At 38.4% G+C, this 56,892-nt stretch overlaps 2 protein-coding genes across 4 annotated transcripts; one reads left to right on the forward strand and one right to left on the reverse strand.

Moving 5' to 3' along the window:
* Window positions 1–330: 330 nt before the first annotated feature.
* RIDA (reactive intermediate imine deaminase A) lies at window positions 331–16,027 on the reverse strand. Its single transcript, XM_026690517.2, has 6 exons — window positions 15,889–16,027; window positions 6,261–6,366; window positions 4,507–4,561; window positions 3,095–3,163; window positions 2,503–2,558; window positions 331–926 (listed from the first exon to the last, which is right to left on the reverse strand). The coding sequence occupies exons 1-6, from the start codon at window positions 15,951–15,953 to the stop codon at window positions 855–857; spliced, it is 423 nt and encodes a 140-aa protein (XP_026546302.1). The 5' UTR covers window positions 15,954–16,027; the 3' UTR covers window positions 331–854.
* A 159-nt stretch (window positions 16,028–16,186) lies between these two features.
* On the forward strand, window positions 16,187–37,302 carry POP1 (POP1 ribonuclease P/MRP subunit). 3 transcript variants are annotated; one of them, XM_026690500.2, is made up of 16 exons: window positions 16,187–16,347; window positions 17,312–17,458; window positions 18,468–18,539; window positions 19,068–19,243; window positions 20,197–20,445; window positions 21,565–21,652; window positions 22,277–22,464; window positions 23,592–23,842; window positions 23,943–24,036; window positions 24,679–24,790; window positions 25,282–25,398; window positions 29,877–29,989; window positions 31,798–31,989; window positions 32,812–32,966; window positions 33,797–34,129; window positions 35,929–37,302. In XM_026690500.2, the coding sequence occupies exons 2-16, from the start codon at window positions 17,314–17,316 to the stop codon at window positions 36,557–36,559; spliced, it is 2,916 nt and encodes a 971-aa protein (XP_026546285.2). In that variant the 5' UTR covers window positions 16,187–16,347; window positions 17,312–17,313; the 3' UTR covers window positions 36,560–37,302. The 3 variants fall into 3 exon arrangements, with proteins under 3 accessions (XP_026546285.2, XP_026546291.2, XP_087818165.1); XM_026690506.2 differs by having other exon boundaries at window positions 16,208–16,343; XM_087962039.1 differs by having other exon boundaries at window positions 16,219–16,347; window positions 23,925–24,036.
* Window positions 37,303–56,892: the final 19,590 nt, after the last annotated feature.

The raw sequence follows: 56,892 nt of genomic DNA on the forward strand, positions 1-56,892 counted from the left end.
TTGGACAGCCAGGCTGTTTTCCACTCTACTGAATTAGGATCCAAACTGAATCTTCCCTAAACCTGAGTAGATTAGAAGATCTACTCAGAAAGCCCTAACACACTTTTACAAATAAATAAATGTGATGTTATTATTAAGCATTTTCCTTCAAAAGCCAATTACTTGTAGAAAAAGATTATATAAAATTACACAAAATGTATTGTCATGTTTCTTATTACAAAATTTGTAGCAGATTTGAATATTATCTTGTGAATCAGGCAAAGTGTGAACTGGTAAGTTTAACGGCTATTTTCTGGGGAGGGAAGTCAAAACTGATGTTATCCACACAGATCAGTGTTATAGCAATTTGATTTATTCTTCATAGATTTTTCTTCTCATGTTTTAAAGTATACAATTCTGCTTAATGTTAAACACAGCTAGAGATTAATCGTGACTCCCAAATTTTAGAAAATCTATTCTCTCTTATCTATGACAAGTTTATCTGAAGAGATCTATTGCTTTCCCAACCTCATAATATGTTTTTAAGCAGCTTGCAGTATTTAGTCTTGTAGTGTCCTTTACTCATAGTATACTCCAATGTTTCTCAACTTCAGTGACTTTAAGATGTATGAATCAACTCTCAAAATTCTCCAGGTGGCACACATCTTAAAGTAACTGAGACTAATGACATTGCTATACCGTGAATAAACAAATAGCCTTAATGGTGCAGTGATGCCTGTGAGTCAATCTGCCCACCCAAATACACCTAAATGAGTCAGATTCACAATTCAGGAATAATATTATTTGAGAGAATCAGTGACAGAATTGAATCCTATAGACAGTGAAAATGACCATGGCAAAAGAAATCAGAGCTGCTAGATTTTAGCTTGTGAGGCATCTTGAAGGGGTCCCGAAATGGCAATAGCTTCAATCTCCACACAGGCACCCTGGAAGGAAGAAATATAACATATAAAGTCAGGGCAGAGTTGGTTTGTTTAATGTAAAGCTCCTCAGTCTCTTCAGCTCATGATGTTTTAGATCAGTGTTTCTCAACCCTAGTGATTTGAAGAGGTGTGGACTTCAGCTCCCAGAATTCCCCAACCAGCCTTGCTGACTGAGGAATTCTGGGAGATAAAATCCACACCTCTTCACATTGCCAAGGTTCAATTTTTAAATTATTCATCGACAACCCATATTTAAAATATGAAAATAATAAATGGTACTTTACTATGAATAATAAGAACATTGTCAAGCACCGGAGAAATCAGGATTTTCCTCTCATAGAATCACAGTAATACTCAAACCAAATCAGTAAAACATAACTGGTGACAATTACACTTCAGAAGCCATCCAGAAAAGCTTGATTGTATCAGTTTCTGGAAGGCTGTTATCAAAGAACTAACCTCCCTTCCGGGAGAGGCTGCGCCATCACCAAAATGTAACATTTTCTGGCCTCAGGACCCCTTAGTTCATGAAAATGGAACATCACTACTAATTTCTCCTAGAAGACATCTCAGACTGATACCACATGGAACAAGAGTTCTGAATATATCTTGGTACCAAGCCATATTGGACTTCATAATTAAAACTAGCTTTTCAAACTACTTCAAATTCTACTGGCAATTATTGAGGGCCTGCAAAATATGTGTAATAATTTCAAAATAACAAGGAGTACTTGTAATAATAATAAGTTGAACCAAATAATAAGTTGAACCAAATGCAGCTTCAGTATGGACTTCAAAGGTAGGCCGTAAGTTTATTACAGAAGTTCAATCATATAATGGTAAGTAAGGGCACGAGTCACTGTAGCCAGGTTCTTCCATTTCAGTCACCCAGCTGGCATACCAGCTATACATCCAGCAGAACTGTGAACCTGGGATGAAGGTCTGCTTGCTAAGAAGCAGTACCACCACCTTAGAAAACCCTGGAGCTAACAAAGGAACAACAGCAACTTCATCTTTCTTGGGTTCAACTTTAACTTGCTTTGACCCATCTAATCTCCCGGTCCTGGGACATAAATTTAGCATTTCCAGCAGATCTGGGGTAGCCAGATCAAGCTAAATATCATCAGTATATTGATGGCTCTGTACTTCATATCACAACACAGCTCATCTAAAGAGCAGAGGGCATAGTGATCAATCTGAGTGCACCAATTTGGTTTCCTCCCCATTTCTCTCTCTCTCTCTCTTGCCCCTCCAGCCAGGTTTATATGGATTTAATCCTCTCCTTGCAGGTGAAAATCCAGGAGTTATCCCATGGTGATGTTGCAATCACAGAAAATATTATGTCTTGTGCAAATTAGAGGAACTCCCTCAATTCAAATGAGAGGATGCACAAAGAAACAGCGCACAATCTATGAGTAAACATAGATAAGACTGCACTGTTAAAAGAATTAGCTATTTTCTCAATATCTAAGTTATATTTAAGAACATAACAAAATGCAAATCTAAAAATATTAAATTTTCTAATCTAAAGACATTAAATTCATTCCCAGTATTTATAGAAATAAGAACGGATATTTACCTTCGGAAGAGCCACAACCTGATAAGCAGCTCGGGCTGGAAAGTTGCACTTGAAAACTATATGGAGTAGATAAATAGCTCCAATTAATAATTGATGCAGAAATAGAGAATTTATTTAGTTGGATTATATTAAATAGCAAGTTATAAAGTTAGGTAAGGAAAAGGCCTCCTGGTTCTATAAAGATTCATACAGAATGCAAGTGGATAAATCAGCAAACTAAGAATTTAAATCCCTCCCCTTTTTTTTTCCAAAAGAAAGCATGTTCCAAAACAAATGTGCTTGCAAGTTATGAACAATACCAAGTAGCCACAAGGATGTATAGAAACCACAATAGAGTTTTAGTCCCATATAAAGCACTTTCCATCTAAAATATAGCCAAATGAAAGAATTTGCATGCTTTTTAACAGATTATAGAATTCAAATGTTCCTTTACAGTTTCTACCAGTTCTAGTACTGCTTTGAACTTTATATATAATTCACAAACTTATATACCGTAGTTATAGCAGAAGCTTAAGTACATATTTGGATATATCTCCATCCAAACACAAAATAAGGTAAAGAAATTAAATATGCAGCCACTAGCCATACTTACATTGCTTGTAGACTTCGTTAATATCATTAAAATCCTTCATGTCAGTCATCAGTACAGTAGTCTTTACCACTAAAAATGAAGAAACCCTGTCTTTAATTATGTTTCACATCACCTAGCTATACACATTTAAGCAGTCAATATAATTAAGTCTGAACTTTTGTACATCATACACACACACACAGACACACACAGACTTCAGAGTAGCCTGGCATTTCTTCTGAGCAAACGTGCATAGAAATATATTGCAAGGATTTTATCTGGCAAGTGATTTGGAACCGTGATTCTTTTTTTAATGAGTAGGCCACCCCATTCCAAATGGGGTTGCAGAGTTAGACTTCACCCACCTTTGGTGGTTTCTGAAGGTGCTGGACTTCAATTCCTATAATCCTTCTAGGATCAAGATGTCTAGGTATTATTGAACTTTATACACCTTATCTTTTGGGGGCAACAACTTGTGAAGAGTTACTCTACAATAGACGTGTTCAATCTATGGACCAAAGACTGCACACATTCTCCCCAAACCTTGGATTTGGCCCCCAGAGACTTCCAGATGTTATTAAATAATAACTTAAAGTTCAGTGCAGTGGCTAAGGTTACTGGCCTAGAAACCAGGAGACTGTTCTAGGATTCCCTTAGACATAAAAGCTGGTTGGGTGACTTTGGGTTAGTCCCTATCTCTCAACCCAACCCACTGTTCTTGTTGTAGGGAAAATAGGAGGAAGAAGGTAAGATTGCTGCTTTGAGTTACATAAAAAGTGGGATAAAAATATCATCATCATCATCATGCAAGGAACAATGAAACTGGACTGAAAAATGTCCACAGAAACAAATTTTAATTACCTTTCAATGTTAATGGAGTAAAATTTTATGTTATCTTGGCCCCAACCATTTCTTTTGGGTGTGCAACCCTAACCCTACTACACAAACGCCAAATGTGATTCTTGACCCAGAAAAAAATGGTATTATGAACATTAATTTTGATTGTCATTTAATTTGACAATCTGAAAAACAGAGAAAACCCTTAAGAAAGAAAAAAAAGTGTACGAATAACCTCCAAAACCATACACTTACTATCTTGGAGAGGAGGGATTATCAAAATACCTGTAGTTTTACCAGTCAGAAAAGTTGCAGCACTAATCTACTGTTCCAAGTAAATAATACAAAATATGTATTATTTAAATCACTTATATAGAACTTAAGCAAAAATCTTAAATCTTAAGCAAAACCAGCATAATAAAAAATTTTAACACAATAAATTCAAAAATTTATATGGAAGGAACAGCCTGGGTACCATTGCAACAGTTATCTTGAACTATCAGTTAATAGCTGTTCTTTCTCATTAGGCAGAAAACATCTTTTTCTCTCTATACATTTATAGATAAGTTCACCAATTTATTTGAATGTAAACATACCATTAGAGGAGTCACAGCCAGCAGCTTTCAGAATTTCCCCAATGTTTTGGAGGGCCTAATGAGGACAATGTTTAATTTATTTGAACATGACCACATCATCCCTTGAACTCAGACCAGGGTACAGTGGTAATCATATGCAAACACAAAAGTAAAACATCATGAAATATATGTAAGAGCAGCCTATGATAATGAAAACATTATCAACTACTATCTAAGAAAACATGAAATGATGGAAGTTCCAGTGCAGAGAGATTGTTACTAATAATTGAGAATATTTGTAGCTCAGAGATGAACTGAGGGGTCCTTGGTGCTTTCTGAGCTTGGCTGTTCTCTTGCAGATGTTTCATTATCCAAACTAGATAACATAATCAGACTAGCATCTGATTCATTACCTAGTTCAGGTAATGAAACATCTGCAAGAGAACAATCAAACTCAGAGAGCACCAAGGACCCCAAGAGATTCAATTAGTTCATTGAAATGAACCTTTTCAAGATAGAAAAGTAGGTGTGCAAAAAATGGCAATTACATACAGTAGCAGCTGTATTCTTTTCCATATGCTAGACGGCAATCCTGAAGGAAACACAATTTGATATACAGAAACAGTATGGAAATGGGCAGGTATTCTACCCTGTGCTAGAGTTTGCAGTGGTTCCTAAAAGATATAGAATTAACTGGATCTTTATTTTATATACCCAGTTCAATGGTTTGTTTGCTTAGCATGCTCCTGTATGCATTTTATATGTATACCTTTTCAGTTAACAGTCTATTATGGCAACTAACATATACACAGATACCATATAGTGTTTATTGTTTAATGTATTACCGTCTCAAAAGTTTTAGGAAAGTTATATTATATGCTCTCTTGCCCTGAAAGGCTTGTTTTAAAAAAAAACAGGATACGATGCTTCTTTTTTGCCTTTTAAGTTGAACTCAGCCAGCATAATTGCCCTTTCACAACCACAATATCAGGAAGGTCACTCGGTTTTAATTGCTGGCAGATAAAAGTTGATGATTTTGTCAATGAAAGTCAGAAGGCAGAAGCAATTAAATATTTGGCACTGGGGAATGGCGGGACTTAGTTCAGCCACTTTGTTTTGCTGACAGGATGCCTCTTCTCTGAAATTACAAGCAGGGATTTGTTTTATTTCAGCTCTATTGAGCTCCAATAATGATGTCTATTTCCACAATGAAATTACGATACCAGACCCTCTATTTTGAACGTTGTGGATGTGTTCTTTTCATATAACAAATGTTACATTAATCATCATCATCAAGCAACATCATCTGCTTATCCCACATCCTAAATCCAGTCTAAACGCCTTGCTGACTACATGACCAGCCATAACAGTAATAGTAGACTTGTTAGTAGAATAAGGGAGGTTGTCAGCTTTGGAAGCCATATTAGCACCGGAAGCTTCCACATTCTTGAGCCTGGGAAGATGGGAGGGGGGAATATCATTCTTCTTTAGAGTCAAGGTCATGTTGTTCCTGCACCTGGCTGAGGAGGAGTAGAGGGAAGTTGGGTCTCAAGTTGGGACGGATGGTGATTGGGGCATGTGATGGAATAATGGGAGCAGGAGGTGGATTTGTAATATTTTACTTATTGGAGGGAAACCCGGGACTTTCAGATTTGGGATTTCCCAGATGTGCCAGTTTACTACTCTAATAAAAGGGAACTTTGAGAACATGTCTGGTTCAGAGTTATCTGTTGGAATTGGGTTTTTCTAGAATGCTGACAGAGGTCACATTTCACCTGGTGAGCTTGTTCCTTTGCACCTCCTGGAACAAGTTGCCCACTGGAGGGATCCATACCAAGCTGCCCTGCGATATACATGGTCCGATCTACCAACACTGCTTGGCTAAGATAGTAAAAAGAAGGAAAAATAGGAATCAGTAAAGAGAACAAGAGAAATTGATTGATTTGCTATTTGAATGTATATTTATATATTCATATAAATAATTATATTCATATATTATATGACATTCATATATTATCACTAGTAACAAAAAGTCTTGCTAGGCCACCTTTAGAAGCCTGGTTTATTTACATCACTTTCTTTCATTCTGTGGACACAGGTATTGCATGGAAGAAACCCAAAGAAAGCAATTTGGATTTTACTTTGAACATGTACATTTGTCCAATGCTGAAGAATAAATTTTTTGGCTTATAAAGATTTCTTTGTTTGTTCAATGTCAATTTCTATGCAGCAAGAATTTAGTTCAAAAGAAATATGAATCAAAGAATATTAAATCTTGCATCAAAGTTATTACTTAATAGATGTTAATAACCTCCTCCCAAACTGGAACAATTATAGGCTATTCTATAAGTATGTTTTAGTCATATTGCATGGCTAACATGGCAAGTTACTTACAGGCCCCCTCCTGAAGGCTGTGCCTTGAGAAAAGATTAGCTCTTTTTCACACATATTTTACACCAAGTAGTCTTTTGAAGTCTGGGCAGCATCTGTACAAATGACTGAAAAATGCAACAACAGCAGGCCAGTCCTCTTACTTAGTAAACCAATTACTAGCATAATTTATCATTGTGGAAAGGGAACTTCATGAGGACAGTGGTGACACCCAAGCAGGAAAAGCCCAAAGGGAACATCAGGCCAGCCATAAAACAAACTTGCATAGGAAAAGAGATTTAATAAAAGGTATTGAAAGAAGCCCCCTAGACAAAAGCCAAGTAATTAAGAAAACTAAGGAAACAAGAAAAGAAAACCCTTACAAACACAAGACATGCCAAATCAGCTAAACAAACAGACAAAAGACACGAAATAAATTCCATAGCAGACAGGAGATTGCCACAAAACAAAAATAAGAAAACATTAGGAAACTGATAATCCAATCAAACTACCCTGCAAAGTTTGCCTTCTGCACCCCACGGAGTTTACCCTCCGGCGGAAATGAAGACAACCCCTGACAGGATTTAAAACATTAAGAAATACAATCACAAGCACTCACACACAAAAGGAGAAAAAAGGTATAAAAATCAGGGTTTTTATTATACAAAGAGCTAGCTCCAGGAACACAGACTTCTTGCTATCTCTCGCCTTCCTGAAAAATAAAAAGAACCGGCTTCCAAGTAGTTGTCTGAATCCTTGCACTGGAGTACTCCCAGCAGGAAAACCGAACCCTCAGAAGAAAGGCATTTTCCAGCCTTTCAACAATTGGCGACCACGAAGGTTTTCCAGCCAACCCTGCCACCGGACCGGGCCCGCGGATCCAAACCCAGCCGGCATGGACCTTCTTTGTCCAGGGACAACATCCACGGACCCAGCCCAGAAGGCATAAGGGTAGTAAAGGGAGTCCTTGGGCTTTTCTGCTCAACAGCTGCTTGAAAGCAGGTGAGTACCGCTTCAAATTTATAATCTTACTAGGGAGGGGAATGGAAGTGTGAGTGTACCAGGTGTGTGATTGTGGGTTTTCTCTGCGGAAACAGTGGGATCTCACCTCCTCTGTGATTACCAGCCGCACCCAGCCAGCTGCTAGCTCCAACAAGCCGTGACCGGCTGGATTTGGGAACGCAAGGGGTGATCACAGAGTGTGAGTCCTTCTGAAGGACGTAAGAAAAACCGAGTGGGCTGAGAAAGGAACTGGTGTTAGGAAATAAATAGAAAGCAGAATAAATAGTCCTGGTGCATCTCGCAAGCAAAGCCCTGTGCATTTAGAAGGGGCCCGTACCGGCTGCTGGCAAACAAAATTGGAAATAGTTTGCCTTACAAAGCAGAGCAGGTCCTTCCAGATCCCCACCTTTAAGGGAGATCTGAAAACTGACGGCGGAGTGTTAGGAGGGGCCCGTACCGGGCTGCTAGGGGGCAGACGGTCCTCCAAGATCCCCGTTTTTTAGGGGGGGTCTTAAAACTGATGGCGGAGTTTCCCTACGAGAAAGGGGCCCGTACTCCGTGTGTAGGGAAACCGGAGTCCTTTCCAGACCTTTTTTGTCTGAAAACTGACGGCGGTAGCCCAGCTAAACCAAAGTAATCCCCACATCAGGTAGGGAATATGGGAAGTTGTAGCTCGAGGGCAGTGGAAGAGACCCCCTTGGATTACTTGAGGCTTGGGACGAAAGGTTAGTGCCTGTCCTGCCTGGAATGAATAAAAAAGATGCAAAAAGAATTTGCAAAAAAAAATGGGCTTTATTGCGAGATGACACGGGTAGACAAATTTGGCCTGATAGCGGTACTTTAGATTATAAAATCCTGAAAGCACTTAGAACATGCATTAAGCCCAGCCAAATACCCTATTGGTACTGCTGGGCTGAAATTGTTAGGACCAAAGACCTGACCAAGGAAAAAATAATAATAAGGAAAAGCCTGAAACCCATTTCAGGGAAGGGAATACTGAGGCACGGATTATGGCTCCCCTTTTAAACAAGCCAGTGCCAGGCAGAAATAGGGGACAACTAGAATATGTTTTTACCCACACCCCCTTCTCTGCCCCTGACCTAGTTATCTGAAAAAAAGGATACCCCAGCTTTCAGGGCTGATCCTCAAACAGTTATTAAAACCCTGAAATCTATCATAGACAGCCATAATCCATCCTGGGGTAACATGACTCAGCTGTTACAAGTCTTTCTAATGAAAGATGAACTATTAAAACTGTTTGGGGGGAAAAAACAAAAACAGACCAAATAGCCAAACCACCAACTATCCCTGGTCAGGCAGCCCCAGCCCACATCGCATGGCCAGTACATCACCCTGACCGGGACTATAATGATACCAATCAATGGGATGAACACTAGAGCAAAAGATAATTTACTAGAAGCTCTAGAGGAAATAAGAAAAAAGAAAAAAAAACCCTTTAAACTAGTCTGAATTTAAAAAAAAAAAAACAACACAAAGGGAAAAGGAAAACCCTGATGCCTTTTGGGTCCGCCTGACAGAAGCAGCTATTACATATGCCCACCTAGACCTTAGCTGCCTGAAGGACCAAAGGATTTTAGCTTCAGCCTTCGTGGATCAGTCCACCTTAGATATTAAAGAACATTTCCACCGTTTTGTCTCTAACTGGCCAACCTTAGACATAGCAGAGTTGCGCAGAATTGCTAACTTTGTCTATGATCAAAGAGACAAGCTGAAAGAGGAAGAGAAAGATAGAAAGAGACGAATAGAAAGACAGGAAGACTTAAAAAATGTTTGCTGTAATGAAACATGACGCCAGACAAACGCCAGGTAAAACCCCCTATAATTCAAATAAATGCTGGCATTGCGATAAAGCAGGATGGTCGCAAGGCAAATATCAGCATTGTTATAGGTGCAGACAGGAAGGTCATTTCATCAGGCAATGCAGGCAACACCCCCCCTCCTGCAACCGGTATCACCCACCACCTAGGAACATGAGGCCAGGCAATAATCCAGTCCATTACACTGAGCAACAAAGTTTCAGTCACCAGGCACCACCCAGCGCTCCCTTTCCTCCAATAAATAATAACAATAGACATCAATGGGAGCAAAGAAGAGAACATGATTTACCCCTTTCTTGACTAGAGCATGACAATGAAAGCACTGAATTCATGGCTACCTTTAATGGACTAGCTATCCCTTTAAAAAACGGCCCAGAAGGGGAACCCATTGTCACCATTCTTATAGGAGAAAAGAAATACAATTGCTTAGTTGATACTGGAGCCACCTCCTCATTACTGAACTACCATATAAAGCTTTAGTGGCTGAAGGGGCTCAGGATAGCATAATGGGAGTGGGAGAAATAATCCCTGTAAAACTTACCCACAACGTACCAGTAGAACTAGGACCTTTCACAGTAGACCATGCATTTACTATTTGCCCCCAGTCCCCACTGTCTCTACTAGGAAGGGATCTCCTATGTAAAATGGGAGCTACCATAACATGAGGCAAACAGGGGCTGTAATTGGAAATCCCAGAAAAAGGCACACACAAGACAATCAGGCTGATAACCAGCAACACAGGGCTTCATGAAGATTTTAAAAAGCCTGCCACCCTCCTTATGGGGCTGGGATGCATCAGAAGTGGGACTACTTAAAGGAGACACACCTCTCCTGGCCACAAGTGCTCCCAATTGCCCTCTTTTATATCAGAACCAGACCAAGACAAGATATAGGTATTTCCCCCCTTTGAGATCCTTTTTGGTCACCCCCCCATACCCTACAAAGCCTAGATCCTCATTCCCTTTGCTTAGATAGGGGGGATAGGGTTCTCTCTTCTTATCTTACAGCCCTGCAAAAGAGACTACAGACCCTCTGGACCCAGAGTGCGCTGACACAGACCTTACCCCTGGAAGAAGCCCTGCATCCTTATGAGCCAGGAGATTAGGTGTGGATCAAGCTCTTCACCAGAACCTCCCCTCTACAACCCAGGTGGAAAGGACCCTACCAAGTTTTACTGACTACACACACTGCCATAAAGGTTGCAGAACAAGACTCTTGGCTACATTGGACACATGCAAAGCCAGCAGTCATAGACCATAGCCAAACTCCACCACAATCAATTCCACCCATCAAACTCAAAGAAAGATTGGGACACAGATCAATGGACGCTTGCAGCATTCTTCAACACCGTTGAACCACACCACTGTGAGGAACCAAGTGCAAACATTGCATTACACAAAACTGGACTCCTAGGTGCTGAGTTATAAACTATTCTTTTTTATTTTTTCTCTCACCTTCTCCATTTTTTTCTTTTTTAAACCTTTTTTCATTGTTTTTTTAACAAAAAGGACTTTAACCATACCTTTCTCATAATTTTTTGATACTTGACCTTTTACATTTTTTTTACATTGCTATTAAAAAAAAAAAGGAGGGGGGGAGAAAGGGAAGAAAAGGAATCTAGCAATGGGGAACATGAAATGCAATATATACTATGTTATTATCTGTAACAATTGTAACATTTGTAACACAAACAACTGCGTTCCTGGAACCAAAGCTTATCCCAGAGAAAGGAAACATATGGGAATATTTAGCAAGAGAAATACTCAACACCACTAACTTTTGCTTAGCAGGAGGGAAATCATAATGTCACTGGGTGCAGCTCACCTAGGGTCACAGAATGCACCAGTCTTAGCAACACAGAACTAAAATGCAACTATACAGAGACCATATCATTTTCATATAGTTACCTGAAGTTCCCACCAGGATGGTTTTTTCTTTGTGGCTTAAAAGCCTACTCATACCATCCTGCAAATGCCACAAATGGCCCCTGCACCTTGGGAAGGTTAACCATGCTTATGCCATCCTTACAGAGACGACACAGGAGAGCCTTCCAAACCCTAGACTCAGACTGTGATTCCAAAGTCTCCCTTCCCACAAAAACAGAATACATCTCATTGGCAATATCCCTGGTAGGGGTACCTGGATTGGCAGTGCGAAATTCTAAAAATTTGAATAGACTAGCATGTACCCTGGCAAAAAGCTTGAACTCGACCTCCCATGCCCTGGATGCCCTTAACAGAGAACTGAGGGAGGTCAGAGAAGCCACCTTGGAGAATAGGGCAGCAATAGACTTCCTTCTCTTGAAGCATAACTATGGCTGCGAAACATTCAAAGGGATGTGCTGCTTCAATCTGAACGAAACCTCAGAACTCGTAGGGAGGGACATCCACCACCTGAAAGAGCTATCTCAGAATATTGGTCAGGAGCAATCATTCCTGGACTTTTCATGGCTCTTCTCATGGATGCCAGATTTCCATTGGCTCAAAATCCTTATAACAACCACAGTCACCATTTGTGTCTTTGGAGCCCTCATGTGTTGCCTCTGTCGATGCATACCGCCCTGCCTTAGCTGCCTAAAGGCCTGTATTCCCTCTCAGAAGAGAAAATTAAAGGGGAGACAGGCAGCCATGATAATGATCCAGATTGATCACAATACCAAGTATACCCAGACATTCAATCAGAGACCACACTCTAAATAAAAAATAAAAAATGAAGGATTGTGGAAAGGGAACTTCATGAGGACAGTGGTGACAACCAAGCAGGAAAAGCCCAAAGGGAACATCAGGCCAGCCATAAAACAAACTTGCATAGGAAAAGAGATTTAATAAAAGGTATTGAAAGAAGCCCCCTAGACAAAAGCTAAGTAATTAAGAAAACTAAGGAAACAAGAAAAGAAAACCCTTACAAACACAAGACATGCCAAATCAGCTAAACAAACAGACAAAAGACACGAAATAAATTCCATAGCAGACAGGAGATTGCCACAAAACAAAAATAAGAAAACATTAGGAAACTGATAATCCAATCAAACTACCCTGCAAAGTTTGCCTTCTGCACCCCACGGAGTTTACCCTCCGGCGGAAATGAAGACAACCCCTGACAGGATTTAAAACATTAAGAAATACAATCACAAGCACTCACACACAAAAGGAGAAAAAAGGTATAAAAATCAGGGTTTTTATTATACAAAGAGAGCTAGCTCCAGGAACGCAGACTTCTTGCTATCTCTCGCCTTCCTGAAAAATAAAAAGAACCGGCTTCCAAGTAGTTGTCTGAATCCTTGCACTGGAGTACTCCCAGCAGGAAAACCGAACCCTCAGAAGAAAGGCATTTTCCAGCCTTTCAACATCTGCTTGTACAATTTTCTACAATTTTAAGAATTTTGTCAGTAGTGATTAATTCACACATACTGAAAAGGTTAGAAATAAAGAAACCAAGCATGAATTTGGGCATTCTTGAGCAGGAAAAAGATTTTTGGATGAGACTCAGTTTGGAATCTCATCCCAAAGCAAATATTGCGGAAGGAAAAAAATGCTATGAACGTGCATTTTATTAGTTATTTGAACAAATATTTAAAATATTTTAGAACCAAAAACAAAAGTGGCAAAAAGCTATAACTATCGTATTTACTATATTCCAGACTAGATTTATAATTATTGCATAGCTGATTCATGTTTGCTATTATTTGCTACAATAATAATGAATTTTGTCTGAATCTCTTTACATACGGTAGTAGTCAACCAATGGAAAAAAGTAAAGTGAATCCCTAGTGAAATACAGTGCATTTGCAAAGCTGCTTCCTACTAATCTGAATAGTTTGTAAGTCCTATTATCCAATTGGCAGACCAAGTATTTAAGCTCATTCAGTGCTGCTATGCAAATCCTTAATTTTGCATAAAAGAGGATATTGCTAAGAGTTCTATTTTTTATATAAAATGAATTAAAGGTTTCCTTGGAACTAAGCATAGTTTTACTGTACAATACATTGATTTGGGGAACTAAAAAACCCACAAAAATAATCATATAGTATTAGAATTATTTTAGTAAACATGAAAATAAAATAGGCACAGTATTGTTTTACAAGTTTTAATTTGCACACTTCAAAAAACAAGACCCTGAGGAATCTGAATTCAAGCAAACAGGAGTAGCAATCTTTAACTTTGCAGTATTCATTAACTATGTCAGTTGAGCAACTGTAGGGAAGGAAAAACCCATCAGTTCCAAGCCAGGAGAAAGGTGCTGGAAACAATATGGAGGCTGATTGGAAAGAAAGTTTATTGATGAAGACAACCACAGCTTGTAGTTCTGGGACAGCTGAGCAAATGGAATTGAGAGTGGGCGGATTTTTATACCTTCTTTGGGCTTTGTATTTGATCTTCCTGTGCAAGAACATGTCCTTTAATATTCTAATGATTGTTGTCAGATTTCTATGGAGTCATGGCTGGCTCTATAGGCAGAAGAGGAAATGCAAATCCTAGGTGTTTGTCTGAGTTAATCTTGTCCACCTTAATTGCTTATCTGGAGTTTCCATTTGACTCAGCCTTTCTGAATGGATTACCAAATCTGCATTTCTAAAACTGCCTCCTCAGTTTCTGCTTGGGGCAGGAACACTGGTGCTGGTTTCTGCCTCCTTTACTTATTTATTTTTTTACATTTTTCCTTCAGGGGAAATATTCTATCTTGCCCTTTTAATATTCCCCAAAATATTTCATTCTCTAGGAGGGTGGGTGGGTGCTGACTTTCTATATAACTCAATAATTATTTCATAAAAATACAAAGTAAGAGATAATGAAAATGTAAAAAAAATAAATCACAGAGGTTTTTTTTTTGTAATATTGTGACTTAGATAAGAGTTTTCTGACTGAACCATTTAACAAGAATAACAAAAGTGTAGCAAAGCTTCCAAAACCCTAAGTAAGTAAACCCTTGTACCTGGTCAGCAGAGATATCTTAAAGCAGGGGTCCCCAATTCCCGGTCCGTGGACCTCTACTGGTCCATGGCATGCCAGCAACCAGGCAGCACAAACAAGCGAAGCCCCATCCATGGGATGCAGGCAGCACACAAGACCACGCCCCCTTTGGTCCGTGGAAAAACCTTTCTCCACGGAACCGGTCCCTAGTGCCAAAAGGTTAGGGGCCTCTGCCTTAAAGAATCTACAATGCTACATTGAGGTTATAGGACAAAAATATATCACAATTTAAAATGTAACAATACTCATGTTTTGTGGCATTCCTAGCAACATTGATAGAGCATTCCTATAAATCTGCTCAAAAATAAAAATTTACTACGTTCAGTTCAGCTTCTCTCAGATCAAAGATTGCAGTCTTTGGGATGATGTGCTCGAAATAAGTGCAAGGCTGGTCTTGTTTGGTCATTAGGTTGTGTCCAATTCTTCATAACCCCATGGGCCATAGCACACCAGCCCCCCCCCCATCCTTCCCTGCCTCCCTTGCCCTGCCCAAATTCATGTTTATTGCATCAATGACACTATCTAACCATCTCATCCCCTGCTGTCTCCTTCTCCTTTTGCCTTCCATCTTTCCCAACATCAAGGTCTTTTCAAATGAATCTTTTCTTATTAAGTGGCCAAAGTGTTTGAGCTTTGGCTTCAGTAGCTGTTCTTTCAGAGGAATTTATTCAAATGTAAATTTCATTGAGTCCAGTGGATTTTGCTCCAAACAATTTGGTATTGCCCCTCAGAAAAAAAAACAGAAAACAGACTCCTGGAAAGTCTTCAAGAGGCTTTTTAAACATTATTTGATGATTATATGCTTAATAAGCACCTTATCCATTACTTATATGTTTTGTACCTATGCAACAGCAAACCCATTCGTCTTATTCTTTTTTACTATATTAAATCTAGACATATTTCAGATACTGCAATGTCTTTGAGCATCTGCATCAAGGCACTAGTTTTAAGGCTACATGCTTTTAAATGTCTTTCATTACTGCATTTCAGTAAAACAGCTGGAGTTGCCAAATCAAGTAATTATAGATTGCAACATGTTCACTTTCTTCCCATGTTGGGGAAGAAACTCCAGCTCATTTGACATTCCTCCCTGTGCAGAAGCTGTTGTAAGCCGTGCCGTCCCCGCTGGAACCGATTCAACTGGGCAGAGGTCACATCTAGTGGCGGCGAGTTCCACAGGTTAAAGCTGTGTCAAAAAGCATTCTTCATTTCCCCCCCCTTACCTGTAGGGACCCATAGCAGCGGGAGCCCTTGCAGTACTGATGATTTTCTTCATTAACGCAGCCATAGCGGCAGAAGGGAGCGGACCAAACCCTACCTCGGCAACTGCCAAGCCAACAAAGCCAACGCTTCGCTGCCTCTGAACTTTTACCCGCACCAGAAACTCAACCCTGCCCCGCCTCCCTCGGCGACGCCGCCCCCTCGGGCGACAGGTCCAAAAAGCGCGCGCTGTTTTTCCCAAGAGCTCTTTTTTTTTTTTTAAGGGCCTTCTCCGCCCACCGTAGATGACGCGAAGGATTCTGGGGGATGTGGTCTTCAAGGTAAGAGGCGTTGCAGGAGCTGGTCTCGAGGGTTGCTGCCTTTGGGGGATTGGCGGAAAGAGAGAAGCGGATCCCAAGGGAGTAGCGACCCCGCCTTCTTCCTGTCCGGGCTGGAAGCCGCGTGCGATGAGGATGCGGTAGGTGAGAGGCTCTTTGCCCCCCGGATTGGCAAAAATAGGTGGGGCGGGTTGAAGGAGAGGGAAGGTTGGCTCTGCACTTGAAGAACTTGTGCGAGGAATGGAGGCTTGCTTGCTGAATGTCCGCCATCGAAAAACATTGTGTGGCTGGGAGGGCGCATCACTCTGAACTGCCCTGTGCGAGGGAGAAGTGGGTTCAGCAGTGGTCTTTGGGGCTTGCTTACGTTCATGAATGGATGCCCGGTTTCAATTATGTCATTATCCTGTGCAATAATGTTCCTTGGGGCGGGGTCCATTTTCTTCCGGGTTTATGGTTTTTTGGTAGAAAATACCTTCATTAAAATCCTGCTAGTGTTCTGTTTGGTACATAGCGAGGCTGCAGAAATTTAAATGTTAGTGAAAGGATGCTCTACGCCCCGTTTTTCAGCACTGGTTCTGGTGATTAGCAAAATCCTTCCTGTTGTGTCTTCTTTAGCATTACTATACTATGCCGGTACCAAAGCAGCAAAAGTCCAGCAGCAGCTTTTGCGCAGCATCACCGTGACAGATGCTGACATATTGCACTGCAGCTTGAGGGGAACGCATGTAAATGCAAAAGATTTTTCAGTGCACGTAACTGCAAGAGTTATCATTCACCACCGCTCATTTGTTTAAATTTTATATTTTTGGATAAACATTTCTAAATGCTTCCAGAGATGTGAAAAGGAAGCAATGTAGGCACTTTACATATATGCATAATTAATTTTATTATGTTTGCACATTCGTGTCGTGATGCCATTCAGTTTTGGGGATAGGTTGTTACTGTTAATTCTGTAATAGGTTTTTTAAAGTTGCTCTTTTAGTAAAGAATGTTGAAAATGTAAACAATGAACAGCTTTAAAACACTGCATGTGTCTTATGATTTCTATTGTGTTTTTCAAACCACTGGAGATAAAGGCTATTTTATTATGCGGCATTTTTTACTGCAGAAATGTCAAATGCAAAACAAAAAAGAAGGGGCAAGAAAATGAAGAATCAACCTGCTAGTGTGACCTGTCCTTTTGATGCTGGGTCAAGTCACAGTGAAGCATATTTTTGGAATGGAGGTGAAAGAACTCCTCAGCGGAAGAAACAAGGTATTTGTTACGTTTAGTAGCTAAATCTCTGAACAGTGTTGGACTTCTTAAAATAAATGTAAGAACTTTGTCAAGAAGTCTGTTAGTGGCCATTAGAGAATATTATCATCATTATTATTGCTTGTCATTCAACTTCACTGTCCAGCTTATAGTCTTGGAATTGCAGGTAGAATATAAAGACCGAGGCACTTAGCATTCTTTCCATTTTCAAGTTATTTTTAAAACTAAGAACAAACAGTGATTTTCCTAAATTTATATAGAGTTCCTGGGAGTTCATTGATTGATTGGTTTGATTTGATTTATACCTTTATTTTGTACAACTCAAGGTGACACATAATGCTCCTACTTCCTGTTTTCCCACAACAAGAATCCAATGAGTCCGGCTGAACTGAAAGAGAATAACTGACCCAAAATCACCCAGCCAGCTTTGAGCGTAAGGGTGGACTGGAACTTAGGTCTCCTGGTTTCTAGTGATTTGCCATTGTCTCCTTCCAGGATATTTTTGCTTGTTTGTTTCCAGTCTAATCTACAGCCTTAGAATACTTTAAGGGTCTCTCATCTAAGTACTTTGCTGCTTAGCTTTTTAGGTCAGTCAAAATTTGGAAGTGGTTTGCCACTGCTTGAAGGTTAGAGAAAGTGCCTGGTCAAGCTCACCCATCTTGCTTTGAGCCTAAGTTAGAACTAGAATCACAGTTTCCAATTTCTAGATTGGTACTTTAACCACTACTCCAAACTGGTTCTAATAGTTACTACACCATAGAGATAAGCCTAATATTTGATCAGTGCTGATAAACATAACTTGCATGTAAAGGGTATTATCACACAGATATATTCTGTACTGTAGCAACACACTGAAGTATAAATAATCTCAAATCTTTTTAGAAAATGACAGAATATATACTTTTATATACTTAATTTATCAAATAGACATTCGCCGCTAAATTTTTATGTACACTCCTTATATTTCAATCATTTTATAATATAAAACTTTCCCCTGATTTATCAACAGAGTTGCATTTTGAAACTTTACAACAAGGCTTCTATCAAAAAGTTTCCCATGAAATGCCAAAATGCATAACTGGTGAGTATCCAAGAATAGCCAGCCATCTGTGGAATGCTACGTTTAGATGCTATCAAATAGGCAAGAACAGTCCCTTAATCTGGTCTGAACTGATCTTAGACTTTGCTGTGAGTTTTGTCTCCGCTCCCCTACCGTACTTTATCTGTAGACTTTCCTTTGTGTCGAACCGTAAAATTATCCAGAGCAAATCTTGAGCTCATCTTTAGGAGGGCCACAAAAAAGAATATTGGAAGTTTTGTTTCTAGTTTTGACCAAGCAATGTAGTTTGCTAGATTCTATATTCTTCAGTAAACTGATTCTTAAATTATGTAAATAGCAATTTTTCCCCCAGAGCATAAGCAAACATTGGCATTGAATTAGCAGCTGCTTAAATCAGGCTATGTTAAATTGTAAATAACCAAAAACCAGAAATAAAGATGAAGGAATGGGTAGGTCAGATGATCTTTTTTCTTGGGAAAATCTGCTTCAGAATACAGATTACTGTCTGTTTGTCAAACTGCATTTTTAAGCAAAATATCCTTTTTTCAGTGTCTCCTTTTGTACAAGCTCGAGCTGCTGAAATTAAGGCTATGTTGAAGGCTGTTAAACAGAAGTCGTCCAATACTTTGGTGTTTCAGTCCTTGCCTAGACATATGAGGAGGCGGGCTATGAGTCATAATATTAAACGTTTGCCACGACGTCTCCGTGAACTTGCCAGAATAGAAGTGAGTTTCTTTGTCTTCCTTACCCACTTTAGCTTTCTTAATACTTTGCGTGCTAGGTAACCTATGCACACTAGCAATCTGACTAGGGAACTTTGGGAGTTGAAGTCCTCACAGCTTAAAGCTGCCAAGTGTTACAAGCACTGATCTAGATGTCCTCCACATATATGGGACTTCAGTCGCTAGCAGTCTCCAGCCAACATGGCCATGTTTAGAATTATGGAAGTTGATTTCTTGATATATAGAATCACCCTGGTTTGCAAAGTTTGTGTCTAGAAGAAAATGTGAGATTTCTTTTTTTTTTTAAATTACAGAATTCCTAACCCCAATAAAGTGTTATGACAGGCCTCTGTGGAATATTCAGATATTTCCCCCATCTCCCACCTCTTATTTTTTGCTGGTGATTCTTGAGATTTTTTCCCCCCAAGATAATCCGTTTGGATCTTTGGGTCACTATGTCTTCTTCCCGTTCCTTCCCAGATCACAATTCACAGGTTATCTGAATTTAATAGTGTGTCAACTCATAAAACATTCTTATGCCTGTTTTAGTAGTTGCCATCAAAGGGAGCGGGGGAGGAAATCTGGAAGAGCAGTTGAAAGCGAAAGTACATTCCAACTCTTATCTTTAAAAGATTGTAACTAAAATACCAGAGCTTTTGCCCTGGAATATATTTAATTGGAGAACGTGAATGAACGTGAATGAACTGTGAACGGGCTCAGTTGAGGAATCTGGTTTATGAGACACCCAGGGGGGAAGGGGGAAAATAGGGTCACAGGTGACTGTAAATTATATATGCCAGAGTTGGCTTCATACAGGGCAGTGCCAGTATGTCGCCTCTAATGAATCTTTTGAAGTTTTTTGAAGTTTGGCTCCAGAATCATGATTTAATTAGAGCGATTGCTGGAATCCTGACACAGTGTAGTGAATGATGTTATTCCTTGCTTCAACAACATAGGCAGAGAAACCTGAACATCAGAAAAAAGCACTTTCAAAAAGCAAGTGCCGTAAAGCCAGGCGCCGTCATATAAACTTGGTGGCGGAGTTCAATCGCAGGCAAAGGAAGAACATTTGGCTGGAAACACACATCTGGCATGCCAAGCGGTTTCACATGGTGAAGAAATGGGGATACTGCTTAGGAGACAAGCCCACAATGAAGAGTTATAGAGCCTGTTACCGAGCCATGACACAGCATTGCCTCCTTCAGGTACTATGAATGTATCCATTCTTAGTTAGCTAATCCATTTGCTCTGATAGAAAACTGCATTCTTTCTTTGCGATACCTGCTGGGCAAGAAAAAAACTGAAGTAGGCTGGTTTATATCTGAGAAATTCTATGGATCACTGTTTCAGATCTTCATTCATATTGGATATAGAGACTGGTGCAATGGCCTAGAGGTGGAGCTCTTACCTCACAATCAGGAGGCTGTGAGTTCGATCCTAGGTAGAGATAGCTATTTCTCTTTCTGGGCACCATGAGGATATATCTGCTGAGTATAATTCCACATTGATGATAGGAAGGGTATCCGGCCAGTAATCACTTGGCTCTATTTAGTTTAATCACCCTGCAAGGGATTATGGGGTCATTTGAAATATGATGATGATGATGATTCATATTGGACATAGAATTCTAAATACAGATAGTCCTCAATTTACGACTGGTCCCTTAGTGAACATTTAAAAGTAAAATGGACTCAAAAAAGAGGCAATTACCATTTGTATTTCAAAGTCTCCTCTCCTAACCTGCAAATCACGCGATCACATTTTGGGCACTCTGCAACCGGCCTGCATTTATGACTGCCGATTCTGTGGTCACATGACCCCAATTTATGATGTTCTTTTCCTGGAAACCAATCATTTACTTCTGGTTTCAGGCAAAAAAAAAAAAGTTTGTTTAATGACTATGGTGATTTGCTTAGCAAAAACTAACAAAAAAAAAAGTCAAGTTGGTCATATGGTGTCCCCCTTAACGATTGGCATGACATACGACTGTAATTTTGGGTTCAATTACAGTCATAATTTGAGAACTACTTGTATTAAAAAAAACCAGAATGTTTTATTTTTATAGAGCCAAAGCAACCAAATTAACATTTAGCCTTTGTACAACTTGTAAAATAGCTTGATGTTTATTTGCAGCAATTCTTCAGACTTAATAATCTCACTTGAATCTGATCAGTCCAGCTTCCTGATAAGGGCATTAAGCTGAATTTTCTTCAGATTAATCAAAAATAAATAAAGGCAGTAGACTCGAATGTTTGCAGCAGGAGACTGGAAGAATTTTATTGGGATGTCTCACCTGAAATTGAGTAGTTTTTCTTTTGTATTAGGATTTATCATACTACTGTTGTCTGGAGTTGATTGGAAAAGAGGAGACACTTGTAACAGCCCTTGCTCGAATGTGCAATGTAGACACAGGTAATGTTTCTTCAAACTATTAAAAACGTAACATAAAGGGTAGCTTCAAGAATTTAGTAGTCGTGTTTGTGTAAATATTATTCCTGAGGAAGAGCTCAGCGTATTTACTATAGCCCTTTGCATTCTGGTATTTATCCTTATTCCAAATTGTTAGTACAAACTGGCTAAGAAAATAACTATTTACTAATATAACTTGAGAAAAAGGGGAGAAACCCCTCTCAAACACTTTATTCCCATTCCACATGACTCCTTCGTCTCCTGAAAAATAATTTGAACTGAAGTGGAGTCTATAAAAAAGGGTTGGGGGAAGGGAAGAACATGTTTCCACATGTTGTATTCCTGTTCTTCCCTGGCCTTCCTTTACCCTGCATTTGAACTTTCAAGTGATAGTTTGGGGTGATCATTTGAATCTAGATAGGCCTCATTTGCAGTACTTAGAACAAGGGTCTTCAAACTTGGCAAGTTTAAGACTTGTGGACTTCAACTCCCAGAATTCCTCAGCTAACATGACTGGAGGAGGAATTCTGGGAGTTGAAGTCCACAAGTCTTAAAGCTGCCAAGTTTGAAGACCCCTGACTTAGAACATTATTTCGAAGTGTGCTTACTTGATGTCTCCTTTGTCAGGACCAACATTTGCAGCTGTTTCTTGCCTATCTGGAAAGCGTCAAGGTTCCCTTGTGTTATACCAAACTGATCGATATCCTCAGGATACGCTTGGTCCAGTTACTTTCCTTTGGAAGCCCAGACACGGATCTGGTGAGACTTCTGAAAACAGACAACTGTGGATATGGACACACCCAGCTTTTAAGCAGGTAGAAAACTCACCATGTTATTCTTGGGTGAAATATTACAAACATGTAATGCTTTGAGCTGGTTCATTTAATTCATTTGCTATTAGCCCTCCCTCTGAGTTGAAGACTGATATTTTTTTTTTCTTCAGAGGGTCATGTTAGCAACCAGTGAAGAGAATGTTACACGCATATATTGCGAAGGAAACACCTTTACTCTCTACTCTGCCCATTTGGATAGTTTCACTGGAAGCTGCCTTACACCAGGTCAGGGTATTTGCGATCCAGCCCGGTAGTAGTATAGGTAGTATAGGTAGTCTTACGTTTCACCTATTGGCTGATGCATTTCACTGCCCATCTTTGGTGAACTTGGTGTTCCTAAGCAAATCCTATTAAAAGACCTTTAGGTGGTCATTTGGATATATGACATTACAAATATCTGAACAATGCTTAATACTGGTCATGATAAACATTTTTTGGAGGTCACACAAAAAAGTTCATTGTCTCAAAAATATGAAGAGACATTGTATAACATTTGTCTGTTTTACCTCCTCCCCTTGATTCCATGTCTTAAAAGGACAGATTAATTCTGAAATTACTAGATACCTGATAAGGAAGTAAGGAGAACTGAAAAAGTAGTGTTCTTTGAGCCTGAGGCATGTGATAGAATCAAGTTATCCATGTATAATGATGGATAGTAGATAATTGCATACCAAAATACATGTTCCTCTTTTGAAGATAAATATGAAGAGTAAGGCAAGAAAAACCTGGCATCAGCTGAGAAAAAATCATGGATGCAGAGCAAATATTATCCTACTGAACTATAGTCTCTTCTGAAATAATCAGGCAGAAAAACAAATGCAGTGCCATTTTCTCTTCTGGTGTAATGTTGCTGCAGGTTTTTAAAAGTTTTTTAAAAGGTGTTTTATTGTCAAGTATCAACTAATGCCTTTTGGAAACATGGATTAGTTTGGGGCAGGACTGGTAAGCTAAATAAGAATTCTGAGAATGAAGTCCTTATGTACCGTAGGCCTTTCACTTTCAACCATTCCGTTTCTTCCAGTTCATAGAATACTACTGTTCTCCTGGCAAAGGTACATTAAAGATGGTTCTCAGATTTATAAGTCCTTTTTTTTCCTGCTTCTCTGTAGGGCATCCTTGCTGAATTAAAATCGGTCTTCCAGTGTTCTGAGCCTGTGGAAACCTGTAAGCCTGAACCTGTGGTTACTTTTTCACAAGAGGAAGATAAAATGAACATTCCTGAACATGTTGGCCACAAACGAAAAAGGAAAGATAAAGGAGGAGAAACAGTGGTCCCAGTGAAAAAGATTATTGGTGATGGAACCAGAGATCCAAACCAACCGTATTGCTGGTCATCGCAAACTACTGGAATTACTATAAGGTAGATGTAGATTATGGCTAACTTTTTTTTTCACTGTTTAAAAAATTTAAGCTATTTTAAGCTGCCTTAACAGTTTACATAGATTTCTTACCTCTTCCAGTGATTTGACAATGGAGATTCTCCGATACCGTTTGATAGGTCCCCTCTCACATTGTGTCCTTACAGAGGCACTCAAAGTTGCATTTGTTCACACAGTAAGTAAATCAGTAATTTCAGTAGTTTTTTCTTTTATGTTCAATAATGTTCAATGCAGTTATGATAGTCAAATGCTAAAATTCAGAATTTTATATCCCTAATTATAATTTTTGTGTTACAGAAGCACATACCTTCCCAAATTGTCTCAAGAGCTCTATGTTATTTCAGATAACATAGTCATGCTTCTGGCTTTGGAAGGAATAGAGGATAATACATCGTATAACATGTTGAATTCTAGACCACTGTTTTTCAAACTTCACAGCTTGAAAATGACTTCAACTTCTAAGATTCCCTAGCCAGAGGAATTGCTAGCTGGGGAATTCTGGGAGTTTAAGTCTACACACCCTCAAACTGCCAGGATTAAGAAATAATGCTCTGGAGTTTCTATTTAAAATCTTTGTTTCAGATTCAAAGGACTTTTTTCAGTATCACATAATTTTTTTATAACTTGGGAAATGAATATTTATTGCTTTCCTTTATCATGTGCATGGACGCCCATGGATTTTGTAATGTGATATGGCCAGACCAGTACTTTTGCTCATATACCTTCCTATCTCTTTGTATTAGAGAGATGAACTAACTTTATTGGCTGCTTATATTTTCTTTATTATTCCTCTGATCATTATTCTTCTGATCACTAGGACTTGGATCCTACAGATTCTGAAATCAACAGTTGGTGGGTAGAAAATTGCAAAAATCCTGATTGGGTATCTCTCCATCATTGTCAAGAGTCCATCTTCGAAACAATGCAAGGTAAAGTTTAATAGTATTCCTTATGCTTTCTTTCTGTAGGTGAAGCCATTAGTAATTCCTAATATTATTAAGACAGCTCCATGTGGAGTGCATTATAGCAGTCTACACGAGAGGGCTAAAGCACATATGACAAGGAGCAAGATTTCATGATTGAGAAAAACCTGAAGTCTAAAGCTCTGCAAAGACCATCCTAGCTACCTCTGCGATTTAAGGCAGGAACTGAATTCAGAGGGATTCCTAGATTATGAGCTGGTTTCTCAAATCAAAAGCCTTCGACACTGAGAATTGAGCCTCTCTTTTGAAATCATTGAACTGCAGAATAAACCAATTGGGGATTACTGTTCTGGGTTTAATTTTGGAAAAAAGTCTTCAATCTCACAACACGGAAAAAGTTACTTACCTGTTCTTCATCTTTTGCTAGGTACAATCTATGTAATGCAAAGTTGACAAAAGTTTATTTTCAAAGTTTCACCTGTTTTGTATATTTTAAGGCTTAGCTTCCTCAGACATTCCATCAGGTACTGTACTGGGTTTGACTGTTGGGGATCCTCGAGTGAATTTACCAAAAAAGAGATCAAAAGCCATGCCAAATCCAGCAAAATACCAAGGTAATGTACCATGTCCATAATGTAACAAAACCAAACCTATATTATATCAGATTAAGTTTATGTGTTTTTAAAAATTGCCATGGGACATCTTAAGACTTAAGATTCAACTACATTTATCCAGGCCAATATGCATTATGTAGCAAATAGAATCACGAGGAAGGGGCGTGGCACCAAACTGGTCTTGTGCTCACTGGAAGCCTCTGTTAAATAATACAGATGATCCAGGTTCGAATCCTGGCGAGGCCAACAGGTGCCATCACCCAAGATGATAACTTTGTTTCTATCTGTTTAAATTATTTCAGAAATAGATATTTTAAGAGAAGTCTTAAGTGTTCCTGGCAGACACTGCTTGCTTCACAGAAATTTTTTCTTTTTATAATTGGAGTAATAATCATAGGCTGATAATTGCAAGTTGCATCTTGGAGTTGGATTCTTAAGATTTTGATTTCACTTTTATCCATTTATTTGCTCGCAGTAGCTCACGTTTTTTTTAGCAGCGCAATTGTAGCAATCTGTTTACCTTTCTGCGTTTTGCCATCTGTCTTCCTAAAGGTATCTCTATATTACTCGATATAGCTAATCGATAATCAAACCCAATAATACAGTGCAATTTGCAGTGCAATCATAAAGATTGAAGGAACCATTAAGGCTACCATGTCCAGCCCTCTGCTCAGTGCAGGAATAGCTGAGGATCCCAACTCGATGGCACTCTAGGTTGTGTTAAAAGTCATGCAATCTACCTTTCCAGCAGTGCTTTACACCAGCATGCTGGCTGGGGAATTCTGGGAGTTGAATTGTACATGTCTTAAAATTGCAAGCTTGAGAAATGTTGGTTTACAATGTGAAACTGCTCTTAATAGTTCAGAAGTTTTTCCCCCCCTACCATTCTACTGGAATCAGTTCTCTTGCATCTTGGATTGCAAACTTTTTAGACTCGGAACCTTGGAATTGTTCTCCTATCCAGCTAGAACGGCAGAACATGTTCACCTGTTTTTAGGGGTTTTCAGGTTTTTAAGTACGAAAAAGGAGTGGAACCCTCTGGAAGGCAAACAACTACCATTTTTACTCTTAAAAAGTTCTCCCAAATTAAACTATCAAAACGGTCAAATTCTAACGGTGCATTTTGAGTCTGGTTGGAGGGAAGTTTGAAGGTATAAATTAGAGTAGCTTGGTTGCCCATTTATTGTTCAAGACAAAAACACCAGGGAAATCTTACCTTTTGCTGCCTCATATTAGCTGTGTGATTTGAGACCTCATCAGCAAGACTGCAGCAGGCCCTGGGTTATCCAACTTGGTTGATCTTAAACTATTATTCCATTTTCTTTCCTGTAAAATGATAGACAACAGACCTTGGCATCTTCATTATACTATTTCAGGCATAAAAAATGCTAGAAGAGCCTTCAGTTTTCTCATTCCCAGTTCCTTCAACCTTTTATTTAGAGCATTTAATTTCTAGTCTCCAAATCATCTGAATTACCATTCTTTGAATCTATTCCAGTTTGTCTGAATCTTTTTTAAAATGTGGTACCCAGAACTGGACACTGTACTTGAGGTGGGTTCAAACCAATGCTGAATAAATTATGAATCTCACTCAAGAATTGCAAATTATACTTCTATTACTGCGGCCTAAATTTGAATTTGCTCTTTTTGCAATTTATTTTGTTATGCAATCATAATTCATTAACCACTGTTCCAAATTCTTTTTCTCAAGTGACATTATCAAGCCAAGTATCCTCAGTTCTAAACGTGTGCTTTGATTTCTCTTTCCTAATTAAAGTCTTGATGTTTGGCTCTGTCATCCATTACAGATAGTTCGCAAGTTACGACCGTAATGGGGCTTGCCCATTACTGTTGTAACCATCATTTTATGAGTGTTCTTGTGATATTCATTAAACGAACCCATGGTTTGTTTGGTATGGTTTTGCCAAAACCTGAAAGTGACAGTTTCTGGCAAAACTGTTGTAAAACATGGCCGCATGACCATGGGACACTGTAAACAACTTTAAATGTGGCTGTGTTGTCACATTTCTGAAGTGTGGTCAAATGACCATGGGTAAGACTCCAGCCATCAGAAATTCGGATCGAAGTCTCAAAACCCCCTTTTCAGGTAGGTCGTAACTTCGTAATGAATGACCGTGTCAGGATTCCAGCAATCACTCTAATTAAATCATGATTCTGAAGCCAAACTTCAAAAAACTTCAAAGGATTCATTAGAGGCGACATACTGGCACTGCCCTGTATGAAGCCATCTCTGGAATACGTAATTTACAGTCCCCTGAGACCCTGTTTCCCCCCTCCTGTCTCATAAACCAGATTCTCCAATTGAGCACATTCACAGGCTGGGTGTCAACAATCACGTTCTCCAATTAAAATATATTCGCAGGCAAAAGCTCTGGTATTTTAGTTACAATCTTTTAAAGATAAGATTTGGAATGTATTTTCGCTTTCAACTGCTTTCCAGATTTCCTTCCTCCCCACCCCCTTTTCTTTTAATGTCAACTACTAAAACAGGCATAGGAATGTTTTATGAATTGACAGACTGGTTGTAAGTCAAGGGTTTCCTGTATTTCAGTCTGTTTCTCCAAATCAGCAAGATTATTTTAAATTTTACATGTTCCTTCTGGAATACTAGGTATCCCACTTTATTTTGTCACCTCTAATTCTGGTAAGCGTTTTGTCCATCTCCCTCTCCAAAATCATGAATAAAAATACACGAACTTGACTCAGGGCCGCATTACACTGATCCTGATTTTTGACTCTTCTGTGTATTAAGAATTGTCATACATCCAAGCCCATATCTGACTAGTTTGCTCATCCTAATTTTGTGCAGTATCCTGTCAATGATTTGCTGAAATTAAGGTATTACAGCATCCCCGCAGTTTACTGAATCATTTACCTAAACCAAAAATGAAACAAATGCAACAAGATCTATTTTTGATGATTCATGCAGATTTTTAATTAAAAATTATGTGCTGATCGATTCCTTTATTATCTTAGAATTTTCTGAGATATACTGTCAGACTGATTGGTTTGTGGCTTTTCAGATGTTTTCTGTTTTTTTAAGATAAGGGACAACATTTGCTTTCCTTCACTCATCTGGCATTTCACTCACTCTCCATCTTTTTGCACAGAAGCTTTCATAGCTCCTTCATCTGGTATTCTTCAACTGGAAAAAGCAAGGATGAACACTTGATTTTTCTATAGCAAACTTCTCTATTGCTTCCAGCAGCACTGGCCAGATGCAGCATGCATTATGAAACCTTACTTTCTAACTTTCAATACTACCCAATAAAGTGTGTTTTATCCATTTGTTTAAAGTCTGACCGTGATTGATCTAGAACCTACACCTGGTCTAATTGCTCTAAATGCACTGGGGTCTGTTGCATATTTAATGTCAGAAAATCTGTATCTTGGTATGAGACAATTATGGATGCATCAGTTTTTTGCAAGAGTGGTGTGACTCAGCCTGGCTGCATTTAAAAATTTAACCTATATTCTGTTTTGGGAGAATGTATAGCTATTATAACTAGACAACCATTCAGTCTGTGATTTATGATAGAAGAACAAAGGCAAGAAAAAAAGTCTTAAATGCACATATTTCTCTAATGCAATGGTTCTTAACCTGAGATAAATTGTCCCCAAGAAGATAATCTGGGCATATCCTTGGATAATTGCTTGTTTGTGAGTTGAGGATCCATTCTGGAGTCTGTTTTATGGGTTGGTGAGACAATATGTTTATTCTACACTGGAAAAAGAGGTAAATGAAAACCATGGTGGTACAGTGGTTAAAGTGCAGTATGGCAGGCAAAGTCTGCCCACAACGTGGAGTTCAATCCTGATGGGGCTCAAGGTTGACTCAGCCTTCCATCCTTCTGAGTTTGGTAAAATGACCCAGATTGTTGAGGGCAATATGCAAATAACGCTTCTACCTTGTAAGTCACCCAAGGAGGGCTGTAAAACACCATGGGGTGTTTTTATATAAGCCTAAATGCTATTGCTAAATGGGCCAAGCAGCTTTAGAACCATTGTTCTAATCTAAAGAATGCAGACAAGATTGGATTTTGCACACAACTTTTGAGTATCTATAAATCACAGTTGAAGGGTTTAAAAATTCTCTTAATGACAGAGTATTCAATTTGACTATGCAATTAGGAAAAATGTATGTAGCCTTCATATCTTAAATGTTAAAGCTAAAATTAAAGTCACAATTTCCCATTTTATACCTGCAATTAAAAGTGTTGTGCAGAATATATTCTAACTTTACACTGCACGGTAATTAAGATGTCAGTGCTACAGAATCCTGTAAAGCTTTTGTGGAATTAATGAGGAATCATTAATGAAGAATCTAGTTAGAAATATATATATATATATATTAGAATTATTTCTCCCAGCTACCAATTTGAATACTTTTCTACTTGTACAATATAATGGTAGTCTTTCCACGATGACAAGATTTTCTTTTTTATCTTTTATTTTAGAAGATAAAGTTAAACAACTGATATTAGAAGGTGTATCTGAAGAATGTGCTCAGAGCTTTCTTTGGGACTCCAATATCCGTAACAGCGTCACAGACCATAAAATGTCAGAACAGGTAGTTTTCACTATATTAACAAACTCCATTCCTAAATCTCTTTGCAAAAAATTATAAGCTGAAATTTTTCCTAGACCGTTTGCATTTATGTCCAGGGGTGTTGCTATAAGAATCTTGCCTGGTCCACAAGCTTTCCTTGGGTGAATGAACCTGTGTTTTTGTAGCTCCTGAAATCCTATCTAAGCCTATTTTTAGGTGGGAAATATATCAGAGTTGTTAACAATGCCATTCATGTGTGACATGGTTCGGTTCAATCTGCATGTTATCCCACTTTCTGTGGGTCTTTTGTATCTTCCACAACATTAAATACTGATTGAGACCTGCAATGTCTAGTAATATGCTTTTAAATCAAAAGTTTCTGTTGTATTTTACATGTTGCGAAGGGTATTGACTAAGTTAGAGGATGATGTCCTTTCAAGAATTATGCTGCTCCTCTAATCAGTTGGTTAACCTCCATCAACAAGAATTATTTCTGCTCATTTAAACAAAAAGAAATTGCATTCCTTCTGCCTTGCCTCTGCGGACACAAATAATATATATATAGGACATCTAGGCAGCACAGATAACCAGACCCCTACCTAGAGAACACCTCATGTTCTCTATGTTTGTGTTAGCATGAAAATTGCATACTACAAAGGACAGTTACGTTCACTGGAGGACTGCCATGGATGGCAACTACATTCCAACCATGTATTTGCAGTGTTTTGTTCCCTTTCTCATCTATATTATGCAGTCCTCTTACAGATAGTCCTTAACTTATGACCACAATTGAGCCCAACATTTCTATTGTTAAGTGACACATTTGTTGAGTGATTCCTCCCCCTCTCCCATTTTAGGACCTTTCTTGACACCATTGTTAAGTGAATCACTGCAGTTCAGAGGTGGGTATTCAGCAGGTTCTGACCAGTTCTGGAGAACCGGTAGCAGAAATTTTGAGTAGTTCGGAGAACCAGCAAATACCACCTCTGACTGGAGATGTTACAGTATCCTTCTCCTTGCCACGGCCACCAAGCCAAGCCCACAGAACCAGTAGCAAAAAAAAATTGAGTCCCACCACTGCTGAAGTTGTTAAGTTAGTAACATGCTTGTTAATTGAATCTGATTTCCCCGTTGACTTTGCTTGTCAGAAGGTCGCCAAGGGTGATCACATGACCCCAGGACACTGCAACCGTCATAAATAGTCAGTTACCAAGCATTTGAATTTTGATGATGTGATCATGGGTTGCTGCAAACGATCACAAGTCACTCTTTTCGATGTCGTTGTAACCTTAAGCAGTCACTAAATGAAAGATTGTAAGTCGAGGACTATCTGTACTAACCACACTGTGCAATTCTGGGAGTTGCCGTTCTCACCATATCACAAGAAGTTGGGGAAGGCTGCTCCAGCCAAACCAGCCTAAAATCATTTGTGAGTGCCCTGTTTTTAGCCACATGCAAATGTTATAATAAAACCTGCTGTATGTTTTACTTTCATATCATGTAGCTGCTAATCAGTATTGGTTCCCAGAAAACACAGCTCTGCTTTATTTTTGTGCCCCAACTTCTGAAATTGGCTTTGCTTTAACTTCAGCATCTCATAGGGGATTTCTGTGATATTCAGTATCTCTTAAGAAATTGCATGGAGGCCAGAGGCAAACAAAGATTTGTGTGTTCATCTGCCACTTCAGCGGCCTGGTTCCTGCGGCCTGGTAGTGGTCCGGGGGGTTGAGAACCCCTGATATACAGCTCACCATAACAAGCTCTGACTTATTTTTGAAATATATTTTAATCCAAACTTCACAGCACTTTGTCCTCATTTTTCCTCCCAGGATTTGAATCATCTGAGAAGTAAACTCTTGGTACCAGGATCACATCTTGATTTGGGCCTGCGAGAATCCAAGATTCCTATACTTTTGATTCAACAGCCTGGAAAATTGCTTGGAGACGATCGATTGGGATGGGGAAGTGGCTGGGATATTTATCTGCCCAAAGGTTGGGGCATGGCCTTCTGGCTGCCTTTTGTAAGTGAGGTTTCAAATGAAATAAGGAGAAATTAACATATATATAACCTCAGGATGCTTGGTGCTCCAAAAAGAGTTTGCCTTATATGTTCTGTTGAAAGTTCATATATACTTTTCTATATGACTGTAACTTCTTTTCCAATTTTGTTGTGAAAACAAAAGGAAGTACAGTCTAACATGCATGCATGCATGCATGCATGTATTTATTTCCTTGAATCAGGTTGTGTTCCTTTTTCCACAGGAAAAAATAGAGTAACTTTTAAGTTACATATGTCTTGTAAAAATTCTTTACATTCAAATTCTATTTTCTCATAAAATTGTAAGTGAATTAAAATGTTTTTTTAATAATATACAGCATACACACAATACAAATATTTATTGGCAAGCTATTTCTCTGGACATCCATATTTGCAAATATGTTAGTAAATAACAATTGTGATTTTCCCCATAAGATATAAAAAAAACTTCTGTATTTCTTTATCTCACCCATGTTTGCATAGAGATATTATAGTACAGGTTCATGGAGAAAATCTAAAAGTACAAAAATGCAAACCCAAAATAGCAACAGATATAAATGTACAATAACTGTTTTTAATTTATATGCAGTATTTTAAATGTAAATAATTGTACTCAAGAATGTAAGTAAACTGAACATGTGAAAAAAGAAAATAGTTTTGCCCCACATCTTTTAACCTTTACATGGAACATACTGTAGGTAAGAAAACCAAAAGTGAAGGCATTTTGTTGAGTCCATATAAACGGAATGAGAATATTTTTTTATCTTACCAGCATCTAAGACCATGTCATTGCTTTGCCTTGTAGATATATCAAGGTGCAAGAGTCGGTGGCTTACAAGAAGCTTTGAAGCACTCCCTGTATAAGGGGATACCCCATGTTCCTCATGATTATCCAGACTGTCCTGCTGGTAGCCAGGTTGCAAAAGAACTAGAGGAGAATTTCCTGGAGAAGTTTAAAAGGTAAACATTTCACTGAGGTGTTGCGATCAACAAATCTGGTCCTGTAACATGCAGTAGCATTTTATAATTCTGTGTGCACTACTGGAAAGATGGTGATGATGATGTTTATACTTTTTCCCCCTTCCAAATAAAAATCCTGAAGCGGGTAAAGATAAAATAAATGTAGACAGACATATTATGGAATGGTATTGTGATTACGTTTATTTGGAAATTACTCTCTAAAATGTGCTCATTTGCAATAAGTAGCTGCTATTCAATTTCTTCCTAGTTTGTGAGTGCATGGAAGCCCACACTTGAAGCTACTTGGGGATTTTTAGAAGTAGTCTGTTGGGTATCATATGATGCGGACATAATTCCTTTGTATTTGCAGAATTTATTTGAGTGTGCAAAGTAGCCACATAGAGCCTACCTCTCTGTTTTTATGATGGAGCCACTGACATTAGTGTGCCAGGTCATCTAGATTCAGCAGCTGTTGGGATCGGAGATCATTTAGAGTGAGCCATAGTAGTAAGCAGGGAATTTATTCTGGCATACTTAGAAGTATCTTAACGTGAAAGCCAGATCAGTGATGATAAAATGAAGTCTCACTGTTCATCACAGAACTAAAATACGATGAAAAACTTCTGGTGTTAATAAAGCTTCTGATTTTATCAGGTATCTGTATGGACATGAAAAATTAATTTTTATGATCTGTTGTACCTACAAACATGTATTTTGCAGCTCAATATGTAACTGAAGAAGCAAACAAATTTAAAAATATGATTTTGTAGGAATAGATAATTCCATAAGCTTTGCTGCTAATTAGAAAGTTGTTGTTGTTTTTATCATAGGCGACCTCCTGCAAAAAGAGCCAATTATATTAAACATGGGACCTTGGCTCCATTCCTCTGTCCATGGGATAAACTCACACAGGATTGGGAGACCAGATACAAAGTCCATAGGAAGTCCACACAGATATCAGCTTTGGACAGGGAAGATTGTGTGTCTGAAGAACATGTCCTTGGTGGTCCCAGCTCTACAACAAGTATGGTAGATGCTCCAACAAGCAAAGCAGACCAAATAGATACATGCTGTCAAATTATGGAGATGGAAAATGAGGAAAAGGCAATGGATCCATGCAAAACAGATGAGGTCATTTCAGGTCAGGTCTTCTGCATTCTCAGGTATGTAAAACAAATGTGTGCCTTGTCAATCACCCTTGGGTAATTAACTTATATGCAGTGAGAATCCCTAAAATGCATTTGTCTTGAAAGAAAAACTAGATATAGAGCAAATTATCGTCTTCAGGATACAAAATTTTCACTTTAGCCAAGGTAGATCTTTCTGCTTACTGACTTTTCTTCCATTGCCCGCAGTCACAGGAACTAATAACATGGTCAGTGCAGTACAATTGTTGATTTTCTGCGTCGCCCTGCCATTCCTTATGCACGTAAAGAAATACTTTAGGATGGATTGTCAGTAGTAAGAACTACATACTCTTTGCTACTCCTTAGATATTGTAAATGTTGAGCATGCCAAACTTGCACCCATCCATTTTACTAAATTCAAACACATAGTGAACTTCATTTGTGCACAGAGCATATATTATTTTGTTATTTACCATGCATGTTAGTATAGTACAGAGGAAAACAACATGCAGGTCACACAGAGCCCTTGCCTTCCCACATTTGCCATCTCCAAGGCCCTTAGGGTGGTGCAGCTGGAGATTGATGGAGGAAGGCCCCAGCGTCACAAACATTGATCCAGAAATTAATGATATTTTTGCCCAGCATATTGTGTGAACCCAGATTATATGTTGATCTGTTAATAATAATTAGTAATAATAACCCTGCAATAATGCCTTTAACACCATCAAACCAGAACATCTGCCTATCCTAGGTCCTTGGGAAGGACATGATAGGTGGATAATAATGCCAAATCCAGTCTAAATATCTGGTTGACTGTACAACCAATCATAATAATACAGTAGTAGTTATATTTTACATCTCCTTCAAGAGTTCAAGATGGTGTACATAGCATTCTTTCCTCATTTTCCACACAACAACCATCTTATAAGGTAATTGGACTAAGAGTAATTGGCCCAAAATCTTCTAGTGAGCTTCTGTGCCTGAGGGTGAAAGCGTTCTCCCTGGTCCTGGTGCCAGAAAATCAAATTAATTCATAAGTCTTCATTTAGTTAACAATAGTCTCAGTAGTGAAACAAAATCAATGAAATATTTTAAGCTTTGAACAAATTCTGTTCCATGAAGTCAAAGTAAATATAGTCCACACATTTGCAAACTTAAAAGGTTCGGAAGTAATGTTGTAGCAATCTTTTATTAATAGCAGTAACAACAGCACTTAGACTCATATACTGCTCCATAGTGCTTTACCCCACAGCACCCTCTGAGCAGTTTACAATGTCAACATGTTGCACCCAACAATCTGGGTGTGCATTTTACCGACCTCGGAAGTATGGAAGGCTGAGTCAACTTTGAACAGAATCAAACTCCTGCAGTATTGCATTCTAACCACTGCACCACAGCTCTTATGACTATCTCATACAATGAATTAAATTGAGTACTCATCCTTTTATTTTACTTATTATTTTATAGCCAAATTGGCATCAGTCAATCAAAAGAAAGAAGTGTTGATGAACTATAGAGCACCTAGATTTTCCAGAAAAAGAAAAACACAGCATTTTATTACATTTAAATGCAGCTTATGTGCCACTCAATCTCCCACAAGGTTTTAAATAATTTAATATAATTGGGTATAAATGCTATACATGAAAGTACATGTATTTGTCTACGAAGGACAAAAATACAATGAAACAAGAAGGTGGAAATGTGGAATAAATTATTTTAGAAAAACATGACTGAGTAGCTGGTTAGAGTCTGAACTGGGAGAATTCTATATTCTCCAAAATTCTTAATATTTTACTTTTTTCATTAACTAGAAAAATATTGTATCCTCTCAACAGGACCAGAAAATTATTAAGGCAAATATCATTTTGGTGTCGTCCTACATCTGGCAAAAGGCGGTACCGACAGCATCATGCTTCCAAAATGAATGAGAAAAAACTAGCTGAAGATACCGTAATGTCTATTAATCAACATTATCCCAGGGCCCTAGTATGGGTGAGCTTGTCCCTACTCAGAAAAGGAAATCCTGAATTACACACAATGATTTGCATTCCAGAAAAGGATGACTTGCTTCAGCTCAACAATGACCAGCATTTTTGTGGCCCTCAGGAACCTAAGCACAAGGACCAATTTAAAAACAAGCTGTGGAAACGGAAGGGAAGAACAAAGAAAGCGAAGAATGGGAAGGTAATAGAAAAGGGTGCCTTGAAACAGGAAGACCTAGTTTTAGGGTTATGGCCTCGCCCTCTACCAGATGTTGTATCTCACTGTTCCAGAGTTCTCTTAGGGTTTGTCACTCAAGGGGACTTTTCATTAGCCTCTGGCTGTGGTGCAGCTCTTGGCTTTGTAAGTCTGACAGGTTTGCTGCAAATGTTGATTGATCAGCCGGCAGACAAGAAGGGGCTTGTACTGTTGAGAAATCCAGCTTCGTTACAGTACAGATTTGCTAGGCTTAGTGTTGAAGTTTAATTTGCCTTGAACTTCAATATAACATTTAAGGGTACTAGAGACAATGTGCAGTAAACACACAGAGTTTCCCTCATTTAGAATCGAGCCTTCCAAAAACGAATGCCACCTTTGTTTATATGTAACACAAAACAGGCTTTAAAAACCTGTGTCCAGGGTTGATTCAAGTACCCATTTCCATTATTCAGGGGGAATATAAATTTTCTGAAAATGTATACATGCGTTTGAAAGTTGCTTTAAAAGCAACTGGCATTCACTCTGTTTAAACAAGGGGTTCCTCCCCATTGCCTGAAATTGCTAGCTTTGACACTTTAGATAATATCCTTTTGAATATATTGCTAGAGCTGGCAGAGGATTATGGACTCCATGTAAGAGAGTTCTACCCGAAAATAGCACGATGGTGTAATATTACTTTCCATGCTTTGAATCTGACACGACATTGAATGAAACCAAAATTAATAAAGCTATGGACTGCTAACTGCATGAAGGATTGGGCTACCCATTTTAGCCTTGGCTGTTCTGAGCAAATTATACTTATGTAGTTATCGTATACTTTGGAGAAGTCTTCACGTTTGAGAGAAGGTAATTTGGCTTATCTCTCAAACTTGTGCCGTTTTTTCATGATTGGAAGGTGGAATTGCATTACTTTGTCTCAAAGGCGTACTGTTGTGATGGTAATGAGAAGTTCCATTTACCACTCAGCATATTAGAATGTTTTAAAGGCAATAAACATTCTTAAAACAGAAGATTAGTGTTTGTGCTTGTGTCTATGTGAGTTGAATTTGAATTCTCATGTGAAGATAAATTGTGAAGTTTTCTTCTTCCCTCCCAGGATGGCTCTGTTACTTGGTACAGAAACAGTTGAATTCCTTATGTGATTTCAGATTGTTGAATTCAGATCTTAAATAATATTTGAGTTTTTGTTTAAGATGTAGTAGAAGTACTAATAACATGCACTTGTGTCTGAAGATTTGAATCAAACGATAATGGAAGTAGTGGCATTGTCACTTTTTAACTGCCAAAAAGAATGAAAGGAACCCTTCTATGATATTGGGAATTTAAGTCTTACTTGAATCATAAGCTTTATTTTATATTAAGATGGATAACAACACATATGCATGGACTCTTGGTTTTAAATATTTACATTCATTTTGATGGATTTAACTTTTTTCCCCTTGATCTTCCTTTGATGAAAGAGCCACTTTTTCAAACAACGTTCAGCTATTTTTTAGTATAATTCTGTAAGGACATGTATTTTTCATTGACAACACAAATGTATGTTAAGACAGTACATGAAACAGATGTATCTTGTTCTCTATTTTAAGATTCTGTTCAATTTTTATTGTATAAATTGCAGAATTTTTGTTTAAATAGCTAGTATCTTTTGTAAAAAGTTCAAATTATTATTATTTAAATACAAGATAAGTAAGCTTCCAAGCTTTGAGCTTGAAAAAAACAGATTTACTTATGTTTTCTCCAAGAGTTTGTAGTGATTTATATGGCCCTTGCCTTTTTTCTGTGTAGCAATAATTTGTTACAAGAGGAAAGATTGGATGGATTCCAGTATTCTGCTAAGCCATAACAGCTTTGCTTGGTTTTGACTTCTGTGCTCTATAAATTGTGGTTTATTGCTAATTTTAGTGTGTGAACCTAGTCAGTTGTGCATTGATCAGTGAACCATGGTTTAAAAAACATAATGTGTCCAATGTGTGAACCATTGAGTGATGGACTGTTGGTTTAATGACAAAAAGTAGCTGAATTGCATTGTGAACATTTTGCCCAGACTTGAAGTTGGTCCCTCAAAATGTATTGGATTTCAATTTCTCCAATTTTCAGGCTATTTCAGAATTAGGCTAATTTAAATCCCTCACATCCCAAGAAAATCAACTTGGGGAAGGCTGCTGTAGCCATGCCTATATTCCATAAGCTGAATCAGAGTTTTTACTATTTGAGCTAAAGGTATTGTTTCTTCATATTTTACTTGCAATTTTAAAAGATGTGCAGATATTTTAAATCACTTGTATAATTTAAAACTGTGCTATAGATAGACTTTAAATGTAGGCCAAATCTTATAATCAAATAAATGCATTCTAGGAAGAAATTACTAAGTCTTTCCCAGAGTCTTGTCTTTGCAATTTTCGATAAGCTTTTTAGTACAGTTATTATCTACTAATTAGCTGCTTTGTTTTGAAGAAAAATGTATTTTTGTAAGTAACCAACTTTTCTATTTGATTCATAGAAGGATATTTCTCCTTGTGATAAACCTGTAACAATTCTATAGACAACAATATAAATGAGAACGATAATTATACTAATTTAACATGCTTTGCATTAACAATATCATAGATAGTTGCAAGGTGATTGTTGGTAAAAACTAAAACCTTTTTTTCCTTTTTACAAAGGTGGCAAGAAGTGCACTTTCATGCATGTATAGTTAATTTTTCCAATGCTGAAACAGGCCACGAGATGTCCCCATAGGAAAAACAATGCCCTACTACAGTATTTTGCCTCTCATAAGTTTGTAGGCAAATGCATCAAAAAGATGTATGCAAATACATCTTTTTAAAATACTTTAAAAGTGTGCTTTTTATGGTAACAATATTGCATTCAATTCATATTCCATATTTCATTTTACTCATTAATGGTTCTTTCCTTCCTTCTTTCAACTTAGGAGCCTTTTTTTCACTTATTGGCATGTACTGAGATAATACACTGAGATAATAAATCAAGAGCAAGCAGTCAGTTATTAGATTTTTCAGTATACTACCTTAAAGAGGGATTAAAATAATTTTCTAAGGCCTACTGCTAAGTTTTTCCCTTTTCCCTTAGCCAATTATCAGTGCAGGAATGGATGACTTCAAGTAAAGGAAACAGTGAAGGCGATGTAGACTTAGGGTTGTTTTCCCCGTTTCTCATATCTTTCCTATTTGTTGCATTTATTCCGTTAGCTTACTTTCCCCAAAACTGTTCTTTTTCAGGTATGTTATAATTTATATCATCTCAAGCGAGCTTCCAGCCTGCTTTATACAGTACTTTTTCCTAATTGAAAAGTCTGGTTGAAGATATACGGAAACAAGTTAATTCATGTAAACTTTTTTCCCCCAAATGTTCTCTGCATTTTTATTGCAATTTAGTGCTGACTCACATTTTTGCAACCCAGATATGGTAGTCCTTTCTCTTTGATTCAAAAAGTTGATTCCAAAATGGATAAATATAAATATACGAGTAATGATTTAAATCAGTAATAAATCAGTAATGGTTTATAGATTTAGGCCAAGGAAGCCTAAATCTATACATATAGGGGGAGTTTTTTCCCCCTCCCTTGTGAATCTTAATTGTAAAGTCTCTAGTAGTTCACATTAAGGATCCCCATTCTTTCAGACCACATAGTAAGATGATATGAATGTTTGTAGGTAAACTGTTGAGATTTCTTTAAAAAGGCATCTTTTTCTGGGCCTGAGCATTAGCTCTGATCCCAGAAAAGTATATGTTTGAAGCAAAGATAAATGTATTTAAATTTCTTTAACTTTATTTTCCAAATGTTCTTTGGAAGGTGTTCAGAAGTTTATTTTCTTTCTCCATAAAGTGTATGCAATAATATAATTACAAACGCTGTAAAGTTTCCTAACAACCATTAAGTGCACATCATTATTTTTTTAAAAAAATATTCAAAATCTTGTTTTATCCGTCTTATAAAAAGTAAATCCTTGAAGGATGTATTCAAAACCATAGTAGAAAAATAGGATTTTTAAAACATAATAACTGGTAACATTACTGGAACATTATCAGATATATGTGTGCATTCAATTAAAGATCAAAATACTAAAAAAAATCCAGCTAGGAAGAAGTCTAATTTGGAGCTGGGGAAAAAATTTCTTCGTGGTGAAGGATTTAAAAGTCTCATATCTCACTAAACATTTAACATGTAAGTTTATATGTGATTTCCATTTAAGGAAATTCAGCTGGAAAATATTTTGTTATTATACAAGATCATCACTTGATTAAAATCTTCAAGTAAAATGAAGACAAACATTTGAAATACCTGTGTTGAAACATCTGGATGTTCCGTTAAGCAACAGTAATTCAAACATATGTATGATTATTAGAACATTCAATAATCAATAGTAAAAGATGCCCTTTATTGTTTTCCTATAAATTTTAAGTCTTGTTAATCAAAATTACTATATCCCTGGCAGAGTTTGATTTTCAACTAATATATAGGTTACAGCTGAAAGCCAAAATTGTTTTTCCTGTGCAGAAGCATATGAATTTCTTAAAAATAAAAATAATCCAAGATTTTCATGTTTTAATTTGCCAGTAAATATCTGAACCTTTAAAAGAAAACTTGAAAAACAAATCAACAATCTGTAGTAGTCTTTAAAAAAAACTAAATAAACAGAACAAACAAACAAAGCTACTACTCCTAGAACAGCTGGATGAAATAAACTGAAAATAGAACTGAAGAAGCTTCTTGGATGAGAAGAGAAACATTTTCAAAAAACAAGAAGAAAAGTTCAGTTGCCTTTTGGAAAAAGCACGTTTGGAACATTCCAACATATTTGTGCCAGATTAGAAGAAACTATCCTGGATTAGCTTCCAGTCCCAATAAAGTGTTAAGATTTCTTTTTTGTCTTTTATCATTGGCACAGCTGATGGCTAAGACTTCAAAGAACTATTTTTAAAAACTGGCACCTCTTTTGCACTGGTTCCTTTAAAGTGAGGCATACTACAAGATGCCACAATGGACTTTAAGGCCAGAATATGATTGCAATGCACAGTTTAGACATGAACTGTGATCCTGCATACATTGACTTTGAACTCAGCTTAATCAGATCAGTTTATCTGATTTGAATTTGTGCTTTCTTTATTTTGAAGTAGTTTTTTTTTTTTCTGGAGATGTGCTAAGATCAGGACCTGTGTTAGTATTTTCAAACATATTGTGACTTTCTAAAGACGTGACTGCCTTCTGTACTATTGCAGATTGTGGCATTCTAGTCGGCTGCTAGATTAAAGAGTTAACAAAAGCTATAACTTCTTTCTGCAAGCCATTTTGTCAGCATATTAATTGTATCCAGGCTTTCTAAATACTTTCAGAGTGCAATAGCTCTTGTAAGTCAGTTGGCAAATATATCAAGGGTCTCAAAATTGTATCTCAAAAAATGTATCAAATTAGCTAAGAACTATAACCAGATCTTTCCAAAAGAAAGCAGATGAAAAAAAGGCATGGGAACATTGAGGAAAGCCCAGGGAAGCAGTTCAACATATTCTGCAATCAGATTTTTTAAATCTACTTTTAATCCTACAGGAAGTATGCTGATTGTAGCTATAAGCAACCTTTTAAACCCATTTGTTGGCCTGTTATCCAGGGGGACTTGACTACTAATGTCAAATGCATGTGGAATCTGATTAGCTGAGTTGTCTTTATGAAATCTATTTGTTTGAGGTAATTTTGTACATTAATGGGAACAAGGGACTGGAAGTGCATCCATCCATTGCTTTCCATCCATGGGTTGCCATCTTCTGATGTACCAGAAGGACAGACATAAATAGTTAATGACTCTGATTTAACTCATTAGAGAGGATCTCAAGGGATCAGGTTCATGGACTAAATCATATCTCTTTCTCAATTCCCATATTTCTTTACCGTTCTTGCAGATTAAAAGGAAAGTACCACTGTGAGGTTGGTAGTCTATATTCCAATAAAATAGTAAGCAATGGGTTAATAGTGTTGAGAGTAATGAAGCACTAGGTTAGTGATAGCATTGAGAGTAACGCATGAACTCAGGTAAAGAATAATTATGACCAAAGAGAATAAGGAAATTGAGGATTAGATTGAAGCAGTACATAAAGGTAACCATGTATGTAACATGATTTAAACAATGATTTTATATTTCCCCATCTGTCCATTGTTATCTAAGAAGGAATACCATCCCCAAAATGTCTTCACACAGGCAAAGCTTTGTTGAGAGACAATTATTAGGATTCTTACATACCAACTTTTCCAGTTCAGTGCGCGACAACCACCTCTACTCCAGCAGCTGAATTCTTATTCTTTCTCTTCCTCCTGCCTCCCCCTTAATAATCTTGCATCTGGTCCATTTTTTCCCTTGCATTTTTTCTTCTGTTTGCACACCATATCTAATCTTGGGTTTGGCAATCATAATAATATGCATTTTCCCCTCTTCCAACAAGCTGCAAAATAGCCTTAGACGGAAATAGGCTACATATATTTGGCTACTTACAACGGGCAATATGAACAAAACAACTTGTTCTAGCTCTAACCTTGAAGGGAAGAAGAAGTAAATTAAGAATATGAAAATAGAGTCATTGGCCAACTTTCCTTTCATACAAGACTTAAGATATTTTGGAACTGAAGGAGATTATCAGGCATAAAAGACCAAGTCCACACTGAAGGTTCAATTAAACTGATTTAATTGCATGGGAATCTTCTCAACTAATGGTTGGTACCTGCTTAGAGTTAGATAATGATCAAAGCACTCAAGGCGGAATAGACTTAGTTGTCTTGTGGCTGTTCCTCCTTCTAGGCCAATCCCCTTTCACTCTGCTTCCATGTTCTGCCACTCCTTCTACAGAGATGTTCCAGTATTCTATGTCTTGAGATTAGAAATTCTGAAAACTCAGTAATACCTCTGTAGGTCCATTTTGCAGGAAAAGTGTGCAAGAAAGCACAATATGGACTTTCTCCTCTTTGTTCAGGTGGCCAGCAAATTAGCAGGAATAAACAGGAATAAATCTACAAACTGGAGAGCCACTTTGGCCTTGTGATTAATGCACCAGCCTAGAAGCCAGGAGACTGTGAGTTCAATGAAAACCAGGTGGGTGTCCTTGGGCCAGTCACTCTCTCTCAGCCCAACTCATCTCACAGGATTGTTGTGGGGAAAATAGGAGGAAGAAGGAGTATTACAGGTGAAACTCGAAAAATTAGAATCTCATGCAAAAGTTCATTTATTTCAGGAATGCAACTTAAAAGGTGAACCTAATACATGAGATAGACTCATTACATGCAAAGCAAGATAGTTCAAGCCGTGATGTGTCATAATTGAGATGATTATGGCTTACAGCTCATGAAAACCCCAAATCCAGATCAGTTACTAATGTGAGAAACAAGGATATAGCTTATTGATCTAATAGATTCAATAAATCCTAAGGATGATAGCAGGCCCCAGAAGAAAGAGACATGAACCAAAGTTTTCAGCTAGGATGGTTTCAAAATATACCAGAACTATTTGTAATCCTGCTGAGCCGTTGCTAACTGTGAAAACATATTTTTGCAACGTATGTCCTTGGATGGATAAGTTTAAAACAGGAAGAATGAAACTGTTGGAAATGAGGAACTGAAAGTAAGTTACACAGGTGTTTAAGGAAAGTGACAGTTAGTGAAGTTGCGAAGTATGCGGTTAGAAGAAAAGTATAAAGGATAGGGTTGGAGATCAGCTCAGGGCCCTTTGATTTATGGCAATCCTTGCAGGACCTGCTGTATGTCATTGGACCCCATTGCAATGGCTTATTAATGTAAGTGTATTACTGCTATTATATCTTTTATATCTATTCATTTCTTATGTTCCAAATTATTAGAAACAATAAACCTCTGATCTTAAAGTAAGAATTTTTGTTTGTGCTGCTGTCTGTTTCCTATTGATATTTTTTTTTATGACACAAATGAGCACTCCTAGAAAAATAACAAAAAATATCAGGTCAATGGTCAAAAGTGACTGAATGATAAAACCATAAAAAGGGTACAGGTAATCCTCAATTTACAGACACAATTCCATTGACAATCAAGGCAGGCAGCTGATAAATGAGTTGCACCCACCCCTGCCATTTTTGCCTTGGTAGTTAAGCAAATCAGTGCACTCGTTAAGTGAATCCTATGATTGTTAAGCGAACCTGGCTCCCCGCTCCCCAATGACTGTGCTTGTTGGGCTCCATTGTGGTCATAAGTCGAAGACTACCTGTATCTGTGTGACACCTTTGTTTCATGAACTACCTTGGCTACCGGTATACTTCCAGGTGTAATTGAAGGTATTGGTCACAGGAGACATCAGGCGGGGTTATTTGAGGTACATCTATCTTTCATAATCTCGGCCAGGCTGGCAGCAATAGTGCGATGTATTGGGGCTCAGAAGCACGCCTCATCTGTTGCAATGCCTGCCCTCTGGAATGAGATTCCCCCACTAAAATCTATGTGGCTCCCATCCCGCTGGCATTCTGTAGAGCCCTAAGGACCTGGGTTTTCTCCAAGGCCTTTGATTATGTTGGATGGAGACCCTTGTTGGATGTGTTTTTGTTTCTGTGTGGAGTGACCAGATCTCATCTTGTTTTGTTTTGAACTGTATTTTCGTTCCTTACATTATGAGTATCCAGAGTTGGACGGTACCTGAATTTAAATAAAGGAACAAATAGCCATGGTTGAATCTTGGCACCAGTTTAGAGATCTACATACTAGGAAACTTGCTAATATAGATGGTTTATCTACATCTGCTGGGAAATATGCAAAGTACTTCTTTATTATTGCATAAGCCTCAAAAACATGTAGATTTTAAATTCCCTGAAGGCCAGGAATGGTTTACTTTGAAAGGATAGATTTGATATAAGCCTTCTATTAGGAAAACAGGCTTTTTTAAAATTTAAAAGTGGAATTTTAATTGTGTGCTATATTTTATCTTGTAAAAATATCTCCATTTGGTTCTCTTTTTTTATTAACACAAATGCATCAATACTGCCTCTGGCTACATTGCTGAATAATATTGTAGATGAAGCAAACAGACAAACAGAACACACCAGAGCCATTTTTATTGCTAGAAGCAGCCAGGAAAAAGCCACACTCAGGCACTTCCATCATAAATTTTAAAGCAAAAGCATTAAAATACTTACTTGTCCCAGTTGTGCCTTAGAACTCTGGAGAAGGGCAACGTTAGCATATGTAGATAGGCCTGTCTTGAAAATGAGGCAGTGAAATACAGCAAAAGGTTTTTATTACCAACAAAGGTGTTCTACAACTGCTTTCCCTTCAGGTTTCTAAAGCTAATGGAGAGTCCAGTACATGTTATAGATTCTTCATCTGGGACTTTTCCTAGGGCGTAAGGAGCACATCACCTCAAAAGGACTATATATTATGGTTTCAAAGAATAAAAGGTGCCTCAACCTGTTCTCCAGAAAGTATGTACATCATAACAACAATAAAAGAACAAAAGACATATGAACAACATTATATTAACAGCAGTAATTGGGAGGGATCTAGGTGTTCTCGTAGATCACCACTTAAGTATGAGCCAGCATTGTGCTGCAGCTGCCAAAAAGGCCAATGCAGTTTTAGGCTGCATAAACAGAGGAACAGCATCAAGATCATGAAAAATGGTAGTACCACTCTATACTGCACTTGTAAAGCCACACTCGAATACCCTGTCCAATTCTGTTAACCACAATACAGAAAAGCCTTTGAGACTCTAGACCAAGGGTCTTCAAACTTGGTAAGTTTAAGACTTGTGGACTTCAACTCCCAGAATTTCTGAGCTAACATGACTGGAGGAGGAATTTTGGCAGTTGAAGTCCACAAGTCTTAAAGCTGTCAAGTTTGAAGACCCCTGCTCTAGAAAGAATTTAAGGAACAGCAACAAAGATTATTAGGGGATTGGAGGCTAAACCGTATGAGGAATGATTGCAGGAACTGGGAATGACTAAGTCTAACAAAGAGGAATTCAAAAATATGTCCCTCTAGATAGCAGTCTTTCAATATTTGAGGGGCCATTACAGAGAAGGGGTGTTTCAATCTGTTCTCCAAAGCACCTGAGGGCAAGTTAAGAAGTAAGAGATGGAAGCTTAACAAAGAGAAGATTGTAGATTTTCCTAGAATTAAGGAGACATTTCTTTTCAGTGAGAACAGTTAACCATGGGAACAGCTTACCTCCAAAGTTGTAGATGCCCCATCACTGGAATATTTTTACGAGGAGATTGGACAGCCATTTGTCTGGAATGGCATAGATCTGCTTGAACTGGGGTTGGACTAGAACAGTGGTCGCCAACCAGTGGGACGGGCCACAAGAAAATGTTGGTGGTCTGCAGAGAAATGTCACCCCCCAAAGCATCCCCCCAAAGCAATTAATCCGGGCTGCGTGGGAACACAAGGCTACATCGCCCACATGGCCTGTGGAAACACAAGGCTTGTGTCGCTTGCATTGCGAACAACATGAGGTAGTGAAGGGAGGGGAGAAGGGCGGAGGGGGGAAACTTGCCCCACTGGCCCCACATGCCTCACCTGGCCACCGGGCTGCTTCTTTCTTCTGCTTTTGGCTGCATGCAAGGAAAGCAGCAAAAGTCTTTCTTTCTCTCCCCCAAACTCTGCCAGAAGTGAGTCTTTGGGACCCTGCAAGGCATCTCCTCCAAGAGGCTGAGCTGGCGCGACAAGTCTCACAAAGACTCATTTCTGGTGAAGTTTGGGGGAGAGAAAGAAACTGCTGCTTCTGCTTTCCTTGCATGAAGCCAAAAGTCTCTCCCTCCCTCCCTCCCCCCCTCTCTCTCCCACAAGAATGGAACTGGAGTTGGTATCCTGCAATCCCAAATAAAGTATGATCTATCAGTAGGAAAACGGGGTGGGGAATTTTCCTGCAGACTTTTTTGGGGATTTTCCCAGGATGTCTGGTCCGCGGGATTTAAAATTATGAGTTTGGTGGTCCCTGAGGTCCAAAAGGTTGGCAACCCCTGGACTAGAAGACTTCTAAGGTCCCTTCCAACTCTGTAACTTCTGAAATACTATGATGCATAGAGTAGCATCAAGAAAGAACTGTGCATGTTACTAGTTGCTTGTGTTTGGACATGCTGGTGTTATTACAGCCTTATTAATCTGGGCCAAGCCCAAGTACACCCCTTTCAAGGCAATTATTTTCTTGTATTTCCTCATCTCCTTTTAATCAATAGCATTTAAAACAGATGGATAATAGTTAACCTCTCCTTTTCCAGAGAACATTGGGAAGGGTGGAGATCCCTTGACGTGGAAGCCACTGTGTTCCAAGGCCTGGAGATCAATGGGGAGATCTGTTTTCCCTTCCCACTACTGTATTGCAAATAAGTATTCTTATACTTGTCTCAGTGATGTACCACAGAAGCCGGAGACATGCTGGGGATAGTGAAGGCTCCCAGTACATTCAATTTGACTTCAAGCACCTTCAGAATATCAATAGAGGAGAACAGTAACTCCAGATGTTATGGTTGCTGCTATGAAATCTTTGGTGATGGATCTCCCGTTCCAACCAAAAAAATGTGAAGCATGTAATATTGTCTCAAATGTCCTTCCAGAACTAATAAGCAAAAGCAGATTTTAGGTCCTGGTCTCTTCAGTGAGGGAGGGAAAAATAAGGACCTCTTTAAAGGCTGCTGGCTGGATAATCAGTGGCAGCCTTGAATTCTCTTACCTTAGCATTGCGAACCAGCTCTGCTAGCCACCTATTATAGCTGGAGGGTTTTTTCCCCAAAAAAGAAGGCCCTCTTAAACACCCAGAGAAGGGAATAAAATCTTGTTTCACTTTGCGCTTTTAGTTATTGGTTCTGCCCCAGTCCCCCTTTTCAAGAAGTGAAGGGAATACACAGTGAGTTGCTATGCAGATCAGCTTACTCCTTTCGAGACAATGCTATGTTTCACATTTGAGTTCTGCTTTGACTCCGTTTCATGAGTTTTCCTTTGTTGTAATTAAACTCGGCATCTACATTTGACACTCCCCTATCAGGCTTTTGAGGACCAGAATGCCTGCTCAAGCTTTTGGTGGCAGAGAATAACAATGTGGCTCCCATTATTTAGCCTTGCATAGAGTTTTTGAAAACTGAGTAGATTATCCCCTACTGATCTTTTTTTTTTTATTCTATTTTTCCCCTCTGGAAATATATTTTACAGAGAGCTGGGAATACTAGTTAAACCTATGTAATAGAGAAGAAGATAATTCACTTTGTGAATGCCCAAGAAATTAGAGGTGTTTTTTTTTTTCAGAAGCCTTTATGTATATTTTTGAGCAGCTGTGATTTTAAAGATATTAAATAGGTTATCTTGGCTACTGCTTGGGATGAAATATCAAGACCAGGATCTGTGCAGATATTGTTGGTACATGAGTGTAACCAGAAATTTTGCCTGAATCAAAGCATTTATTCATTTGTAATACACAAATGGTCAATGGACTAGATTGATTTTGAAACCATGTGGCTTCCAACAGTGCTCTCTAGATCAGGAGTCTTCAAACTTGACAGCTTTAAAACTTGTGGACTTCAACTCCCAGAACGCCTCCTCCAGTCATGTTAGCTCGGGAATTCTGGGAGTTGAAGTCCACAAGTCTTAAACTTGCCAAGTTTGAAGACCCTTGCTCTAGATTGTTGTAAATCAGCTTTTGAAATGGTCAAAAACAGCATCAGTAAACCATCTCTGGCATATTGATTTATCTGTAATTATTATGTTAACAGTCAAGCAAATTAACCATGATACTAGGTTGGGTATAAAAATCCAACCTGTTTGCTTTATGTGATATAATAATTGCTTTTCTTAATTGCATTTATATACTAATTAAAGTTATTCTACTGCTGATTAGCAAGGTTTCTAGTGATTTTCAGCTTTAAAATAGTGCAATATTTTCATAGAATTGGCATTAAAATATTTGTTGTACTAAAATGGCTCCAAAAAGCATTTTAATAAAATTGCCCTGTTTGCACAAAGAACTGCAAGGGAAAGGAAGTAAAATATTGATGTCCGTAACTGTGAATCTCTGATGTTTTTCTTCTGCTATTTCTATCTTTTCTTTCCAGCAAAGTATCTTTTGATTGGTAGAATTAGAAGTGCCAGTCTGAAATTTGTAACAATATTTGATCTGTGTAAATGGAGTTTCTTGTGTGGATCAAAATCGGAATCTGTGCACCAAAACAAAAATACCTGTGTCCTAATTCACCTTCTTCTAAACTGATGGTTGGTTCTTCTTAGTTTTATTCTCATTCAGAGCAGGAGGCACCAACCTGTTCTTTCTTAATCTTGAGAACAGAACTAGCTTGCAACAAGAATTGTCTGATTCTCAATAACTAAGTTTGTAAATACAGCAATTATATTAAGTGTGATCCCCCTTGGTGTTCTCTGAGCTTGGTTGTTTGCTGGTAGATGTTTCATTACCAAACTAGGTAAAATCATATCTAGTTTGATAGCGTTATCTGGTTGGGTAATGAAATATCTGCAAGCAAACAATTAAGCTCACCAAGACTTCCATAGTTCAATTCTTCTATTAGAATTATCTGAAGATATGAGATACATAATAAAATATATGACAACTGCATATTATTCCATGGTTCTGTGGGCATAACTATCGGTTCTGTGGGCATGGCTTGGTGGGTGTGGCATGGTGGGCGTGGCAGGGGAAGGATACTGCAAAATCTCCATTCCCTCCCCACCCCACTAACCTGCTTTCCAACTCCGTTCTCCTGTGCAAGGCAACAGAAGAAGACCCAGCTGATCAACTGGGACTCGGGAGGGAGAGAATAGATGGGGGTGGGGCCAGTCAGAGGTGGTATTTGCCGGTTCTCTGAACTACTCAAAATTTCCGCTACTGGTTTTTCAGAACTGGTCAGAACCTGCCAAATACCACCTCTGATTATAATGTCATTGATATGCAGTATATGTAGAGTTTACATGAACATAGTATATTTGTAATATTTATATTAAGGAAATTAACTTTGGTAAAGTGGCATAGGGAATATATTCCATAATAAATACAAATTATTTCAGAACCAGGTAATATGGTTAACATTTCTATTTATGATACTCTTAGCATATTAGCAGACTTCAGAAGGATGTTATTTTGGAATAAATTATAGAGAGCATTTTGGAAGTGTAAAACTGTCACTTTTTCAAAACTGCTACCATGGCCAATCACAAATTTACTATTACCAGAGTTCAGCATCAAAATTCCAACTGACCACGTGATGGCAATAAGGAGTTTTCTGCATTGTTCTGTTGCTCTCTGTGAGTCTTACTGCTTTTTGCAGCCAAGATCTGAAAATCCTGCTGTCTTTCAGAAGGCCAGCAGGGGACTCTGCTCCTCAGCCCATCCTGCTGGCCTTCTAAGAGATTCTTTATCAGCTCAGCTTACCTCAGGCACCAGGTTGCCAGCACCCACCATTTTTACTTCTCCAGGAGTGTCTCTGGAGTGTAAACTAAGCTTAATGGGACACCTGAAAATCAGTGGCTGATGTTTTGCTTTACAAGATTGTGTCAATAGATGGAAACTAATCAAGAGAGAAGCCACCTAGAACTAAGGAGAAGTTTCTAACAGTCAGGACAATTAACCAGTGGAATGGCTTGCCTTCAGAAGTTGTGAGGGGAGGCTTTTAAGAAGAAACTGGACAGGCATTTGTCTGAAGTGGTATGGGCAGGGGTGTCAAACTCGTGTTGTATCGTGACTTTCCCCCTCTTTGCTAAACCAGGCGTGGGCATGGCCAGCGCATGACGCTGCGAGTTTGTTAGCCCTTGTATAGGGTCTCCTGCTCAAGCAGGAGGTTGAATTAGAAGACCTCCAAGGTCCCTTATTATTCTATTTTCTCCTGTTTATTGCTTTATTTGCCATTTCAATAGCCTAAGGAATTCAATCAAGTGGAGCTAGTGAGTATTGTAAGAGTACACTGGTATAATGGGTACTATATTAGTCTGCCCAGTAGTATTTATTTATTTATTTGATTTGTCAATCGCTTACAAGATACAGGTATAAGAATAAACATAGTTTTGAATACATGAGATAGATACTTACAAGAAAAATAAAAAGATAAAGCACTCATTCCATTCCAATTCAATTCTATCATTAATATTCATTAAAATCTTAACATCTTTAACATTTCTTTTCAATTAAATATCATACTTCCTTGGGAACACTTATAAATTTTCCATAATTAATTCTTTTTCCCCCCCATATTTCTCTTCGCTTATTTTATAAATCATTAATAATAATTAAAATGTTCCCATCCTTTCCTAATTTAATTCTCTCATTCACTTTATTTCATTTATTTATTAACAAACATTCCACTAGATTACGATAAATATTTTATCCATCATTTTAATCATATTTTCTAAAATTATTTCTATTTGTAACATAACAATACTATCTTATGTACCTTTGCAGAATCCCCTTTACAATTAAGTTTTCACCCATTATCTCTAAATAGGCTTATACTTTCAATTCTTATACCTTTTCCCTGTTTCTCTATATCTTGTTTCTGTCCTTTATAACTTCTTTTCCTTTCCTTCTTCCCCTTCCCCTTTTTACCCCCTTGTCTCTCTACTTCTAATTCTCTCTTCTGTAATCCCCTCTTCTGTTTCTTTCTAATATAATACTTATTTTTCAAACTATTCTTCTTTCTTTTGGTTGTTTTTTCAAATCTTAAATTTTTCATTCTCTTTCCCCCTTTTCCTTTTTCCCCCCACATAAAATTACTTGATCATTAAAGATGGCTTCTTCTTTGTCCCAATCTTCTTGTTCTGCAAGTGTTTCTTGTTGTTTCTCATAGTTCCAGATTTCCATTTCTAAGAGTTGAAATGTGATGCCAAAAGAACCTCTCCCTTCTTGTGCATCTTCTTTGTACTTTTTAAGTTCCATTTTCAGTTCTTCTAAAAGTGGTGCCATTTTAAACACTTTTAAACAACCACCCGATTGATTTTAGTCATTTAAATGCAATAACCAAAAATCCAAAAATCACCAAGTCATCCAAATAGTCCAAGGCTGTTTCTTCTTGCTTCTTTTTTCCACTTTCTCTTCCTGGGGTTCTATTATATTGTTGCCAAGTTTCAGTTAAAATGTATCTTTTAGGAATCTTGTTGAGGTTTCACTGTAAATTCCTTTTAGTTCCAGGCAGTCTCCTCCATTTTTCCAGATCGTGCCCTTTTATTCTTTTTCTCTCCTTTCCTGCTTTTAAAAGCTTTTAAGTATCAAGAAATCTTTATTATCCCTTTGATATTTTATTTTCAGCTTAAATGCCTATTGATGTCAAAGTAGATTTTTTTTCAATTTCTTGCTTAAGTCTCTTAGCTGTCAGTATAGGGAAGGGAAGAAAAAAACAACCAAATCCTTTCCCTTCCCTCTCTCCTTCGCTGCTTCAAAATCTTCTTTGGGAACAATGTTATTTTTTTAATAGTTTAAATTCCAGGGTACCTTACGTTGTTGCTTTTGCAGTTTAACCCGGTCAACCAAAACTTTCTCTTCTTATCTTCCTCCTGCACATTCTTTTCCGGTCGAGTTCTTCTTTGTGGTGACCATTTCTGACCACCGCTGCAACCGCTTTTGGGAAAGGGAATAATGGTCAGCTGAGGAGGAGAGATGTGGCTCTCCTCAACCCTGCTGGCAGTCTCCCCCCCTCTTCACCACCTCTACGGGGTGGCTTAGCCCCGAAACCAGCTGGCTCAGGGCGCTCTGGCGGCAAACATAGATCAAAACCGCGCACGATCGCGGTTTTGGTCTGTCAGCGAAGGAACTCAAACTGGAAGTGCTTTATTTACATATATATATAATCCTTTTTTAAGAATATAGTGTGTATTTTAAGAATGTACCAAGCAGAATTTGATTGGAAGTTATGTATTATATTGGATGTTATAATCTTAAAGGTATACATTGAAGCTTAAATAAGAGTTGAATGGATAAAATTAAAAGTTATAAAGGTGTCATACTCCAATTAGTAACTACAGGGGAAAATTTGTCTAATGAGAAAAGATAATATGAAATTGAAACAGGACAGACAAAAGTATAAATATAATTATTTGAATTGAGATGAGACAATCAAAATAAAGTTGAGAAAATTAAAAGAGGGGAAAAACTATGTAGAAAATGTAAAACAGTAATAAGATATGGAATAGAACACAAAAATGAGCATGAAATTGAGTTTGTGTCTGAATGAAGAAGTGATAACCCGGGACCATGCTATTTTCAAAAAAGATGTTTTATTTGTTTTTTGTTTTTTTTTGTGAAAACCCAAATAAAATTTTCAAAAAAAAAGAAAAAGAAAAAGAAACAATAGGACAGGGATGGTAGGCACATTGGTGAGCTTATGCACGCCCCTACAGGCCTCTTAGGAAGAGGGTGAGGTCAATAGTAGACAGTCTAAGGTTAAAGTTTTTGGGGTTTGGGGAAGAAACCACAGAGTCAGGTAGAGTATTCCAAACATTGACCACTCTGTTGCTGAAGTCGTATTTCCTACAATCAAGTTTGGTGCGATTAACCTTGAGTTTTTATCTATTGTTTGCTCTTGTGTTGTTATGGTTGAAGCTGAATTATTCATTTGCAGGTAGGACATTGCAATGTATGATTTTATATACTATACTTAGATCGGACTGAAGGTGGCGTAGTTCTAGGTTTTCTAGGTCTAGAATTTCAAGTCTGGTGGCATAAGGTATACTGCAACGAGTAGAGGAGTGGAGAACTCTTGTGAAATATTTCTGGACTTTCTCAACTGTGTTAATATCAGATACGTAATGTGGGTTCTAGACTGATGAGCTGTATTCGAGTATTGGTCTAGCAATGGTATTCTGCAATGCGTAGAGGAGCGGAGAACTCTTCTTGTGAAATATTTCTGGACTTTTTCAATTGTGTTAATAATGGTGTTAATATCCTTCTCTTCTAAAGAAAGTTAACATTCAATTTGGATTCCTTTTCATCTAAATTCAGCCAACACAGGAACTTCCTCTTTGCCACCATTGGGGGACATCTAATTTTGTCCCACTCTCCTTTCATGCTGAGAAGTAAGCTATCTTATGCAAAGCAGCTCTGCAGGCTTTTTGCAGGTGGGATACCTTTCCATTCACTTCCCATGCAAAAGCAGCACCTGTGGCCTCACAAAAGTAGCCAAACCCACATTGAAAAAAATCTTCAAGGGAGCTGGCCTGAAATGGACATTTGGCACTTACTTACTGATTAGCTTGCATTTCTAAAAATAAAACACTGAAGTAAAAGTCAATTTTTGGTCCCAGGCCAGAAACCAAATACAAGATAGATTAGTTTAGCAGCTTGGTTCACTACCTCAAGCTGCAAAGTGTGGGATATTCGTTCTCCCATTAGTCTGTTTTTATTTGCCATATATTTTCTTAGGTTCTAGAATGGTGACTTGGGGAAAAGGAAGGAGAAGGAGAGAAGCGGGAAAATGCAAAAGCTGTTTGCTTTTGGCATTATTCAGACCCCCTCTGTTTTTGTTAGCGGGGGCAAAAACTCCACCAAGAGACCACAGGCCTTTGTGGAGAGAACAATAAATGGCACACCAGCAAATGGAGTTGAAAAGAATGCCAAGGTTGTCACTCCCCATCAGTGGTTTGGATGGATTTCCTCCTCTGAGAAACATTTCGAATGCTTGGGGCTAAATTGTGCACAGGCAACAGGTGGTTTGCTTTACCAAAGGGCATGTGTAATGCTTAAGTGAACAAGAGCCAAGTTCCAGCAGATGGGCTCTTGCTCACTCGGCTCTGTGGAAGGATATTTTTCATGTTATGTGTGGAAAAAAGAGCAGTAACCCTGGTTCATTGGAAGAGGTCTTGGTCACAAAAATAGCCATTAGCTAATGAGTCATCCCAATCAGAGCAAGCATTATAGGAAGGGGGAGAACCAATTGCTGCTTTAAATTATTTGCATTGTAATCCCGTTGATTTCCCTGAACTTTCAGTAATGTGTGTTTAGGACTGAAGACGCAGGCTCCTAATCCACTTGGAGATGGGGATGCTAGCTATCTTCCTGCATCCATTCCCTTGGTGGTGGTGCTCCTGTTATTCATAAGCCCGTAATGTTACAACCTGTTATTAATTTGCATTACTTTTATATCCTGCCCTTCTTCTGGGAATTCATTAGTTTTCTACTTATTTTATCCCTCCACAACAAACTTGTGAGGGCCAAGGTCCACCCTGGTGTTCTCCATGGACACATGAGGATATGCTCCGGCATGTCCCAGGTTCCCATCCTATACTTTAATCCCTACACCACTGGCTCCCCCACTGCTGCTTTTTTTTTTAACTCAGTTCTTGAAATGCTAAGTGTGAACATGAGCCAGGAAAAGGTTTTGCTTCCCTTGATGACAAAGCTGGCAAACCATAGTCCAGGATGAGACAATGATGAGCATCAAAATGAGATGATGATGAGCTCAGGATTGCAAGAGAGAGCCTGGGTAGTAGCTGGCTTGTGAAGTTTTGATGTTTCTATGACCGTGGAAGTACTCTGGGCATGCAAATATGATGCACATATCCATGTCTATTTGAGCGGAAAGCAAATGAACAAAATCGATTGATAGGTCGGCGAGGATATACAGGGACATCGGTTGAAGCAACCTCAAACCAAAATCATTATTGTTTTTATAGTCATGGGACTTAAAAATGATGAGGTAGAGTTAAAAAATTAAGAGGTACATCATAATCTAAAATTTAAAACTAAAAAAATATAAAACAAAAAATGTAGTAAAAACTATGTAGAGAAACAAAAGTAAAATAGCCTTAAAAGAGGGGTAGCAGCATTAAAAGAGTGTAGGAGACCATAAAGGTTAGTATGTGACATATATATCAAATTACAGAGCATTCTCTTATGACAAACTAGGTGCTCATTTAGCCTGGTTTATTGCACCAGCCGTCATCTGACAGAGGGGTCGTCAACCTTTTGGACCTCAGGGACCACCAAACTCATCATTTTAAATCCCACGGACCACTAATATGAATTTTGACTGACGGTGGCTTCCTGACATAGGTGGGAAAGTCAGTCCCATATTCCAGAGCTGCAGTAGTCACAGGACTGGTCCTTTGGTCATCCCGGAGTAGCTGCTCCTCCACCCGGGTGCACAGGCCTGCCATGGACTGGAGGAGCTGCTCCGGGATGACCAAAGGGCCAGTCCTGTGACTACTGCAGCTCTGGAATATGGGACCAATTTCCCACCAACATCAGAAAGCCACCGCGAGGCAGATTTCCCTCCCCCGCCATTGGTCTTACCTTTCGGTTCCAGCTCACATGAGTCTACTCAAGGTAAGATTTGCACTCGACTGAAGGGTGGGGGCCAGTGGGTGGGTGGGCCATGTGGGCAGTGCAGCCTTGTGTTCCTGCGCAGCCTGGATTAATTGCTTTGGGGGGACATTTCTCTGCGGACCACCAACATTTCCTCACAGACGACCAGTGGTCCCCCGGCCCACTGGTTGGCAACCACGGATCTGACAGATTTTAAAGGCTGCTGTGTGGAACCTAGCAACATTCTATGTTATAGCAGGATTAGTATCTGAAAGTAACAGGGAGGTATAGAATTGCTCTTTGTGCCCAGAGTATTGGTGCAGTAATGGTGAAATGAGGCTAGTACAGATG

This window comes from Notechis scutatus, chromosome 3, assembly GCF_049901735.1.
Source record: "Notechis scutatus isolate UNSWTSFEM ecotype Mainland chromosome 3, rNotScu1.2, whole genome shotgun sequence".
Classification (NCBI taxonomy): Eukaryota; Metazoa; Chordata; class Lepidosauria; order Squamata; family Elapidae; genus Notechis; species Notechis scutatus.

Bases quoted from the DNA above. Each gene is read 5' to 3' on its own strand.
- POP1 (XM_087962039.1), top strand. From the start codon at position 17,314: ATGTCAAATGCAAAACAAAAAAGAAGGGGCAAGAAAATGAAGAATCAA. The intron at 23,843-23,924 runs GTAGATGTAGAT...CAGTTTACATAG, and splicing joins ACTACTGGAATTACTATAAG to ATTTCTTACCTCTTCCAGTG. The intron at 31,990-32,811 runs GTAAGTGAGGTT...TTTGCCTTGTAG, and splicing joins TGGCCTTCTGGCTGCCTTTT to ATATATCAAGGTGCAAGAGT.
- RIDA (XM_026690517.2), bottom strand. From the start codon at position 15,953: ATGGCTGCGTTAATGAAGAAAATCATCAGTACTGCAAGGGCTCCCGCT. The intron at 3,164-4,506 runs GTATGTTTACAT...CTTCATTTTTAG, and splicing joins TGGCTGTGACTCCTCTAATG to TGGTAAAGACTACTGTACTG. The intron at 2,559-3,094 runs GTAAGTATGGCT...TACTCCATATAG, and splicing joins TAACGAAGTCTACAAGCAAT to TTTTCAAGTGCAACTTTCCA.